The 57,441-nt window shown below is 39.0% G+C and overlaps 7 protein-coding genes across 10 annotated transcripts; 4 read left to right on the forward strand and 3 right to left on the reverse strand.

Annotated features, from left to right (window-relative positions):
* Window positions 1-601: 601 nt before the first annotated feature.
* On the reverse strand, window positions 602-2,944 carry LOC122664648 (RNA-binding protein 24-like). Of its 4 annotated transcripts, none has more exons than XM_043860566.1 (6): window positions 2,570-2,944; window positions 2,320-2,452; window positions 1,664-1,739; window positions 1,436-1,472; window positions 1,031-1,291; window positions 602-859 (listed from the first exon to the last, which is right to left on the reverse strand). In XM_043860566.1, exons 1-6 carry the CDS (start codon window positions 2,774-2,776, stop codon window positions 773-775), a joined length of 801 nt encoding a protein of 266 aa, XP_043716501.1. In that variant the 5' UTR covers window positions 2,777-2,944; the 3' UTR covers window positions 602-772. The 4 variants fall into 4 exon arrangements, with proteins under 4 accessions (XP_043716501.1, XP_043716499.1, XP_043716500.1 ...); XM_043860564.1 differs by having other exon boundaries at window positions 1,610-1,739; XM_043860565.1 differs by having other exon boundaries at window positions 1,664-1,742.
* An 8,920-nt stretch (window positions 2,945-11,864) lies between these two features.
* LOC122663639 (alcohol dehydrogenase-like 4) lies at window positions 11,865-16,796 on the reverse strand. Its single transcript, XM_043859241.1, has 10 exons — window positions 16,697-16,796; window positions 16,397-16,533; window positions 16,195-16,244; window positions 15,721-16,052; window positions 15,335-15,417; window positions 15,105-15,180; window positions 14,908-14,984; window positions 13,244-13,339; window positions 12,136-12,297; window positions 11,865-12,009 (listed from the first exon to the last, which is right to left on the reverse strand). The coding sequence occupies exons 1-10, from the start codon at window positions 16,740-16,742 to the stop codon at window positions 11,899-11,901; spliced, it is 1,170 nt and encodes a 389-aa protein (XP_043715176.1). The 5' UTR covers window positions 16,743-16,796; the 3' UTR covers window positions 11,865-11,898.
* A 2,194-nt stretch (window positions 16,797-18,990) lies between these two features.
* On the reverse strand, window positions 18,991-22,770 carry LOC122663638 (alcohol dehydrogenase-like 4). Its single transcript, XM_043859239.1, has 10 exons — window positions 22,673-22,770; window positions 22,338-22,474; window positions 22,158-22,207; window positions 21,680-22,008; window positions 20,729-20,811; window positions 20,564-20,639; window positions 20,345-20,406; window positions 19,758-19,853; window positions 19,299-19,460; window positions 18,991-19,115 (listed from the first exon to the last, which is right to left on the reverse strand). Exons 1-10 carry the CDS (start codon window positions 22,746-22,748, stop codon window positions 19,005-19,007), a joined length of 1,182 nt encoding a protein of 393 aa, XP_043715174.1. The 5' UTR covers window positions 22,749-22,770; the 3' UTR covers window positions 18,991-19,004.
* Window positions 22,771-30,480: 7,710 nt separating this feature from the next.
* On the forward strand, window positions 30,481-32,441 carry LOC122663888. The gene is made up of 2 exons (XM_043859554.1): window positions 30,481-30,492; window positions 31,761-32,441. Exon 2 carries the CDS (start codon window positions 31,771-31,773, stop codon window positions 32,416-32,418), a length of 648 nt encoding a protein of 215 aa, XP_043715489.1. The 5' UTR covers window positions 30,481-30,492; window positions 31,761-31,770; the 3' UTR covers window positions 32,419-32,441.
* A 3,928-nt stretch (window positions 32,442-36,369) lies between these two features.
* Window positions 36,370-37,342, forward strand: LOC122666096 (L10-interacting MYB domain-containing protein-like). The gene is made up of 2 exons (XM_043862206.1): window positions 36,370-36,696; window positions 36,785-37,342. The coding sequence occupies exons 1-2, from the start codon at window positions 36,370-36,372 to the stop codon at window positions 37,340-37,342; spliced, it is 885 nt and encodes a 294-aa protein (XP_043718141.1).
* A 222-nt stretch (window positions 37,343-37,564) lies between these two features.
* On the forward strand, window positions 37,565-38,601 carry LOC122666097. Its single transcript, XM_043862207.1, has 3 exons — window positions 37,565-38,062; window positions 38,161-38,392; window positions 38,519-38,601. Exons 1-3 carry the CDS (start codon window positions 37,565-37,567, stop codon window positions 38,599-38,601), a joined length of 813 nt encoding a protein of 270 aa, XP_043718142.1.
* A 14,268-nt stretch (window positions 38,602-52,869) lies between these two features.
* On the forward strand, window positions 52,870-54,721 carry LOC122663887 (NAC domain-containing protein 43-like). The gene is made up of 3 exons (XM_043859553.1): window positions 52,870-53,073; window positions 53,364-53,650; window positions 53,792-54,721. Exons 1-3 carry the CDS (start codon window positions 52,890-52,892, stop codon window positions 54,704-54,706), a joined length of 1,386 nt encoding a protein of 461 aa, XP_043715488.1. The 5' UTR covers window positions 52,870-52,889; the 3' UTR covers window positions 54,707-54,721.
* The last annotated feature ends 2,720 nt before the right edge of the window (window positions 54,722-57,441 follow it).

The following is a 57,441-nucleotide window of genomic DNA, read 5'->3' on the forward strand; positions in this document are numbered from 1 at the left end:
ATGATGAAGACGAAGATGATCAACAAAACAAAAGGTCAAAAACAGCCAAAAAAAGAAAAAAAGAAAAAAAGAAAAAAAAAAGAAAAACGAATTACAAATTTAGTGGATAAGCTAGCCAAGCTCACCTTCTTCTTGACTAACAAATGCTGGTAATGTAGTCCGGAGATATAAAACCAAACCTCCAAGACCAGTTAGTGATCCTAACGTAATCTAGTGTTTGCCAACGGAAGCTCCTCTGCATTCCGCAGACATACCGATCCAAGAATCAGTATCAGAGGTCGAATTCGAACGCCCAATATTTCGTCTCGACCTTGTGTTAATACAGAAACAAAATATATGAATTTCTTGCTAACAACTAAAGGACGTACTCGATCCTCCCCTAATTCTCCTAAACCCAAAACAAGTATAATGTTTATGATGATGATGATGCCAGTAAAGTAATGAACCATGCATGCCATTGAGCTTGAAACGAACAGAAACGGATGCTTGAATCGTTAGCAGAGCGAGCTTAGTTGTGTGTGTATCTGATCAGTTGGCCCGTTCCAAAGAATTTAACAATCTGATGGTGCTGTCTTCGATTCATCAATGTCCGGAATTAGCACCCAATTGGGTGTCATCATCTACTGAAGAATTCTTTTCTTAATAATTCTTTCCATTTCCTGTCCTCGCTATTGTACCCTTTCCCTGTCTATCAAGTATGAACGGCGTTAGTGATGAAACTGAATGAAATGACATTTCTCCCTCTTAGAAATTAAGCTGCTGATGAGTTCTACTATTCGATACTGGTCCCTGCAGCTCGTGCTTGCGATGTAGTACTGGTCTCCGTTCCTGTCACACCCATTGTGGCAGTCGCCGTCACCGTCGCTGTTACGGTCACTCCTGTTGGAATTCCATCACATTGTTCCACCCTGAGTTAGTAGTGTTTGTTTGCTCAATGGGAATTACTGGAATTGATTCCATCAAACAATAAAAAGTATTTTCTACCAAAGAAAGAATTTTTTACAGGGTTTATAGGTAAATGAGATGTCAGACCGGTGGTAGTGGTTGCAGAGGGAAGTGAAGTCGAAGGGAGGGATAGGCTCCCAGGCGAAGCACCCAAGTGGTGAGGGACATAAGGGTACTGTAGCATCTGGGGATGATTATACTGATGAGCCCCAAAACCCTGCGCTTGGTTGCTCTGTACGTATTGGGCGTAGAACGGATAGAAATTATGGATAATCCCAGGAGCTCCGGACGCCGTAGTGCTGTAGTAAGGAGAAAATTGTTGGCCTCCATATACACTGTAATAGTTCTGCACATATATCCATACACCAATTTCTATGATTAACAGCATTGCAGTTGCAGTGAAATCACTAATCACTGGTTCTCTAGATTTATTTATGAAATTAGCTTAGCTTCGTGGGTTTTCATGCAAGGGGAGAGGAAGATTACTAACCATGGGATACATGGTGTCCTGTGAATATCCAGAATACCTGAACGATGAAAAAGGAAAGGAAAGGATGATGAAACCCAGAAATAAAATCCCCTGAAATGTTGAAAAAAAGAAAGACAGAGAGAGATTGGAGATACATCCATCATAGTCCACCTGTGTGGTCGAAGCTTTACCTACCCATAAGCAGAATAAGGAAGTGCGTATTGAGCGGTGGGTTGATGATGGATATACGTGGAAGAGGAGCCGCCATGATAAGCGGGTGGAGCGGCCGATCCGGTTGTTGCTGCTGGTCTGAACCTCGCATTACCTGCTACATTTTCGAAGTAAAATATTTCAAAAAATGATAAATTAAAAAACAGTAACTTCCCTACCATTAAATATCCTTGACAGCTTTATTGCGATTGATTAGTATCATATGAACATTTAATAGATGAGAAGCTGTTAGCACGTTGAGGTTGACGCGTAGACGACGGAGACGGGAGGTGGGTCTACCATATTTCACAGACAGTTTTGGATGTGCAGACAAGAAAGAAAGAGAAATTAAGACACGAATGCTTCATTATTCAAACATTTTGGAAGATCTCAATGACAAAATTCCCAAAACCCCTTCCTACTCCCCCGGGCCCCCACTCCCCCACCGAAAGACCCAATCAGCAAAACAAGTGAAACAACAAATATGAAAAAAACAAACAGCTTGAATGATGCCCATTGTTCCGAATCAGTAATGCTGTTTTGTATATGGTTTATTAAGGATTATTTTGTGCGATTTAGAAAAACTTCTGATCCAGAGATGAAATGAAGATTAAGGACATGGGTATCAAAAGCAAAAGTTGGTTTTGAAAAGAGAGAAAAGCATTGAAGAAACCTGAGAAGGAATCGAAACAAACCATATTGAGGAGTAGGTGGTCGATTGCGATGAGCACCAAGTAAGGCGAGGTTGCAGTTAGCCCTCCTTCCGTCGATGATAGGCGATGGATCCTGACAAGCTCGCATTGCGGCATCTGGATCCTTAAACGTGACCTGAGAGAAATAAAGAAAACTTTAACCCTCTCCAAAACAGAAAGGCAAAATCCATAAGCTAATAAAGAAACCATGCTTGGAGAAACAGGAAGGAAATATGAATGAGAGTAAACTTACGAAGCCGTATCCCTTTGATCTTCCGGTGTTCTTATCTGTGATCACCACTGCTTCTTGGATCTCCCCAAACTGCTCAAAGTAACGCTTCATTGTTTCTCTCTGAGTCTCCCATGCCAACCCTCCCACAAAGATCTTGGTATACGTTGTATCGCCAAACTGCCCAGCATTGTTTCCGCCCACCATATGGAATTGTCTTTGATGAGACATAAAGAGGGTAGAAACCAAATTACGAGCAAATTAGTCAATAGAGAACAAAACCAAACAACAGACCACAGACACCACCACCACCACCTTCAAAACCAAGAACCCAAATGGAGAGAGAATGAAAGGTCAGAAAGAGCCGTCTTGATCACAAATGGAATCAATTAAATCAAGAGGATCAACTCTTGCTATTGTGGTTGTGGTTGTTGTTGTTGTTGTTGTTCTTCTTCTTCTTCTTCTTCTTCTTTTACTACTGGTACTGCTATTGCCAACACCATACCTTTTCACTGCCACACCTCCTCAGATTCCTCAACAAGGATACCCGTAACGAGAAAATCATTACTAGTGAGGGTGGAAAGGAAGAACTCAAGAATAAAAAGGTAGAGGAAAGAAAGGAGTTTAGCTACAGAGAAGCCAGAAATTTATAAACAAGGGGAGGGAAGGATAGAAAGGAAAGGGGGGAAAAAGGCAGTCAGTGGGCACCCACAACAAAAGTACCAACACTCCAATGGGAAATTAATACTTATTTTATATATAATAATAATATATATATTTTCTACCCTTCCCTTTCTCTTTGATCAATACTTTCTACACTTATGTTGGGTCTGCTTCTTCTTATATCTGCTTCGCTGTATTCAACCTTTTCTCTTTCTCTTTCTCTTTCTCTTTCTCTTTCGCTGTGTCTTGTAATAATATATGTTGTCGTAATGTATCATTCATTATTATAGTTGTAGTTGAAAGTATATGTTGTTTTTAAAGGCATGTTATGACATTTGTGAGGTCTAAGAAGATACCTTGACCCACCAGAGCGAGCGACCTCTCTCTGTCTCAGAGAACCTGCAGCTGCAGCTATCCTTGTAACCGAAAAAGTGCAGGCGAGAGGGTAGAGGGTGGTGCGTGGAGGAGCAAACAAAAGCAAATGCCAAGGGGGTCTTTCCTGTACTTGGCTCGGCCTCCAAAACTATCCTTCTCTTTCTAGGTGACATCTGAGGAAAGATTAAAAGAGAGTTTTTTTATTTTATTTTTACGAAATAAGAAAGAAAAAAAGAGTTAAAATGTATGAACTATGAAGATATAATAAGCATAAATTTCAGTAAATTAATTGATTTATAAGTAAGGAGAGAGAAGGAAAAGGATGATAGAGAAAGAGGGGAAGAGATCGAGGATAAAATTTGAAAGAACAATTTCATTAAAAAAATAATAATAAAAAATTGAAAGAACAAAGAGCGTATTAACCGGCGCCTCCAGTGCTCAATTAGGGAATGGAAAGAGTTAGAGGTTGGCCAATCAACTCCATCCGATAATTAAAACCCCGAAACTGAATCATTACTGTCGCTACCACACAACGGGCCTTGGACTATCAAGAGGGAGAGAGAGCGAGAGAGAGAGAGATCGGTCAAACTCAAACCTGACTTTTCTCTGTTTCTCTCTCTCTCTCTCCCCCCATCTTCCACTCTTCACCCTCCACCCTCCACCCTCCACCCTCGGCTTGTTCGTTTCCTCACCTCCCTTTGTCGGCTCTTGTGGTGGCTACTTCGCCGCGCTGTCTGCTCTTCTCTTATGATCTTCTTAATTGCCTCTTAAATTGTATTTTTCTTTAAGGATGGTGGTGTGGTGGACTCATGGTTGGGAGACTTTTCAAAGTCGTACCCTTGGTTCGTTCGTCCTTCCCTTGGGCCAAATCTTGAACCACACAATAGTTCATCTGCTTTCCCCCCGTGGATTTAGTTCTTCCTCACCGCAGGTGAAGGCATTCTCATTCATGGTGAATAGTGAATATCATCATTAACTTCTCTTCTTTGTTGTTGAAGATCCAAAATATCATCTTTCTTTACCATGGGTTAAGAGAAATTGAGTTCTTTGCATTTTTTATTTATCATGTACACATGCTTTGGCTCAATATTGTGGTTTTTTTGAATATGGAAAAAAGAATGCTAACTATTAACTGGTTGCATGATTCCTGTGCCCAAATATACGATCTCAACCTTAGGTGAAATAAAATATTCTATTCAAGCAAATCCCCATGCATGTGTTCTCATTGGCTCCCTTACTGGTGCAAACGCTACATGATCAAACATCTATATCTTGCCATTTGAATATATATACTAGGCATTCATTGTGTCTATCTCTCTCTTTCCCAATTTGAAATGACCTCTTTGGCCCTCTTGTATGATGCCCTGTCCTATGCTCCCATTGGTGCTGCCCAGGTAGTGTGCATGTCTTTCTCCCATATAGATTATACGTTATCGTAAAAAAGGATATATAAAGATGGATCGAGTTTCCCTCCACCCATGGTGAATGGGATCTCATTCACCGTGGGGCAGGAGAGGGCAAGAAAGGGTGTTGGGAGGGTATTTTGGAACATACTAAAATCCTAGGAGAGATTTGTGAACCATAAGATGGTGAAGGAACCGTCCTCTATGGGTGGAGGGAAACTTAGATTGATGTCATGTCACATGGCACCTGTGCCAGCATGAGTGCCAATAAGAGCACACACAAAGGTATGATAAGATATTTTATTTCATGGAGGGGGCGGTTGAGGTGATAATTTAATGTGTTCCTGTGTTTGGGCACAGGGGCCACACTACCAGACAATGTTCTTTTTCTTTGATAAAAGTTTATGTCCAACTCTCCCCACTAGGCCCAATAACCATTTCTAAATCCTTCTCAACAAATCTACCCAAGCAAAGGTCCTAGTCAAATTCAGCAGTACTCTCTATATATAGATAAAACAGTTCTGGTTTTTGATAGAAATTAGAGAAAAATTTCTTTGAGTACAGGGCAACTACATTAGCATCTTTGTGTTTATCTCTCTCATTCTCACATGAAAAAAAATAATCTTGCTGCTCTGTCATTTAAGATGTTGTTTCTCTATACCACTTGCTCAAAGAACCTTCTCCCTAGACAAATAACTTTAGGTGGAGCGTTCTCTGTGGGGGGGAGTGCAGGGCCGCATGTGCACGACAGCTAATGAGAGCGTGTATACTAGCATCTCGGGGGTGGGATTTTTGCCTTTCATGGGTGTGAGTTGATCACTTCACCCTCCATTGTTACTGGGTGTGGCCCATGTGTCCCCCATAGAGAACTTTTTTCCATAACTTTAATATTGTTTCAAGCATCTTACCCATTTGATAATGATATTTTTTAATCGTAGCCAATAAAGTAAGGAGTAAAAGTGTAAAAGCAGGGTTTTAGGTATTGGTCTCAAATTGGACTGAAATTGAATTGGTGAAAGATAAAAATACGATACAGATGCAGGGTATAGTTGTCAAAATATGATATGATAATAGGATGTAAATGGATATCCGAAAATCCAAGTCTGATCTGCATCCGTATTTGTTTAAGGACAATCGTATTCATTTAGAGATATCCGAAAAAAATTTGAATACTCCGATAAAAATCCATCAAAAAAAAAAAAAAAAATCTAAATACTTAATGATAAAAAAAATAAGTAAATAATAATCTTGAGGGTTTTTGAAGGTTCTAGAATATGAGGAAAAAAGAATCATGATCTAAGAGATATGGATTGAGAGTCAATTGTATCCACTAAGGGGAGGAATGTCCGGGTTACACAAGGTAGAGATATAAACAAATGGTTGAAAATCCGAATTCGATTCATATTCAAATTCATCCGAATTCTTTTAGAGATATCCGTATTCAGCCAGAAAATATCTAGATCCAATCACATTCGAACAGTATCTAAGCAGAATCCAATCCATTTACATCCTTATATGATATGATATGCTATGAATATCAGAAAGAAAAACCATCTAATAGAATGGATGTGGACCGATAAAGATACCAATACAATGCTGATACTGACACGATATGTATTGTTACAAAACCAATACCTCACAACCATGGTTAAAACAATTCCTAAATCCTAATCAAAGTACCTGGCATTGGCTGGGTAAAAGATGAAAGAGTAAAGGTAAGTGACTAAGAGGTCTATGCCGTTTTAGAAAGGTACGGCCGGGACTACGGGTAAGGGTCCCCATGGCCACTCTCCACTCCCCACCACCCACCCATATGAATCCCTCATCCCTTAAGTCAAAAGAAGGAAGAATGTGGCTTGGAATTAGAAGGCTAAAAAAGAAAGCCGAGCGAGCCGTAGCGAGAAAACGAACATTGAAAAATGTGGATTCCGTCGTACTATCCACATGAAGGCTGCAAACCACGCAGGCAGAGTCAGATCCTTCACATGCCAATGTTATACCTTCCCACCCTCACTATTTCCCCTCCTCGTCTAATCTTTTTCATTTCCTCTCCTCCCTCGTAGGGTATCAACTATCAACTATCAACTATCACCTATCAATCGATTGGTTAAACTTTTAACGTCAATCAAAAAGTACTCTGAAGGCACCGTGGTTTCTCACAAAACAAAGGTAGAATAACCCTACTGTTTTCTCATGAATATAAAAATGAAAATTAGTTCTGTCTGGGAGTGTAGCCTAAGCCGGCACACCCATATGTTTATCTCTTTTTATCAAAATAAGGGGTTAAAGAAGTCTTTTCATATGAGAAGGAGAGAGATAGACTCATGAGAATGCTGCCATAAATCACACTCTTAGATAGAAAACTTTTTCCCTATAAAAATACCCTTTTTGATGTTCATCTGTATGCCCCTCGTGCTAGCGTAGGGCCACATTGCTAGTTGGAGAGCTTGTTCCAACAAAAGAAATTTTTTTTGATTATATATTCAATTCTATTTTGATTTGATATCATCGATTTCAGTGTAAAACTAAGAGAATCCGAAACCAAGCGAAAAAAAGAGAGATTCGTTTTTGGTTCAATTTGGTTTCGGATTTTTTTTTAATAAATTTATTTCTCTTTTGTTCAATTCCTTTTCGATTTATTTTCGGTTTGATATCAAATTTGGTTTACCATGTAAATATTATATGAGAAGTTTTCTGTGTGGGATTGTGGTCTATGCTAGCATTCCCATGTGTCCATCTCTTTTCTCCTCAAATCAAGGGGGTAAGTATGTCTTTTTAAATGAGAAGGAGAGAGATAAATTCATGGGAGTGTTGATATAGGCCACAGTTTCGGACTTTCTCTCATATTATATATATACACCAAAGTGCATTAACGAAGCTCGCTTCATTCATCTTAATGTAAGATTTTGGGTTAGAATTACCAATATGTTAGATCTTTTTTTTTATTTTTTTGGAGACAGGAGGGGTATCCGACTTTAGGCCGACTAAATCCCCCCTGAGCTCGTACATGACCCCAGCGCCACGCACGAACCGGGAGCTTCTGTGCCCTAGTGAGCCTCAGGAGGATGGCTCCAAGAAATTATGCAGCAGCGAAGGTTTGATCACGAGACCTCGCTTCCTGAGGCGGAGTCTAATGTCCCCTCCAAACCAGCTGCACTAACCCCTTGGGATTCCAATATGTTAGATCTTGAGGAGCTCTCTCCAATCCACCCAATACCTTGAGGTTACGGTTATAACTCCCCCCCTCCCCCACCCAAAAAAACAAAAACATTGGCAAACAACATTCAACAACACAATAATCAATACTCCATCCGGGTTTCTCGCTTTATGTAAATAGACAAATTGGGCTCCTTTGTAGCACAAGAGTGCACTACAGATCTTGTGGTGTGGCATCAGAGCTCGCCATGTGGACGAGCTCTCATTTGAATGATACAGATTGAGTTGAAATCCAAATTTTTAGCTTGATCTGCGTAATCCAAATGGGACCTTGCCCACGTGGCAAGTTTTGGTACCGCACCACAGGACCTGTAGTGCATGCTATAGAAGAGCCATATCCCTCAATACACTACCCATAAAGCTGAAAAGTGGGCCAATGGTTACACTAGCTAAATAACAATTATCCTTAAAATCCTCCAATTCTCTAAAAGTGCATTGCGATGCAGTCCGGGGTTGAGAGTTCGACATGTGAAAGATGCTAAATCCAATGTTGTTGAGCTTGATTGACCTATTTTTTTTCCTTCTCTAGCTCGGTACCATTGGATTTAATATGTTCCACATGTTGAGCTCTCAACCCTAAACTGCACTGCACTACGCTTTTAGGGATTGGAGAGCGTTTTTTCCCCTCCCCTCCGCCTATGGAGGTGTGGCTTTCAATAGCCAGCACAATGATGTGGAAGACCAAAGACATGAATGCCTACTCTCACCTCATTTGCCTTCGTTGTTATTGTTGTTGTTCGTCTATTCAATATTTATTTGTTGAAACTAGGGCAAGGGTTCATAGAGCCACCCGTCGAATACCCCCATAGTAATTTTTATAGGAAGAAGGTTTTCTGAACTAATAGTGGAGGGTACACTATTACTCAAGGGTGTCAAAAGTATATCAAATTGAGTAATTTATAGTTTATACTAGAATCACTTTTAATAAATGATTCAGTTTTGATATAAAAAACGAGACCTTTTAATAAACGGTTATGTTTTGGTTTTAACCATTTAAACATTTTAAATTTGATAAATTTTGATTCATATATTAAGTAAGGGAAGTAGTTTTCTGTCCGAGAGTATGGCCTACGCCAGCACTCCCATGTGTCTATCTCTCTCTTCCTCAAAACAAGGGGGCAAATGTGTCTTTTCAAATAGGGAGGAGAGAGACAGACTCATGGGAGTGCTGGCATAGGCCACACTCCCAGAAAGAGACCTTTCTCCCTATTAAATAACACCCCCTCTCTCTTTATATATATCTCTTTCGTCTTCATATGAAGTTACATCTTTGCCCCTATTGAAACCGTTTTCGATCTTCTTCTTTATTGGTGCCCTCCCTATTTCACTTGCATGATCAGAAAACTTTCTCAATTTAAATATGGGGTGCTGTTCTCTATGCTGCAGTACAGGCTACGCCCAGGCACATGGGGGTGGGTGCAATGACCACCCTACCCCTTAAGTGGCAGGCTCATGTGCAAAGTATGCGTTGCAGCATAGAGAACATTCTCCCAAAGATAACTTTTTGAAAAAGACATAAATATTAAAAAAATCTCTGTGAGAAAAGCATAGGCTACCACAGCAGTTGAGAGATACTTTTCCATTTAAAACTCTCCCAGGCCCAGTACCACGTTACTCCACCAATAAAAAAAATCTCTCACTCTCTCTCATTCATAAATCACTTGTGTGGATTGCATGTGATGATCAGTAGTCATAAGGGGTGCAAACATTGCCAGCTCTGTCTGAAGTCTGAACAGACTTACTTCATCATTTCTTGTCCCGAATAACATTGTCAACTGTGCTGCCATCTTTCCATATAATTTGTGACTCACTGGAAGCAAGCTACGAACTGGGATGTTTCCCTCCTCCATCTCTCCAAATTTCCCGGGCTTTTCCGTATATCTTAGTATGGTCAAATGGAATCTTGAAGTCTAAATTTCTATTTTTGTTTTTATTTTTTATTTTTTTATCTCATCCTGTCCACAACTCCACACTCTCACTCTCATGAAAGCCAGGGACGGGAGCGATAGGTTGACCACCAACGAGGCTTTGACCCTCCCCTGACTTTATTCGGGTCGGAGTACAGTACTAAGAATTGAAATCGGATCGGGGCTAGCTGATCGATAATGGATTTTTAGGGTTCAAGCTAATTTTGGATGATTCGATATGATTCCCGACTGATTTAGCTAATTCTGGTTGAATCAAAAGACAGGCCAATCCCATTGCCCATTCAGCATGTTTGAACTTTAGCTCTAGAGTTTGAAAAAGTTGATCAGATCCGTCGATTCATATCGGACTGATCATATACAAAAACTAGGGTTTTGGTTTTTTTCAGCTGATTTCATCGATTCTTACCGATCCAGATTGAAATCGGCTGGGCCGATCTGGATCCCAATACTGGGTTTTTAAACCCTGTTTGGTTCTGAGAGAGATGTGGTTAATTGGATGGATCATGTCATTGTTCCGATGCCAGATTAAGAATGCTTGCCAACCTGGTTTATTGACAAAAAGGTCAAGTAAGTAACCTTCAGTTCAATTTGATAATGTTCTTTCATAATCCTTTCTCCTCTTCTTGGGCCTTTTAGCAGTTAAACATAGTTAGGACTGGACGACTGGTAAAGTCCAAGCAATGTTCTTCAGATTGAGTACTCGAGTTTCCCTTCCCTTCACCCATGGTGAAGAAAGAGGAACCATTTCATCATGGTCATCAGCACCGTCAGATTAGAGCATAATAGGTGGCGTGGGGGGACCCTGGGGTTTTTTTTTTTTCTCCCTAGGATTGAAGGAAAACTTAGTCCTTGTTCTCTTAATCATTTGGATTGGTAATTTTTGAATAGACCGTGGGTTATGGGGTTTTGGTCTACGAATATTAGAGGCCGACTCAGGTTCATGTACGAAACATTCTTGTACTCCTGCAAGCCATCCACATGGAATCTTTGGCTTGCAGGCCTACAAGTATGTTCTTGTACATGAACCTGAGCCAAGTTCAACCAATAACTTTGATAGAACTAAAATTTTATGTGAACAAGGACATCCTTGGGGTCTATTTGTCTACAAAATCTGGATCTCATCCCATGTGCCATTTGAGGGAGTGGGGGATACTTATTACCCGCAGCCACAGAGAGAGAGAGAGAGAGAGAGAGAGAGTGTATATGGTCATGCACCCTAGGTCCAGTCCAACTGTACCATCTGGCTTTTTCAAAGCCTGGGCTGGGGTTAATTTCTAACACATAGAGTGGGCTTTGGGAAGACGGGCCCAGATGGAGCTAAGCTAAAGCCTCTGGGTACATCACAGCCCATAATGAGCCCAATCTTCATATGTTGTTGGGTCATTGCGGATTATTTTCGTAGTTGGGCTGGCTCCATATCTTAATGGGCTACTATCTCACAGAATATGTGAGGCAGGTTAGTTTAAAACCCAATAGGAACAATTCAGAAGGGATCCTTTGCCATCAAGAACTCATAAAATTAATTGTTTGGGGGAATGGTGATTGACTGGTAACGCTAATGAAGATAAAATAACTAACAATGTTGGCATTTTCGATATTGTAATACATGAAACTAATCACAGAAACTGTTAGAAGCATAAAACTCTATAAGAAAAAAAAAAAAAAAAAAAAAAAAAAACACAACTGTGACTGTGAGATGGATACGTAGATGTCCATCTTCCATTATTAAAAAAAGCTTAGCTAGAAACCATGTATATAAAAATAACTTTCAGAGATGGAGAAGGCATCTCAATGCTTTCCCGTCCGCAAGCAATTGGAATGCTTCATTGATCTCAGCAAAAGGAAGCTCGTGACTGATAAACCCATCCAAATTCACAACCTGAATTGAAGAGAAGAAGGTGATTACATGAGCTGTGAGATCGAAACAATAACATATATATATATAAAACAAGGGGGAAAAAACGATCGAGGCACAGAAAGGGTTAATGATGATGAGGTTGCTGACCCCATGCATGCATTCCAAGGCGAAATGAGGTAATTGAGTCTTTCCTTTGAAGTCTCCAAAGACGGATCCCACGATTCTCCTACCATCGAAGAGTTCCATGGGATGAAGAGGGAGCATTCTTGGCGTCGGATGGATACCCAATACTACTGTCAATCCCCATCCCTGCACCCAAAAATATTGAAACTCATCATAATAGTTGCTTACCAGTGATGCTGTCTAAGTTCTAAATTATTAAGGGTGTAACGGTCTGATTGATCAAATTTTGTGAACAAATACACCTCAAAGGTCTTTGGCCCATGTATCGATTTACAACCTTAAATAGGATAATTAGTCAAATGACAAAAAATATTAAATTATGACAAAACCAAGACACTACAAGAAGTATTAAAATCCTTTGCTGCCCCACCGGTATTGCAAAGGATCCTGGTCCCTACAAGAACGTGCATATGACCATACATTTGGCTGGTTGAAAAACATATAAGGATACATGTTAATAAACTCCCCTTCTCCTTTATGTAATTAAAAAAACTATCCATAATTTATAAATAAAAAAAATAAATAAAGGTAACGACAATGAGGCTACATTGATCACCAGCTATGTGGACTATTATCAGGACACATCATCATATATATGGAAACTCTGTCTTTTCTGGATAATTTGTGTGCAAAATTGAAAATAAATATTATTTTACTGGACATAGGACTGGGTTGTGACATCACCAGAAAGTAACCTAGCAAATATGGTTTTAGTCACCAGATTATAGAGAAAATAATTTCTAGTGACAAAAACTCTAATGAAAAGGCATTAAGGAACTTTCAATCTCTTCATTGACCAAGTTGATGGATGTGATAATCTTTTTTAGCCTTTTTAAACTATGGAAGGTTCATAACCCCTTTTATTCTTCTCTTTCCTTTGTGAAATAAGCGGAATAAAAGAGCACACCAATGAGGTGCGTGTGATAAAAAATATCACCACATAAGAGGACAACAAGATCATTTCTAGCATATCCTATCCGTTAGACTCAGAATATTTTTTTATTCTACAAACCACAGAATTAATAAACTAGAGAAAAACAGAAAAAACAAACAAATAAACATACGAACGCACATCATGGGTGGACAAGAAGGCCTCCCGAAGAACTTCCAAGTTTCCTGAGCACTCGAAGCTGTAATCAACACCTCCTTTAGTCATTTCTTGAATAATCTGCACCACCAGGGGTACAGGGTGGTAATAGTTTATTAGTAAAACCTTATATTTACAAGATATGTTCATTTGGTTTAGTCAAAAGAAGAAACAGAAAAGACGTCGCATGCCACCATAATGGATGACAATGTGGCGGGTTGAAATGGGTACCCAGAACCCACCTCGCCCCACCCATGATATATGAGATATGATTTGACTATTTTTAAGTCAGTTGTATGGATATTATGGATAGGAAGGTGACTATACAAGGATATCTTATGCAACTCTCACAAAGAATAATTCCATTAATTTTTTTTAAAGAAAAAATAGAAAAAAAATTACGTGTGAGAGAGTGTAAGAAATCCCCGGCGGCTCTGAAGATAAGTCTCCCTAGATCTAAATTATATCATCCAAGTTTTCCTTTTAAAAAAACAACAGGAAACAAAATTTTTTAAAGACCGCTGACTGGTAGATCCCCACTGTAATGAATACAAAATGCAATTAAGGTTTACTTTTTTGGGTAAACAATTAAGGTTAAGATAGAAACAGACATGTAATGTGTTTTTAAACTTTCTTTTTTTTTTTTTTTTTTCTGGAGATCGTTTCGTCCACTGTCCAAGACATGATGGCCTCGGGCCTTGGAGGTAACGACTTAACGTCCCCCACCCCCAACACTCCAAATGTAATTAATTAAATAGGATAATAACAGCTCGTAGACACAATTAATCAAGCTTGCGTAAATCAATGCGTGTGTTGGACAATTTGTTATTAAACTAATACTAATCTCACTCTGACTTTCTAAGGTCTTCGGTATCCAAAAAAAAAAAAAAATTAAAAAGATAGGAGGAATTAATTATTAGAAACAAAATCTTAATATTTCCCAATGGATATGACTCTCAATCAAATCTAATATTTTTCAATCCTTTGTACACAACACAACAAAGAAACCTTTAATGGGTAATTTCAAACAATTATTATGTCTGTAGAATCGTTTTACCAAAAAAAAAAAAAAAAAAAAAAGGAAGACTGTAGAATCAATTTATATAGGTTACACTTATTCGACTAGGTTTAAAACAAAAAATTAAAGCAAAAAAACAAAACCAAATCAAATCGAATGAAATTTCATATTTTAAAACTAAAAATGGATTTTTTCCATTTGTTCCGACCTTGATGTCAGGAAGCAGTGTCGGCAGGTTTCCAATGTCATCATGACAGTCCTGGTTGGGTCCTGAGTCTCCTGACCACTAACTTGTCTTTGGTGGGTAGCTGGGGCCTACTTGGGCTCTCACGGTAAGTATGCAAGGAAGACTAAGGAGGAGGGAGAGTGCAAGTTAGGGTAAAGTAAGGCAAAAAAAGGATAGGTTCAATGTCTGATGTGATATTTAATAAAATGGAAGCAGAGCAGAGCTGGACGACCCATGAGACCATCCATGCATGACCCCCATCCACCCTCCCTCCTACTAATCCATACGCTTTCTCTAGTTTTTAATTTCCTGTCTCTACCCAAGCGCTAATAACTTAAGAGTTTGTTTCTCTCCCAAACAAATCCAGCCTGGAATCCCCAAAACTGTAAACAATTGAGTACTTACCTCATGTACAGCTTTTTGACCTTTCTCATTCGGGAGATCATTTGGGTTAATGAAATGGTTAATTCCTACTGTTTTGCCTGCATACAATTGGATTAGAGACACCAATAATAGTTTAGTACATAAAATCCACAATTAATGAGTAAATAGTGAGTCAATTTAGCAATTAAAACTGAATCAAAGTTTAGTGAAAACGTCACCTTTGATAAATTTTTCTGAATTGATGTCGATGCCTATGATTTGAGAAGCTCCTCTTAACCGTGCTCCTTCCGCTACCTGAGCCCATGGATCACTTGATTAATCAACTCTCCTCATAGTCTCCAACACAGAGACAGACACAAACAAACACAGAGACACAGGGAAACAGAGAGAGACAGAGAGAGAGAGAGAGAGAGAGAGAGAGGGAGAAGGTCAAGACTTTTCCACTTACAGCGAGCCCCACAGCACCCAAACCAAAGATGGCAACGCTTGATCCTTCTTGCACGTTTGCCGTGTTCCAAGCAGCTCCAATTCCTTGAACCCAACACAATTTTATATTCTTTATAGAAAAAAAAAAAAAAAAAAAAAAAAAAAATCTCAGATCCATGACCATATGGTCATTTATCGTATCACTCCTATCCTTGATCATGTGGAGATTGGAATGTCAATTCCACACCAGAAAAAAAAAAAAAAAACTTTACTTATAAAATTCATGGGAGGGTATTTGATTGAAATCCAATATATTGACTGTCCTGAACACATGAATGATTATGAGAGAGAGTGAGATTTCTGGAGTTGAGGAATTAATAGTAGCTAGCTAGGTAGGTACATGCATACCTGTAGAAACGCCACAGCTGAGCAAGCTCATCTTCCTTAGAGGAGCATTGGCATCTATCTTAACGACACAGGCGGAGTCGAGCACGGTGTACTCCACAAAGGTGGAGGTGTTAAGGAAATGGTAAATGGGCTTCTGACCGTCACGCGTCCAGAACCTTGTTTTCCAGTCGTTAACCATGACGGCTTTCATCGGATTCACCCGGAACCTCTTGCAGAGGTTAGTTTTGTCGGACTTACAATAGGAACAATCACCGCATTCTCCATTGAAAATTGGAACCACGTTGTCACCTTCTCTCATGTCCAACACTCCTTCTCCCACGCTCTCAACGATCCTGCCCATTTATATATATATATATATATCCGGCCAATTTCAATTTCAATTTCAATTTCATTCATTCAGAAATATTTGATGATGATAAACATAACAAGAGAATTGAATTGAATTGAAGGCTTAATTAATTAATTAATGGTTACCCTGCAGCTTCATGGCCTAGTATTCGAGGATACATTTGTTGGGCCTCGTTCTTCAAGTTGAAATTTTGAACACGAAACAAAGAATTTCTTTCATCAGAAGAGTGAGTATTAATTCTCATTATTAATTAAGAAATTGAATACAAAAGTACTATATTGGGCTTTTTTATTTCTTCTCCTTAATTCGCATATATCCTCGCCTTACCTCTCCTTTCCAAGCACTGAGATCTGTGTGGCAAATCGAGGTGTAAAGGACCTTCATTCGGACCTCCATTTTCTGGGGAGGATGGACTTGCACTTCTTCTATGGAAATCGGTTGTCCTGGACCCCAGACAACAGCAGCTTCAAGGTGCAATAAATAAACAAGAAGTTTTTTTAGTCTCTTAGAAGAATTAAAGAAGAAGATTGTAAGAGAAAGAGATAGTCACAAACACAGAGGCACAGAGACACAAAGAAACAAAGAAAGAAAGAAAGAAAGAGAGAGCGAGAGAGAGATGATACATACCTTTGCAAGTGATGACCTTCCCTTTCGTCTCATCGGAGTTGCCCATCTCTCCCTTTCTCTTAATTTACTCCTCACTTTTGAGAGAGCTTGTTTTGGATATTCGATCAGGTTGTAGCTTAGTACTATATATTTAGGGTAAAATACACTTGAGGTGCCCAATCTTTAATAAAAAAACTTTTGAGCTATCCTTTTTTTCAAAAGGGACGTTTGGGGTGCTTGTTGGACTAGTTCTATTCCAAACTTAGAATTAATGTTTGTTAATCGAAGTCATTCATAGCTAAAACTAACACCACAGTGAAGCCGCCGTTGTTCGGCGCAGGAAACAGTTTTGTGTTTCTCTCCAATCTCCATACAAAACAGAACTCTACTAAGTCAATCATCGATGCTTACCAAGTCTTTTGGGAAAGGGGGAGGGGAGGAGTAACAGGAGGTCGGTAAGTGGGGTGCGGGTAAAAATAATATGTCACTGTCGTTTAACACTGTAAACGACGTGGCTCGTTACTTGCGCGGGATCTTAATTCCTGAACATGATTCTCTTTGATTCCTTCTTTCCTGACTCTGGTGGTTAAATGTCATTGTTGTAGATGATCTCGTATGTAGAGTATGGGTAATAAATGTCTGAGCCGTAACCAGCAACCCACTCTCACATCCCTCCATTTCTTGGAAAGTATTCAATTGGAACATGAAAACATGATTGAAATGGTTATAGTTATTCTTCTAAACAGACCGAGTGGAAGAAGGGAGGAGATTTTCGTACAAGGAAAAGCTCCCATTACTATACCCACCCGTGCATCTTTCCTGAAGCTCTCGTTCCATACGATAGCTCTTTCTTTCAGACAAAATTTTGTTGCTACACTAGTGGCAAGAATGTTCCTGCTACAAAGTTGGCAGTCAAGGAAATGAGATTTTAAAGGGTATTTTCCCTTTTTTTGTTTTTTTTTGCTAAAGAACAACAAAGTATATATTAAGAAAATAAATGAAAAACATAGTACATCCGGCGACTATCCCTACTTATTCAGTAGAGGGATAATCACAACACATCCAGGTTAAAACCTGTAATATGGGCGGCCGAGTGCCTCCCATCCAATGGAGTGAGTTATACAATTAGGTGTTGTGACCCATGTCTGTGATTCTTTACTCCTTGCTGCCTTTTTTGCTAGCACATCAGCTATGTTGTTAACTTCTGTGTCATTTTCCACTGTATGGAGTCTAGGTATCCTGCTACTATCCTCCAAAGTTGTAGAAAGTTCCATGGTAGATTTGTTGATAATATACAAGATACCACCGCTGTAGAGTCGCACTCTATAAAGGGTATTTTCCCTCTCTTCCTGCTCCATCATTCCTTAGAATGATGGTTAGCTTTGTAGCATCAATCATTCTTCCACATAGCTCTAGCAAAATAAATGGTAATTATGAGTGTAATTCATTTTTTTACACATTACCATTCCACATTACCATTCCAACCGTGCCAAGGATCAAACTCTATCACATCATTATGCCACATGACAAAATCACATGGTCTTAAAAAAAAAAAAAATTTTTTTGGTAGAAGATTAAGTGAAAATTTCTCTAAAAACTAATGGGTTTTTTTTTTGGTAGGGTACAATATTATACTTGTTTTGATCTGCTCCGAGAGGCAAAATTTCATTTGAAAAGTCTCAATAGGATTAACATTTTTAAATACTTTTTAAAATATCATAGGGAAGCAGTTTTGTGTACGGGAGTGTGGCCTACGCCAGCACTCCCATGTGTCTATCTTTCTCCTCCTTAAAACAAGGGGGCAGAAGTATCTTTTCACATGGGGAGAAAAGAGATAAACTCATGGGAGTGCTGGCATAGGCCACACTCTGGGATAGTAAACTTTTTCCCAATATCATATTAACACATGTTTCGATCAGATAGTTAAAAACAATGACTTCGGTAGATTGGAGGTCTACTGAATTAAGAGCATTTAATTTGGGCATCCAAAAAATGAGCTAGGATAGTAACAATGACAGTAGATTGGTGTTTCCAATGCCAAAAAAAGCTTATGTGATATGTTTGTATTAGAAGTGGATGTGGTTGGAATTATTACCTCACAGCTTTTGCAAGGTTACCAAAATTAATGAAACAAATTAATACTTGGGTAGAACAAGAGTCACGTGCATGCATTTGTTGTTCGAGTTATCCATAACAAAAATATAAAACTTATATACATCATACGTACAGTAATAATAATACAAGAAGAACATGGAAATTAATAGTTGTACATTTACATACATTAAACGGGCTTCACACCACCACCATATATGCCAAGTAAGAGTAAAGCTTAATGCAGCAGGAGGCACCTCAAAGATTTGCCATCGATCAGCAATTGGAATGCTTCGTTTATTTTGGTGAAGGGAAGCTCATGAGTTATGAAACCATCTAAGTTCACTACCTGATCGATCGGGAAGGAAACCCACCAGCAGCAGCACCAATCCCCGACTTAGTAAGTAATTGACAAAATAATAAGTAAAATTTTTATTTTTTATTTGCTAAGAACTGAAAAAACTCAAAAGAAAGAGCTACTACATCCATTACTGCTTGGAAAGTATATTAGATGATGAAAGTACTGACGTACCCCACGCATGCATTGATCAACAAAATCAGGGAATTGTGTCTTTCCTTTGAAGTCTCCAAAGACTGATCCGATCAGTTTCCTACCTTCAAACAACTCCATTGGATGGAAGGGGAGCATCTTTGGTAAAAGATGAATTCCTAAAATTACTGTCAACCCCCAACCCTGTTAAGAGTTCCATTCAAAGTAACGTCCAATGAATAACTTTCATAATATTCATGGAAAGGTATTTGATTGAATTTGAATCTAAAATTTGACACATGATTAAACCACAAGAAGAACAACTAGTATATTAATAATCATTTGACACAACCAAAACCAACCAACTGCGTGCACATGACTCAATACGGTAGATATATTGTTTTAATAAGCTTATCAGACGGGGGAATGTGATAGATAGATCGATAGATAGATGATTAGAAGTTTCCATGTAACAAGCAAATAAATAAATAAATTACATACATCATGTGTAGATAAGAAGGCCTCACGCAAAACCCCTAGGTTCCCTACACACTCAAAGCTGTAGTCTACTCCTCCTCCTGTCATTTCCACTATTTTCTGCACCAATAACAACCACAATAACATGACACATAAATATACACATAAATTATGGGACCAAGTGATCAATTCATTTTGTGTAAATTAAATTTAATATTTGATGCGTAGATCATAAGTTTATATAATACTAAATTATATTTTAAAAAGCAAAATTAAGGTTCTATTTAATGTCTTTTTTTTTTGCATTAAAAAAAAATGGCAAATGCATTTTAAACTTTTATTGTGTTTTTGGTTTTTTTTTTCTTTCTGTAGCATTGAAGTCAATTCCAAATACGACAAAAAACGACAAAGAAACAAAAAAAAATTACAAAACCATTAGTCAAAGATCAGTTTAGCAAGCAAACTGACAATTTGATAATGGGTCATGTGGTGGCAGCCAAATCCTACCATTAATTAAATCTAATCCAAAATCTTGATGGGGCCGGTGAAGCTTGCAAGCAAATTTATTTAAAGCTAATAATAATAAACAGATCCACAGTGTATCTCTCTACCTCATGCAAGGGTTCCTGGAGATCGTTAGGATTGATGAAATCCGTGACTCCCATCGATTGTCCTGGAGAAGATATAAATACCATACAGGAGACGTATCAAGGTTAAAAGTAAAACAGAGATTAACAGTTAAAATAAATTCATCATCTCTTTTATTTTATTAGTTTTTTATTTTTTTCTGTTAATTAAATGAAAAGCATGGATTAGGTTAGGTTAGTTACCCGTGATGAATTTTTGTGGATTGATGTCGATGCCGATTATCTTAGAAGCTCCTCTTGCTCTTGCTCCTTGTGCAACCTGTATTAATTATAAATTAAACATAATTAAAGATTTAATAAGGTGGAAATTGAAGCGTAAAAAACAGTTGGAAAGAGTTTGGAGATTACAGCTAGTCCCACACTGCCCAACCCAAAGATGGCTATTGTGGAACCTGCTTGCACCTTCGCTGTGTTCCATGCTGCTCCCAACCCTAGGAATCAACAACCCAAAACAAAGGATCACTCACCATAAATAGCCACTCTAATTATTTGACATAATATATGTATATAATTATGTAATTAGGAAGATAAGCCAGACCAGGAACTCTCTTATCCGACAATAATATTAATATTGATGGGGACTATTTTGGATATGAATCTGATGGATCCATCGCCTCCCAGGCCCAAGTCCAGGCCCGGTTACTTATCCGTACTTTATGCTAGGGAAAGAATAGTCAGCTATATGACCAATTTTCACTTTTGCTTCCCCTAAATTTTCTTTACATGAGTATGACACGAACCTCACCTAATTAACTAACGATAATTCGCCCATAAAATCTGACTTTTAAGGTGAGAGAAGAACCCTAAGACTTCAGAAACCGACTTATAAATTGAGACAACCCAAGACAATATCGATCCACACCAAATCCCTTAGATGTGCGATCAACCCTCCTCTGGATGAGATATGGGATCGTAATACACCCTCACGTACATTTTCAAAAACAATGTTTATGGCACAGCCCATTTGGATTAGGTAGCTCTTCCTAAAGGGCTCCTGTCTGCTCCAAATCTTAATCTAAGCCTGTAGCTTCCCAAGGACTTCACACATGCGATCACAAACACAGGGTGGGTTGGGGTTAGCCCAAAGCTTCAACTCTAATCCAGTCCGACCCTAATGTCGGGCTTGAAAATTTCAAACCTAACTGGTTCTCAAGGTTTAAAAATCCAGCCCAGACCCTTTTCAGGCTCAGGGTGGGTTTAGACTGACAGAGCCAAACTTACACGTACACCCCTACTCCCCGAAGCCTTAATTTTATGAATCTTATTGTTTTTCAAACCCGACTTTAGTGTAGATCAAACCTGTAGAAACGCAACAGGCAAGCAAGGTCATTTTCTTTAGAGGAGCCTCCGGATGGATCTTAACAACGCAGGCGGAGTCGAGGACGGTGTACTCGCTGAAAGTGGAGGTGTTAAGGAAGTGGTAGATGGGTTGGCCATGTCTGCTCGTGAACCTCGACTTGCCGTCGTTGTGCATCACCTTCTTGAGCGGATTGACTCGGAACGTCTCGCACAGGTTAGTCTTCTCTGATTTGCAGTAGACGCAGTGTCCACACTCTCCATTGAAGATGGGAATCACGTGATCACCTTCTCTCATGTCCAACACCCCTTCTCCCACGCTCTCCACGACTCTGTTAGTATCATCAACTCCATCATCATTCACAACATTTTGAAATGAATGAATATATTGCATCATAACACATTCTCGATGAAAGTCTTCTTTCTTGAGTAAGAGATTACAGTGAATTGCAGCAGGTAGTGAGTGACTCAAAAATCTTACCCGGCAGCTTCGTGGCCAAGGATTCGAGGATAGGCTCGATGCGCCACGTTCTTTTGTTGTTGTTGTTGTTGTTGTTAAACAATGAAGAAGAATTGAGGGGTTAGTACGTGATTAATTTTGTTAACTTTAGTAAAATTCAAAATTCTATTTAACACTAAAATGATTCAATCAATTAATTACCTCGCCTTTCCAAGCACTGAGATCGGTATGACAGACTGAAGTGTAGAGGATCTTAATCCGAACCTCCATCCTTTGAGGAGGATCGACTTTCACTTCTTCTATTACAAATGGCTGTCCCGGTCCCCAAACAATTGCAGCTTCATCACACAAGTTTTAAATATAAGAAGTCAAGAATGGGTGCAACTAAGTTACAATGGAGATTATCATATGATCATGGAACAAAAACAAACAAAAAAAAAAAAAAAAACAAAAAAAACAGAAAAACAATACAATTAGACAAGCAATCAAGGGAGAGGAGAAAAAATCATTAGTGGAAAGAACTGCTGTGTTCTTACCCTTACTCGTAATGACCTTTCCAGCTGTCTGAAATGAAGTGAAGCCATTAGAAGTTTCATCGAACAAGCTTCCCATATCTGTGTCTCTCTCTCTCTCTCTCTCTCTCTCACAATGGTGCTCTATGTTTTGCGAAGCTTTAATTGTTGTTGTATTTATAACGACGGGAGTTTAGAAAAGTAAGCAAATAGGGTGATTGGGCTTTTCAATACAATACAGCTGAGGTGATTGGAAAAAGTCGAGGTATGATCCTGTGACGAAATGTCGACAAAGTAAAAAATGGGTATGAAAAGGGTTGATGGTTCCACAAATTGCATCACTATTGACGTCCCAATTAGGAAAGTTATCACCATTGCCGTCCCAAATAGGTAATCAAAGTTTGGCCCTTTTTTTCTTTCACCATTGGCAGTTTCGCTTTGAGTAATTGAGGAAGGTTGAAGGTTGAAGTTTGAGTGAGGCCTTGCCATTCCAAGTTAGGCAATTAATGCTTGGCCCTTTTTTTCACCATTGGCAGTTTGGGTTCGAGTAATTGAGGCAAAGTTGAGGCCTTGCCGTTCCAAGTTAGGCAATCAATGCTTGGTGCATGGGCCTTTCACCTTTGGCAGTTTGGCTTTGAGTAATTGAGTTTGAGGCATCCAAAGTTGAGGCCTTGCTGCTGACTCTTGCCGCCAAGGGGGGATGTTCATTTGTCCCCACTCCCTCCCAAGAAGTGGATGTCCACCCACCAGCCCAGCCCAGCCCAGCCCGTCTCTGCAATAACTGCTGCTGTTCCCTAGTCTCTACCGGTCAACTTGCCAGTCACTTTGGAGTTATTGCAGACCGGCCAAATCGATGCCCAGTAGGTAGACTCATGTATGAATTTTTCTCCTCTCAGGTTCCCCCTATCAGGTTCGTAGGTTCTTCTCATAGGAAGGGTGAAAATGGCAGCCTCATCCCATCTGGACAGTATGTTTGGGCACGGGGTGAGGTCGTTATTTCCAACCCCCTATGAGAGGAACCTACGAACCTGACCGGATAGGGAACATGAGAGGAGTTAAATTCCATATTTTAGGCCCCTTATTTTTTTTATTATTTATTTTTATAGATAACATATTTAGGCCTCCCTGTTCCAGATTTCAATTTCAATCCACCATTGTCACAGACTTAGATAACGATGACTAATCACTGTCCAGATCACGGTGTCTTTCTCGACAAGGACCATGAATTTACCTGAATCAATTGGACCGTTAGCCCAGTCAATGGTTTGACCCAGCAAAGTTGTCGTGAACTCATCCCACAGGGCGGTCGGAGTAGGATTAGGACTCCCGAGGATTGATAATAACAGGTTGGGTCTGTTCGAACTCGCAACTATGGATGAAACATTTTGACGTACCGCAAGATATTAAGCATTCCAAAGACTTTTTATCCCAATTTTTATTTATAATAATCTAACAATGATATTATGATAAGTTAATTACTACTTAAGCTGCTAAAGCTAATTTTTCGAAATAAGTAAAACTCATTTAAGCAGTTGATCGGGGTTATAATCCATAGAACAAAAGAGATTGATTATACCAACTCTTCTGCCTTTTCTGTATAAAGAAACGAATACTCAATGCATTACATATTTACATCAAAGATGAGTAAGAAGATGCTAAGCCTTGTTTTCTTTAGCAGGTTTTATGAACAATCTACCTATTTGTATCATATGGCAGGTTTAATGGGGGTTGAAATTTTGTAGAGAAAATAAAGGGCATATCCAATGTACAAGGTTCCCGCGTTTAGCAAAGGCTGGGAAGGGTCAAATGTACGTAGTCTCACCCTTGTTTCCAGAGAGACTGTTTCGAGAACTTGAACCCGTGACCAAGTGTTCTATTCAGTAAGTGAGCACTTAACCAACGCGCCAAGTGATAAAATAAAGTTCATAAAAATTTCAGAAATACCAAAAGAGTGCATAACAATGCTATGACTATCAAGAAAATGCATGACTACAAACAAATGTTGGTACATTATTATATTTAGGGGGAAAATTTCCTTCATCGTCCGGTAATCAATGTTTGATAGTCTTACCCCTTGTAGGACGAAGTCGATAATGCCCCTACCCCTACACCCGTTGGACAAGGGATTCGAGGGTGTGGAAACTCAGTCCTTAAATTTAAATTGACAAGTAGTAAGTTAGAACAATTCTCTAGAAATCCTCTGAATGACAACCTCGCCCCCTGTCCGAACACGCTGCCCGGGTGGGGTGAGGTCATCATTTCTGCCCCCCTATGAGAAGGACCTGCGAACCTGACTGGTCAGGGAACCTAAGAGGAGAAAAACCGCTCACAACATCTACCACCTGATTACAAGCTGAAGATTAGGATTTGGGGGTGTGTATTATCTGCTTCCTTCTGCTGTTTCCCTTCCACCCGTCTTATCGATTTTGGCCGACTGCCCAACATATCAATATGGAGAGCATTTTTTTCTGCAGATCAAAGTGATTATAACAAAGCAGCAGCTGCACGAGTTGTTTTGGAGACAAGGACGATGGAGGAGCTACTCTCAGTATCTGCAGGATTTGATCAGAAATGGGCATGGGAAGGTGTTGATTCTGGATTAAAATCCTATCCAATTCCTTGATCGCGGAGTGCGGTGCAGTTTGGGGTTGTGTTTCCTCCAAATTTCTTAGGTCTGGAGACCGTTATTGGATGTGGAAACTATTCCATAATGTGAATTGAATTAAAGAGTGGGTTCTACCAGTGTCTTGGTGATCCAATGACTTTTCAAAAAGAAATGCAAAGATTGCAATGCCAAGAACAAGAAAAAGAAGTAATCAAATTAATTTTCTCTCCAAATACATCTTTGGTAAAATGAAGGACTGCAGAGATCTTCAATTTGACTTGGAAGGATGCATCACTGAATGTAATAGTACTATTAGAGAGTAACTCCAACAACTTCTTTTAAGGAAAAGAACAGAAACCATTTACAATTACACTACTCCTAGAAAGGAAAATGACAGATAACTCAGGAAGCGAGGTCTCGTGATCAAACCTTCGCCGCTGCATAATTTCTTGGGGCCACCCGCCCGAGGCTCACTAAGGCCCAGAAGCTCCCGGTTCGTGCGTGACGGGGGGGTCATGTACGAGCCCAGGGGGGATTTGGTCGGCCTAAAGTCGGATACCCCTCTTGTCTCAAAAAAAAAAAAAAAAATGACAGATAAAAGTAAAGACTTGTTGTGTTGATTTCATAACTACCCAATTCTTTGAGAGGTAGTTTCACAACTACCCACTTCTTTGAGAGCTTGTTGCACCTTGCTAACCGTTCGCCGGTCACTGACCGTTTATCGGTCATTGATCGTTTTCGATTACTGACCGTTTTCGGTCACTGACCATTTTCTAACTGTTTTTCGGTCACTAATTAACATGTTAATCTTGACTGAAATAGATTTCGGTCTATTTCTCTATTGATCGAAATAGACCGAAAATAGGGTGTAAAGAGGTTGAGAGGTCAACACGTGGTAGCAGCGACATCCAACAATTGGAGATCAATTGAGTCTGTTTATATATATTTTTTCTTTCTTCTCGAGCTCGACACCGTTGGATGTCACACTTGCCAGGTGTCGAGCTCTCCGCCTCGAACTACACTGCAATTTAGGTTTCGTTTGTTTAGAGGAGATTTGGGTGGGGTGGGAGAATTGGGATAGGAAAATGCTGACGTGACACTTCAAAATCCCACCCCAACCTTGTTTGGTTGTCCTAGGGTGGTGAACATACAAAAAAGTTCAGAAAACATTATTAAAAAAATGCTTTGTGTGATGATGTGGCATTTCAAAACCCCACCCCCATCCTATCGTATTTGAAGTCCCACTAAATTGGTGGTAGGACTGTGGTTACTGTTCATGGGAAAAGTAATTTTTCCTCAATATTTCGATCCCAACAAACACCAACAACATGTGGGTCCCATCTTCTCAACAATCCCACCCCACCTTCTCCTCAAACAAAAGGGGCATTTTAGGGAATTGAAGAGGATTTTTTTTTTCACGTTGATTCTCAGAAGGCCCAAGCTGGAAACCAACCTCGAGAGTTGCTTGTGAAATTGGCTTTGTCGTATTTGGTTTTGTATTATCCCTTCTCTCTCTTGGATCCGGCTCCTCTCTAGGGAGCTCAACGCCCAGGGGGATCCAAGGGTTGTGTTGTATCACACACATCTCGATGCATGCCTAGAGATGTGTGCGGCACAACCCAATGGTTGGATATACCCTGGGCATGCTGGACTCCCTGGAGACTCACTCTCTCTCTCTCTCTCTCTCTCTCTCTCTCTCTCTCTCTCTCTCTCTCTCTCTCTCTCTCTCTCTCTGTGTGTGTGTGTGTGTGTGTGTGTGTATGGGACTATGTGATTTCGTTTGTTTGTGTGCGTCAACATGGATGTAAATTAATCGAACCCAATTTTAGGCCCATTTAGAAAATAAGATTCACGCAAAAAAGCGAACTTAGGTGTACCATGTCGAACTGATAAGACATGGGCTTGCTCAACTTTGACCATGATCAAGCGACTTAATGCATCCCCTTGGATAAGGGTGTCAATGAGTAACCAATAACCAAGTATCGAATCCGGATCTGGACCGAATATCCATTTTCGATCTGGATTGAATTTAATACGGTTAAGTCCTAGATCTGAAAATATCTTTATAATTTGGTTCGGATTTGATTTGGATCTATCCACCTATCTGGCAGGTCTATCTGGATCCAGACTGAATACCCGTCTTAAAAATTAACATAAAACTTTAATATTTTATTAGGTTTAAAAAACTCTAATTGCCGGTTACATGGTTAACTTAACCTTTCAATTCTCACTTCTTTCTCTTTAGTCTTTACTACTTCATCTTTCCTGGGGTAAGCAAAATGCAAACGAAGGATCTGTCGCAAACTAAGGATGTCAATTACTATTGATTTGTCTTATGGAGAAATAAACATTGATTTGTCTAGTGAATATTATAACCGAACGAGAACCGAATGGCATAACCGAATTTAAATTGAATATAGTAACCGGAGGTAACAACCAAATAAGAACAGAATACAAGAACCGAATTTTAACCAGATCCAAACTAGAACCGTCTAGAAACGGATAGAATATTCAATTCTAGAACCATTCCGGGACTTGGTCTAGAACTGGATCCCACTGCCATTGCTTGGAACCGAACCGGATCCAAACCGAATGGCTGATTCTATACTCAATTGACGCCCTTACCCTTGGAGTAGGGTTAGACTAAAGGTAAATGACCATAGTTCTAAGTGTCGATATCGTATCTCTATAGCAGCTGATACATATTGGTATTATTGGAGCTCGACATCAATGCGGTTTGGTTATGTCGGCCAAATCAATTTAGAAATTATGTCCAATACCAGCCTGATCCCAACCTCTATATAACGATATCATATCAATATTAACCGAGACCAATATAGAAACTAATACATATACTTATAATTTTGGGTAAAACCCAAGAACTCACATGTATTAAGGGAGTCCAACAAATATGAAAATCATGGAATCTCGTGCAAATGACCCATAATCTAAGGGTAGAGAATAGTCGAACGCCCTTGCTATTTTAGCACCATCTTGGGGTTGGAATGAGTGGGTCTAGAACTCGAAATCAAGGTTTGAAAAATCGAATTGCATTGATTGACTTAGATTATTCTAGATTGAAAAGTAGAATTTGGGTGTTTAGGGTTTTTTCTTCTTAAAAAAGAAATATGGATTTTATCTGAGAATGTAACTCATGTGTGACTATGTCTACACATTGAGACATAAATCCCATCTCTATTGATACTTTCAGACACTCATGTTGATCCGATATTAACATTGGACCATACCCCATGATAAGAAAACTCTTCTTTCTTTTTTTTTCCCCTATTTCAATCGATTCTGACTCATTTCGATCGGGATTCAAATTACTTGTTTTTAAAACTTGCTCGAGCCTCAAGGCCCTCAAGGCATTCAATTATTTAAAAAAAAAATTTGAATTATTATGATCGTTAATATGATCATGATTAGTGTTGCATGTGCTGTGGCAATTCTTAAAGCGTGGCCGTTGACTGCTGTGTTAGACATCATGAGAAGAGAAATGAAGTATGTTTTTACCGAAGCATACATCAACCATCATTACTCATTTACTCGCTACTAATTAGTAATTACCCCACCAACAAGATAATGATGAAATGTCACGACCTAAGAGTGCCGCCGAAAGTTTTAGTATTAGAATGCCCACATAATTTTCTGCAACTTTTCCGGGTTGGCGGGATATTGGTAGACGGGTCATGGACCCTGGACCAGTTCTAAACCGAATCAATTTATACAGGCAACAGGTACACTGACACGTGTTGATTTGGGAGTTTCTTCCTTCTTGCTTCCCGACCTCTGTCTTTAAGACCTTTGCCTTCCTTTTGTAATTTTTTTTTAAGTAATCTTCCTTTAATATTTGAATATTTCTGAGCATGGCTTTATGTGTTTATAGTTTTATAAATTACAATTAAAGATTTTGTTTACCAAAAGAAATTTTTTTTTTTTTTTGATGAAAGAGTTACCCAAGAACAAAAGGAAAAAAAGAAAAGCACCGCAGCACTCATGAGTTGGAGGTGGGCCGGGTCATCCCAGCCTTCGTTGCGGCCCAGAAATCCCCAAAAAGATGAAAGCCTACCAGTCCTCCATCCTAAACTTCTTTTCAGGCGAGTATAAAGGGTTGCGAAACGCACCGATACCAAAGAACAAAAGATAAAAAAGGTGAATACAATGAGTAATGGTCCCCCCACAAGCCACAAATGATGCCAAATGTGATCAAAACTCCCCCGATCGACACAATCTCTCCCCCTTTCCTCCCCAATATATATATATTTTTAGGGGGGGAGGGTGGTAAGGAGGATTGAGCAGTTGAGAGCCTGGTTTTAGTGCACCGTATCGAAACGGGTATTAGCAACTCGCAAAATCGATACGACATTGATATGGTATCGATTAAGAATTGATATCGGTCTTCATCGAAATTGATATGAATCGATTCCACTAATACCGATACTGATATGAATCTGTCAATCCAATACGGATTTCTCAAACCATGCTTCCATGTGGCAAATCGGGTTATACCACTGTTTCAAAAATCGAAATCAGATTGGTCGAACTCTCTAATTCAGATCGGAATAAACTGTGACCAATTTGATTCTGAATGTTTCGGAGCAGCCGATTTTATGTTTTTTGGCACCAGATGACTTGGTTGTTTTTTATTTGTTTATTTGCAGGTCCGATTCTAAGATTTTTGTGATAGATTCGAAGCCATATCTAATCCGGAGAAACCGACTCGGCTCAGTTTCCGAGTTTAAAGTACCAGGGCTGTACCCATCCACCAATTTTGGGATTCAGATCCTCTACTTCCAACTTCTTGGCAGCCATCGCGCTGCCACGCTCCCATGGTGTTCCACGTGTATATATAAGCACATCTAACGGTTCTTTTTTTGAAAATTTCAAAACTTAAAATCTTTACATGGTTATCTCCACACCCAACCCCAACCGGTCCGGTTGATCAAATCAAACCAAGTCAAATGGGTCACAAAAAACAGTGAAGAGAGAAACCGTTTTCAAACCCTCGTCTTCTTCCTCCCTCACCGTGCGCGATTGCCGCCACTCATCTGCCTCTGCGGTTCCTCTCCTGCTTTTGATTTCTAATTTCTGTTTGAATCCCTACGTTTTCAAGCAAGTTTCTCTTCTTTATCTGTTCCTTCCCCGAGTCTTTCCAATTCTGAAAACACAGTCTCACAATCACTGATCACCGTCTCACCTATTTATCCCCTCCAACTTGCACACACAGAGATTCGAAGTAGCAGCTATAAGGAGAATAGTCCCAGGTGAGCAACTTGGATTATCTCAATGACTTCAACCCTTGCCAAAATCTTGAAATTCTCATCAAACAGTCTCCTTTGCCCACTCTCATCACTGTGCAACTAATGTATTGAATGGTTCTCCTATTAGTTCTCTGTCTCTGCAAGTTTCCAATTTCGTCTGTTTTTTTTTTTTTTTTTTTTTTTTTTTTTTTTGAGTTATACACTATTTCTTGAATCATGAAACATTGGAAGTATTTTGGAATGGACAAGTTAGAATGTCTTTTGCCATGACAAAGTTTTAGGTTGCATTTAAGTAGTGTGGTCCTTTATATTCACTAGAGAGTGTTTCAGTGCGCGGAAACCAAAATTTGGATTCAAAAACTATTTTCCTAAAGAATTACAAGGCAAGCGACCTGCTGACATGTTGATAACTAATCAGTTGGGCCACACTCAGTTGCTTCAATGAGTTGATGAATTAACACGCCGTATTGAATTTTATTTTCGTGGTTTGAACACCCTTGCTTCTTTACTTGCATTTGGTTTTTGAGGTCCCAGTCTGAATTTGAAAACTATGTGAATTCCTTAATCAGTTTTGCGAGGCAATATGGCAAAACGTATTGGATCAGTGGCTTTATTTTAAACCTCAAAGTGAAGGGTTTTAATTGCTGATAAATGAGCCCCACAGAGAGAGGTCAGTGGCGGCGGTCGCGCACGATGAGGAGAGGAAGAAGACGAGGGTTTGAAAACAGTTTTTCTCTTCACGGTTCCTCTCGATTTTTTGGAACCCATTTGATTTGGTTTGGTTTGATCAATGAACCGATTGAAATTGTTTGTGGAGATAACCAAGTAAAGATTTTAAAATTTAAAATTTTCTAAAAAATAACCGTTAGATGTGGATATATACACGTGGCACACCATGGGAGCATGGCAGCTCGATGGCTGCCAAGAATTTGGAAGTAGAGGATCTGAATCCCCAATTTTGTGCATTTGACTGCCGACCGAAAAACTCTCAGCTAAAAGAAAAGGCAAGTTACTATGATTGAGATTTCTTTGTCTATTGATTCTCTTCCTTTTGGTTTTCGTGGGTGAACGACAAACTTGGGTCGGTTTGGAAGCTTAAAAGAAGCATCGCGGCCGACGCCAACGAATATCACTGCTCTCTTCCCCGGCCAATATTTCTCCAGCTCTGCACCAGAAGAAGAAAATTAAAGAAAGAAGGTTGGAGAAAGTAGAGGAGGAGGTGAATGATAAGAAATTAAGAGAGGGATAGATAGATGGGGAACTGTGTGTTTCAAGGGGTAGGGGAAGTAGAAGTAGAAGAGGTAATAAAAGTGGTGACATCAAACGGTGGGATCATGGAGCTCTACGCACCTTTAACTGCCGAGTTCATCACCAGTGAATTCCCAGGCCACGGCATATTCCGAAGCCAATATCTCTTCTCGGAGCAGCCACTCCTCCACAACGAGGAGCTTCTAGTTGGAGAACTGTATTACCTTCTTCCCCTCAACACTAGCATCCATAGGAGAGCAATATTCACTGCTGGTATCAGATCCACCTGCGTCTCCTCCTCCTCCTCCTCCTCCTCGTCCCTCGTTACACCCTATCGGATGTCATTCGACAGCCAAGGAATCCTAAAGAGGTCCGAGAGCGAGGTTCTGTCGAGACAACAATACAACAACAACAACAACAACAACAACAACTACAACACAGGAGTGTGGAAGGTGAAGCTGGTGATAAGCCCAGAACAGCTGGCGGAGATATTGTCCCAAGAGACACGCACGGAGGCGTTGATTGAGAGTGTCAGGACGGTGGCCAAGTGCGGGAATGGAGCAATCGCATCTGCAGCTAATTCTGATCAGTGGAGCATCTCCAGCAGTTGGAAGGCTTCCTCCTCCGACAGGCATGGCCTCTTTGATTTCTAGCTAGCTACCTACCTACCTACCTAAATTAATCTCTTCGATCAATCCCCAAATCTAACAAAACTCTCCCTCCCAAGTCCCAACCTCCAACCCCCAACCCCCTACCCCAGGTCTAGCTCTCTCTTGGTCATGAGTATTTCAATTCCTTTCTCTTTCAGTCTTGCGTACGTTCTCTCCCCTGCTATCTTCTTCTCTTCTACCTCATCTCTTCCTCTTTATTCTTTTCCCCAACTTGTAAGTATATAAGTATTTTCAAGGCTGATTTTCCGAGTAATTTTTTACGGCAGTGGTAATAGCGCGCAGTGTGGTATGGTATGTATTAATGTAGAGTAGTGTACAATGGAGGGAGGGTATCCGATCGATTGTACGTAGAAAGGAACCATTAATTACTTAGGCAATCTTAATTAATTTGTTAATGAGTAGGTGGAGATGCAATGGAGGTAGGTAGAACGAACATACTTCGTGATAATCTTGTCACATAGAAGCACATCATCCACGCGTGATGCAAACTCCTGCTGACTGCTGAGACCAAAGATACCTTAATTTGTTGGGCTAAATCTGAGTTTCAAGGAAAAAGTGAGATTGGGCACTACAATACTACACCTTATTGAGCAGTCCAGCATCAACTAAATTAAGAGACATTTGGCCCATCCCAACCAGCATTTCTGGTGGGCTTGGTGGACAAATAACGGCAAAGTCTAGTTGTACGTAGTATTTGAAGCTGGAAGGAAGGTACATGCTTTGCTGAGAATACATTCACAAGCACGCACATATATAAGAACGTACATCTGCATCCCGATCAACACAAAATTAAGAAAAAAACAAATAAAAAGACTAGAGCCGCAACCCAACAAACAAATAAAAGAAAAAAATAATCCAAGCTAGTGGGAACAAAATAGAGGGAGAGGGGAGACTATGAGATGGGGCAAAACTGCATTTGAGATATCCTAACCTGAAATGATAAGCCGGTTCCTTGGGGTATCTCAATAAAAAAAGAGGAGAGAAACGATCTTGTATCAAACAACATCAAAGGAGATGGAAGTCCGAATTTGATGAAGCATGCATGCGAGAGGAAGTAGACCAATGTCTTTTGTTTTGTTTTGTTCCCAACAAATATTATAGAACCCACGTCCGCTCTCTATCAAATGACCTAATTAATGTGCCTAGGGGGGGGGGGGAGGGGGGGGGGACGGCCAATTGGCAAGGACAGATTCCCAAATCTCCTTTGAGAATTGGAAAGAAAAGAAAAGAAAAGAAAAGAAACTTGGGTATAGAGAGTGGGTAATTAATGCTCTCGATCCATGTGATGAAACTGCAGAGAGGAAGATATCCCTTAAATCAAACCACTTTAGCTCAAGGGACCAAAGGCATGTCGAGATCTCATCAGATTTCAAGCTGATCGAGAAGAGAATCTAAATCGAAGGTCAAACATTCCAATGACAAGATCACAAGTGACTCTGGGCCATCTAGGGATACTTTGCTGTTCGATCCACACTTCCATGACGGAAGGGAAGATAGAAGGATATTCGAATCCCATCTGTCATCTCTTAGGATAGAAGAGACATTAGCCATTTGATCTGATCCGGCATCATATCTAATCTGATCTCCATAATGAGTATAGAGAACACTTTGGGATACCAAGAGTCTAATCAACGAAGGATGTCTTCCCGGTCATCGATACGATACTGAGTCATGATAGAATCCAAAACAAAGAATCTAATATGAAGAATTTTCCTGCTTCCATAGCACGATCATGCATGGATGTGGCTTACACGCGGACAAGAAAATCCTAATTGCCGAAGAGCACACGTCTCACTTGTTGCTCCCTTAACTGGTTTAACCATCTCTAGGGAGCACCAATTTTGAGAGGAGGGAGGTGCTACAGCGGGGCCCAATTGAAAGAGTCAACCCACATATTCAAAAGGAGATGACTCAAACCACAGTGGACTTATTGCATGACCAAGAGGAGTGACGAGAGCGCGTAATTAAGGGTATGTATGGTAACCTTCTAAAAAATGGATTCTGGTGTTTTTCCTGATTCTGAGGGCAGAATTGAAACAGTTTATGTATGGGTTGTCCGGTTCATTTTTGTGATTTTTTGAAACGAACCGGGTGATAAAATGGATTCTGGCAAGGTTTTGAGAAACACCAAAATGGTGTTTCTCATATTGGAGAATCGATTCTACGAATTTTCGGTGAAACGCGTTCTGCTTAAGTTACGAGGGGCATTCGATGGTATTTACCATCTCTTCGTTGACAGACAAGAGCGGCCTCCTTCTTGCGACCTCCACATCTTGCGACCTCCATTGACGACGGTTCTCGGCTCTCTTTCACTCTCAATCGGTGAAGGTAATCTCTCTCTCTCTCTCTCTCTCTCTCTCTCTCTCTCTCTCTCTCTCTCGCTCGTCATTCTGCAACTTGTTAAAAGATTTTTCCTTGGGTAGTTGACCTTGCTTTGTGATTTGTACCATGCTTGTTTTCCAAGTAAGTGTGACTGAGTATGTGTGTATGTGTATGTGTATTTTTAAGCAATGACCTCAAATATCCTACTTTATGGTATTGTTTTGCGCTTTCTGCGTCTTCATACTTTATGTTTGCTTCTCTTTTTTTGTTCTGTTATCTCGTTCATTCTTTTTACCTAAAAAAATGAAATAATCTCGTTCATCCTCATTAGTTGGCCCTATTGCTAGAATGGCCTGTATAATCTAAAACTCAAAAACACCGATGCTTGGAACTAAAATAGATATAGATTTTAGGTTCTTCTAACATCAATCTCGATCTGGTCAAGAGCTAAAACTACAGAACGTAGTGTATGCATTAGTGAGTACATCTATAATTTTTATGGAATTAAATAATAATGGTCCAAATCTGCATTTGCTTAATTGGAATTAAATAATAATGGCCCAAATATATTTGATGATTCTCGTGATCTAATCTTTTCGTTTTAAATTACTTGATTTCATTCAACTCATTTTTGCCAATTTGATTCATAATCTCTCCGAAAATCCCAGTTCCTCCCATGAATGAACAGATTCTGTTTGCCCGTCTCGATCAATGAACGATGGTAATGCCATGGTTGTCCACCTAATCTTTGGAGTGTTATCATGCACTAGAAATTTGCTTCATTTATATATTTCCAAATATATATATAGGTTATTGGTGGACTTTTATTAATGTTGAAGGAAATGGAAGTGGCAGGCCTTCCTCATTAAGAATTGAAGATTAGAAGTATCATCTTAGTTTTAAGTGAAAAACTATAAACGGAGGGAAAAGAGGTAATATAATCTAATTTTTATATATTTTCATATTCCCTCAAATTGGTGGGAGTTATTGCTATTGACATTGTGTTGATTTTTCTGCCTCTGTTCACGATCGAGAGGTTGAAGATAACCTCCTCTCATTGTTTAACTAAAATCCCCATTAATCCAACTTCCCATATTTACCTGATTCTACTTCATTCCATTCCTTCTCCATCTTTTATTACTCTCTAGAAATAACTTCCCTTAATACATTCCTTCCAAACCATAAACCTTATTCTTCTTTGTTTGTTGGTCTTGGAATTTAGAGTATTTACAGGATTGCTATTACATCTTTGAATTGAGGTATTTACTATTTCCATCTGGGGTATTTTTGCTACTAATGTGAGAACAATGAGAAATAAAATAAACCTCACTCTGAGATTCTCAGTTAGCTATAAACATGTAACAAACAAATTCCCACAAATGTCTATGGTTTTTTGTCAAGTCACATGCTTATGAGTTGCACACCATGAACTTTAGGCATGGAAAAGGGGGTTATCTATCATTCATGCCATGTTATTCTAGAGTTCTATAATCACTCAATCCCCACAAGCATTTAGAGCTCTTCTTACATGTTGATTGTTGAATGCACATTTCTTTTGAAAATATGCTGATTTTTTTCTTCTTATTTGTTTAGATTTGAAAGCAATAAAAAATGTCCAATTCACAAGGTGTCACTGAGAATGCTAGGTGGACCCAAGAAAATGTCAACCTTTTTGTTGAGTTAATGGTAGGAGAGGTTAGGAAGGGGAATAGGACTACTCAAACCTTTAACAAAGCAGGTTGGAGAAACATTTCGAATGAATACAAAGCAAAAACTGGTATATCTTATACTATGCTCCAGTTGAGGAATAAAATGGCAAAACTGAGGCAGGAATATAGCAGTTTCAAAAAGTTGATGGATACAACTGGATTTGGGTGGAATAGCTTGACACGAACTTGCACAGTCGATGATGAATCTATATGGGAAACACACATACAGGTTAGCTTATAATTTTTTAGAAAATTTTGTTAAAGGGGAAAGAAGAGTACTATGAGAATTACTGATTGTTGGTGTTTTTGTATGTCAGGCAAATCCTAAATGGGCAAAGTTCAAGAAGGATGGTCTTCCACAATGGCCTGAACTGTGCATTATATTTGGAGACACTTATGCAAGTGGTGATGGGAATGTAGGTAGTCGTAATGCTGTGTCATCAAATGTTGACTCAAGGAGCATGGAGAATATGGATGAGGAGATTGGGGAATCTAGTGATGCTGAGGAAGTCGATCCATTTGTAGACTCTGAACCTGAAGCTACCCCCATACATACACCAACCCATTATCATAATAGGACTCCAAATACAAAGAGAAAAAGAAGGGGAAACTCTGATTTATCAATGGCTTCCAAGGCCATTCAAGTGATGGTCAAATCAAGGTTGGAGAGAGATGCTAGTTTGTCTACCACATCCAGGAATACTGAAATGCAATTTAGCATTGCTAGGGCCTTAGAGGTACTAGAGACAGTCAACAATGTAGATGAAGAATTATATGAGAAGGCAGCTGTCAAGATAATGGCAGACCCGCAATGGAGAGAGGCTTTCATTTCATGCCCTGCACACCACAAGATCATATTTCTTAGACTTCTTTAATCATTGATATCATGTTCCTTTTTTAATGGTGGATGACTGTAATGGTACAATTTAATTCTGTTGGATGTTTTTAATGGTGGATGATTGTAATCATATATGTTGGATGTTTGCTATAATTTCTATATGCTTGATGATTTTCTTATTTGAGAATGTATGCCTATTTTTTCCTTCATTAGATTCTAATATTTTATTAATTGATCATATTTTACATGACACTCTAGGATGTCTGGTTCAAACTTGGAAGAACTAGATAGGGAAGAAACTGAAGAAGATTTGGTTATGTGTATGACTCTACTTATGTATGCACAAGAGAGTTCACTACACACTAGAGAGCCCATTCGTGATAGTGCACTAACAGGCCCAGAACGTGTACGTGAGGTCTTGGAAGGTCATGTAGATAGGTGTTATGAACAATACAAAATGGAACGACATGTCTTCTTCAACCTCTGTACGCTAATGCGGGAGCAAGGATGGTTGGAAGATAGTCGATATGTTAGAGTTGACGAGCAGCTAGCAATGTTCATAACTATGGTTGGTCGAAACCAGCGGGTAAGAGATATAGCTGAACATTTTCAGCATTCACCAGAGACCATTGGTAGGCATTTTAATACAGTACTGGAGGCTTTCCTCAAGTTAGGGGAAGTTAACATAAGACCACCACCATTTGATAAGATTGCCCCAGAAATTAAGAATGATCCCAAAAAGTATCTTTTTTTCAAGGTAAAAACAATTTGAATGAAAATTTTTACATACATATTACCATTATTTATTTTACTATGATACGTTTTTAATTCAGTGCATATGATGGATTGTATTAGGATTGTATTGGTGCTATCGATGGAACTCATATAGATGCACGTGTTCCTCTATACAAACAAATACCTTATAGAGGGAGAAAGGGACAAACAACACAGAACGTCATGTGTGCGTGTTCACATGACATGAAATTCACTTTTGTGAATAGTGGCTGGGAGGGATCCGCAAATGATTGTCGAGTATTTGCAACGGCACTCGTAGATCCAACCTTACACTTTCCTCATCCTCCTCCAGGTAAATACAAAGCCGTTATCATTTAGTAATATTCAGTTGATAGCATTATCACAATATATATTTTTTTTTATAAAAAACATTATCAAAATATTATATTGATATAATCTTTCACCAATTATATTGTAGGCAAATATTACGTAGTAGATTCTGGATATCCATCTACTACAGGGTTTTTAACACCATTCAAGGGACAACGGTATCATCTCTGAGATTTCGAGTCAAGAAGAGCGCAGAATGCTAAAGAACTTTTCAACCAAAGGCATTCGAGTGTTAGGAATGTTATCGAGCGCAGTTTTGCTTCATTGAAACAACGGTTTCCTATACTAAGCAAAATGTCATGTTTTCCTCTTTCGACCCAAAGTCGTATCGTCATTGCATGTTGTGCCCTACACAACTTCATTCGGGATGAACAAAAAGCTGACACAAATTTTCCGTGGTTTGGAGATGATAACAATTTAGAGAGACCCCCTGATGATGATTTCATCCCACCTGAGTATGGTAATTCTAGCCAACGAAATAGGGCAAGAGAGATGGATGAATTTCGGAAGTACATTGCAAACGAGTTGGCTTTATCAAGAAACATGGCTCCAATTGAATGAAAATTAATCAATACTTTTTTTGATGTGTAAGAACATTATGTTTAGTATTGGAATTATTTTGGACATGTTGAAATTAGTGATATTTTCTCATTCATTTGTACTATGAAAATTGGGCTTAGGGATGAGATTTTATGTAATTTGATAGAATTAGAAAAGAAAACTGTTTCCATTAAAATGGCAATTCATACATGTTTCTGTTTCTCTGAATAGCAGAATCAATTTTTTACCATACAACATTTGTTGGTACAGAATTACTCCAAAAATTTAGAAACAAAAAAAATTGATTCTGGGTCAGAATCAATTTTTTGAATCAGAATGCTTACCATACATACCCTAATAGTCCACATCGTGTCTTTATTGAGAGGGCGAGAATAAAGCCAATCTACCAAGATAGAGTTTACCCTTGGAGCAATTTTTGAAACAAGTTTCTTGGGAGAGGCTAATTTTACCTCCTTCGTTCTTCTCAGACTGAGGCCAATCTCTTTCGAAAGGCAAATGGATTTCCAACTACAAGGATGTAAGAACTTATTGCCTTTCCAAAGGAAGGACATACATGAAGTTAAGGATTCAATCTTTCTAATGGTGCTGCCGGGAACCCCGAAAGCAGACAAAGGTGAGCAAAAAGCTTTGAAGAGATTTGGGGTAGCCTCAAATAGGTGATAGGTCGGGAGTCTCTCAAAAGAAAGGCCCAAGATATCTCTAAGCTTGTCCTTATCATCATTAGTGACTCTAGTGATGAAGATCAAAGATTTCTAGACATCCCCGGGAAAAAGCTTTTAAATCCTCTATAGACAAGACCCTTAGTATGCATAAATAACATGCCAATGTAAAAGTTCTCATTATTGTGAGAGAAAGATTGGCCGGGATAAATAGGTAATTAGAATTAAAATTTACATAATTGTGAGAGAAAGATTGGCTGAGAGAAATATGTAAATAGAATTAAAAGGAGAGAGAGAGAGAGAGAGAGTAGTCAAACCTGGTAAACATAGTTTTTCGACTCAACTTGTTCTTGTCAAAGCCTGGTGACTAGAGCGAGTCAAACCTGGTTAGGAGGAGTCATGTTTTTTTTTTTTTTTCTTTTTTTAATTATCTTATTTCTTCTCCAACTCCAAATGAAGGAGTGAGACTGTAGTTGCTTCGCATGTGAGAAGAAAAAAAGGGTTAATATTGAAGAAGTCGAATTTTTTTTAAGGATTTGTTTAGTTTGTAGACCAAGCTTATGGTCTATGAATAGTATTTGGCATAATAAAAAAAAATCAGATATGGTAAATTTCACATGACTTGAGTAAAAACACCGAGCCAATGAAAACTTGGACTAACTCAGACCTAGTTTGGTTAATTTCTTAAACCTGGTTGAATTTTCATGACTCATGATTAAATTTTATGTTTTTTTTTTACTTGACTCGGATGAGATATATAGCTTGATTGACTGATCCGGGGATGGATGGACTACGTTACCAGGCCGAAATCAATAAAGGTGCGAAAGCCGCCTCTCTCCTATGTTCAAATCAAGAGAATGAAATGAAACAATCCTTCGGAAGAAAGCTCAGGGCCCGATCAAGCTGGTGGGTGTTGAGGCTACCTCAAAATATCACCCTGCACGTGGTATGATCTAGCGTCTCTACCTCGTGATATGTCCTTATCGCCCAGGATAAGCAGGAGTACCTGGCATATGCAACAACTGGTCTACCATGGCGGATTGGTGAACTCAAAACCTAATTTTCCAACTATGTGAAACATGAGATTATTTGATTTGATTTTCCTTTTTCATATGATAAATTTGCATCCTTTAGATCTTTCAAAATCAAGTTGTAGACTTGTAGTAAATCAATGTGTCATTTGTGGTAAGAAGAAATAATAATAAGGTTGCCAATAAAGTTTTATCTTTTGTCACATCTAAAGAAGGATGTATATGTATTTGTGACAGATTTCTTATGTGGTTGGTAACCATTTAAAAGTGCAATACCGATCACACCTACAATAAGAAAATAAAGGAAAATTTTCAAACTAAATATTAACCTACCACATTGAAGTACCTGGTTGGGTTAATGTGATAGAGGATTAGGTAACTTGGTAAGTGACATGGTTCTGTACTTCTGTGGTTCTCTTTTACAAATGGGAATGCATAAGAAGCGTTGCCGAGTACCGTTATATAATAATGAGCGACACTAGGGCTCCAACAGGGTCGGGTTGGACCAAGTCTTTTAAAATTCTAGTTCAACCCCGGAGTCCCCATAGGTAGGCCCAAATCCAACCCGGCCTTGATTCAGGGTCAGAAAAATCCAACCTTGACCCGTCCTTAGGATTGGGCCGAGCTGACCCTGATTGGACCTTACCATGGGTGGAGGGGGGGGGGGGGGAAGGGAGATGCATGGACTGGCTAGGCTGGGAAGAAAGAAAAAAAGAAGAAATTTCTGATCTAGTTGGCGTTCTAAAATCCCGAATTGAGGTGGTTCTAGAGGAAGAAGAAGAAAGAAAGAAAGAAGAAAGAGAGGAACAGCAAGAAGAAGGGGACACCAAGGGTGTTGCTCAGTTGGCAAGGACCAACACCTCACAAACATGAGGTCATGAGTTCAACTCTCCTGGGGCCTAACTATAAAAAAAAAAGAGTTTTCTTTGGGGCCCAACTACAAAAAAAACAAAAAAAAGAAAGAAAGAAAGAATAGGACCCTAACTTTGGGCAAAAAATTCCTAATCCTGACCCACCCTCAGGGCTAGAGTATTTCTACCCAAACCCTGTTCGGGTTCAAACCCCTAAAGAAGATTGCCTTCCACCCCATTCATCCCTCACTTGACCTTTACATGTGGATGGACTTATGTACTGTTATGTATTAATTTTTTTTTTATAAGAACTGTTATGTATCAACTAGTAACGTATTAAAAAGGAAAAAAAAATATAATGTAGTGTGAGATAGTCTTAAATGTCACCAAACATAGAGACATTTAGCATCTCCCTTTTTTTCTGAGGGGGATGGAGGTGACAATATATTAAAAGTCACTTTATTTCAAAGTTGAAATATTTTCCTTGACTAAATTAACATTTATCTACTCCATGATAATGCTAAACAATTTGTTAAGCATCATCATCATTTTCTTCTTTTCTTCATAGGCATACAACCTCTTGCATTATTCAATCAATAGAAAAACCATTTACGCCATTATTTCAACGTGGGGTATATTTGAGAAGGGAAGGGAAGGGAAGGGAAGGGGGGGGGGGGGGAGGAGTCGGAGAATTACGTTGTCTCAACATCATAAATGATTTTTAAAATATGAACAAATAAATAAAAGATAGATGTCTAAATGAATGGAACTAGCTAGAATTGGAGATTATGCAAGATCTTAAAATCCTTAAAATCTAATCCACCGTGTAAAGGGATTTTCTTTTGTACAATGGTAGTGCTCATATTATTTTGCATGTTTATTCTTGTTCTTTTTATTATTATTATTAGACCTACAATTAGATCGGTGGTTTTTCGTTAAAGGTCAACAATGTATATATATTAGAAATGGAAAAATATGTTCAAGGAATGACTCATGATTTCCAAAAAGACTATCTTGAGTTCTAACATGAAACCTTCGGCATAGCCCTTAGTTTACCGTTAGCCCAAGATGCAATCTAAGTAAATCTATAGAAAGGCCGTTCTAGCGCTTCCCAATAGACAGTCTGCATAATAAAATGGGGTGGGCTAGTCTAACAAGTGGTGCATTTCCTTTTCGCTGCATGGGTTGCAAGCGCATCCGCTGCGGAATTTGCTTCTCTGTAGCAATGAGTGATACGCCACTTGATAGTGTCCAGAAAAGATGAGGCTTTCCACCACTTATTCATTAGATCGGCGGTTAGCATCATTAAAGAAAATTCTTACTGACGTTTAGAAGGTTGTTAGTTCATCAACATATTTTGTTGTTGTCATTTGCATATGAAGACATTTACAAATAGATTATCTGATTGTAAAATTATATATTTACAATCTTAATTAGCAATCTCAACAATCAAAATATAAATATTTGGGGAAAAACTGGAATTTAATATGCATTAGGCCCCTCAAAATTAGTAATCTTAGTAAAATAAATAATATTTTTTAAGACAATATAATCAAAAGAACTACTATCAATATCACTTCATTTTTTTGGAAGAAAAAAACAATGTATTTGGTAACCATTCTTTTTCTTGTTCTAGTTAGAAGAGAGTAAAATTATCCAAGACGGCCTGGATGGTTCAAATATTTATCATGTAATATATCAGATGGGCCCCAATTTTGTAGCTTAAAACAGAGTATACAACATGACAAAACTGGAGATTTGAAGAAATTTATAGGAGGGTGCATGGACATACATGGATGATTGAAAAATATGAGAATCCGTGAATATGAATAAGAGGTCATTTGATGGAATTTGATTAAAACTTGATATGTGACTACGATTGTCCAAAACCAGTTATCTAAATTAAAATTAGTGGACTATCTTGATAATTTTACCCCAAAAAAAAAAGGACTTGCATTGAAAAAGAACTTTTTTCATTATTTATTTTGTCTACTATAATTTATAATTACCTTTTACTTAAATATGGTTCTACCTCTGAAACACATGTCTTATTAAAGAAGGACGTGCTTGCTAATACGATCCTTTTGATGTTTGTTGAGGTTTAAGTCCACACTTGTAATGTCAAACGAGGAGCTTTTAGAGAGAAAGAACGGAAGAGAAAAGGGAAAAAAAAAAACATGTACGCCTTCTCCTTTAGCAATTAAAATATGGAAAAAAATTCTCTATCTGGGAGTGTGGATTACGTCAGCACTCCCATGAGTCTATCTGTCTTCTACCCATATGAAAAGACACCTCTACCCCCTTATTTTAAGGAGGAAAGAGATAGACAGAAAACTGCTTCCCTTAAAATATATAAGGGTTTTGAATCTTCCCTTTACGTGTACGTATCAATTTGTTTGAGAAGAAAAATCTTTGAGTGTCGTGATCGAATTGAAATGACTTTTAGACAATTCTCCGCCCTGGTTATCACTTTATCAATCAAAAAACAGAAAAAAAAGGAGGAAGAAAAATAAACTCTCTCAAAACTTCATCAATAAACAGCTAAAGAATCTTGACAACCCCTTCCCGGCCCACCCTGCCTGCACCCACTGCTTTTCTAGAAAATGAGAAGAGCATAGGAATTAATTGTGAGACACAAAATCCTTCCAAGAATGAAAAGCTTAGATTTAGCTTTTAAAGAAATCAATTTAAAAGAAATTTATATATGGTCTAATCTAATATTTGAGATATAGATATATGAAGCTATCTATCTATATATATAGCTATAATATTATTAATAGACCATGTGAGATTCTCTCTAAAACAAGCCTACAACCAACTTGATGTGTGGCCAGCCGTGACCGCGTGCCGCCCAGCCCTCCTGAGCAGATCAGAAGCGACACTACTCGTACATCCACTAGCTTCCAGCTAACCAAATTTTTTCTCATATAATTGCTCAATGATGTTTTAACTTTGCAATAAAGCAGCTTTTTTGTTAGTATTAGTATTATTATTCTTGATGAACCTATCTATGATTATTATGGCTGGTTCCAATGGGACTAACTTTTCAACCAAGTGTTACTACTCTTCCTGTTGTTTTCCTTATTAACACTATTTTCTCTTAATTTTACTAATCAATGGGACAAACTATTGGAATTTGAATATGCAACAACTAAAAGCCTAAAAGCTTAGGTCCAATTTGAATCTGCTTGGATTTTTGAAGTATAATCTTCATATGGTCTGATAATTGAATAGCTTTTCTTTTGTATTTGTACTTGTGAGATTTTTTTTTTTGTTTTTTTTTTGTCTACTACTTTTTATTATAGCCTTGTGATCGAGGGCTTTGGGTAGAGAGAATGGATCATCTCCACGTACCACAGGTGAACGTATATGTGAGAGCCAATCATTTCTCTTAATTTTGTCATTTACAAGGGGAGGAGAGGTTTTTATAGAAACAAAATTAAAATATGATTGACTCTCACATGTACGTTCACCTGTTGGTACGTGCAAATTAAGAAACCAAACTCGTTGATAGTTTCCTGCCCTCTTCTCTAAAAATTGATTCTTTCCCTCATCAAAATTAAACTTGATATGAATAGAGAAGCTTAATTACATGATTAACATATTGTTTAACACCTCCCTCCCCTGGCCCACTACCTTCCCCCCCCCCCCCCCCAAAAAAAAAGGTTTAATTACCCTTTTCGAGTTGCATTAATACACACAAAAGTGATGAGATTCCCTCATGATTCACAGAATTTTCTTTATGGTTGGGTTATTCATAAGATGTAGGAATTGAATGTGATGTGTAGCATGCCGTGGGGTCCCTCTTGATTAGTTGGAATGCAATTCATCAATTAATTTGACCTAAATTTCTCGCATCATTGATGATTCTTTGTACTGTTTCATCGGTTGTACATTTATATTCCTTGTTCCTTATTCCCTTTAAATTATTTTAAAATATGGTTCTAATATTGATGAGATAGAAATAGATAGATAGATATGTGGAAAATGGACTGCATGCCCGTATTTGTCATTTCATTCAAACCCCACGTTTTAAAGTGTCGGCTGGTGATTTTGTTGTTTTCACAATTATTTCTTCATATATACATTTCTCCAAATTCTTCAAGGATCTCGAGAAGGCACGGAGACTAATGGTAAAAATAATCATGCACGGGAATCTCCTCTCGTTTTCAAGTTGCCAAATGACACCATGGGGTAGGCCGGAGGCATATATATATATAGAGGGAGAATGTTTTTTGTGCCGCAGTGCAGGCTGCGTTTAGGCATATGGACCTGACACTCAGGAGGGCAGGGTGGTCATTGCACCCACCCCCATGTGCTTGGGCGCAGCCTCGTTTGTTAACAATTAGGTAAGATGTCAGTGACAATTTTTGGTAAGCTACCTCCAAAAAATCCACAAACAGAGCTTTAAGTGTGTGCTGCACCAAAGCCGTAAGTGTGTTATGTTTGACAGTGTCGAATAAGACATGAACGATCAATGAATACATGCCAGTCTCACTTCACTGGGTGGGACGTGGGAGAATATATTTCAGGGAAAAAACTAAAAAATTTCCAACACGATTTCACTCGGCCAGAAGTATATCTGCATGCATGCCCTGTGTTCCTTGTCATGTGCACGGCTGATATTGAAATTTGGACCATTAAATTTTTAGGAAATGAAGTGGTTGCTTCATTGTAACTTGGTGGTCCTAGGTTTGAATCCAATTTGAGGTGGTAAAGCTGTGTACGTTATGACTTTCCCCAACCGGTGGCCGGGGTACTTGGCATGCTCAAATTGAAGAAAGCTTGATAGGTGCGTAGGACCTTGGGGTCCATATACACAGAAAATTTTGGTCCCATCTCAATTGTTACAGGGTAGATATCGGAGGGTCTTCCAGGTTACCTCGTGAATCATGAGTTGGAAGCCACCAAATAAAAAACAAAAACAAAAACAAAAACAAAATGGGCCTATCAGTTTTTGAGCCCATTAATTTGGGCTTCTAATTACATTTGGGAGCTCGTGAGTTGCAATTTTGACTGAGCCAATTTTTTTATGTATAGGGAGCCAAGGTACAATTAAAGTGTTCCAATAGAAGTAATTTTTGGCTACACTGCAATTTTTGATGGGGCGCAAATTTTGGGAGGTGTTATCCACATCATCTTATATCCAAGGACCTAATTTCTCCAATGGTCCGCTATTGGATTGGGTGTTTTCCTGTCCTTCAAAGCTATATTCAAATTGCTTTTCTGATTATATCATGTGATCTAATGCTTCTCTTTGAAACTTTCAGGAGTCAAGTAAGTTATTCACTCCACACTCCATCCCCCAACCACAAAATGGGCCTATTATTATTATTATTATTATTTTTTTTTTTTTTTGGGGGGGGGGGGGAAGCGAAGATAAAGTTGAGGGAGAGAACATCTCGCCAAACCCTTGAATAAAAAAAAAGGTGTACCCAGTGCACGAGACTCCCGCCACTATGCAGGGTCTGGGGAGGGTCATAATGTACGCAACCTTATCAAATATTAATAATAATAATAAAACTGTTGCCCCTTCCCCCCCCCCCCCCCCTCTAAAGCATATTTTGTGGTGTATTAGGCAATTTTATTTTTTTTTTTGTCTAGGGAGGTGGGGACCTGGCTCTCCTCCAGCTGTGACGGGAGCTGGATGATTCAGCTTAGTAGGAGGGCCCACCTGTAAAATGATCCAAACACCCCTATTTTTGCTGGGTTGGATCTTCCAGCTCCCACCACAGTTGGAAGAGAGCCGAATAAAGGGAGGGGGGGGGGGGGGTGGAGGGGTATAATCCTAATAGGCAAGATTACATGTTTTATTGCTTTTTGGTGAAAAAGAAAGATTGCATGTTGATCTATCACAAAAAAGGATAGTGATAAAATAAAACTAATATTAGGGTTTCTTCATTTGACGACTAAGTGGATGTATGTCATGTATGGCATGTAGGCTCTGGTCAATTTCGTAACCGAGTCGTCTTAAGATTACAAAAACGTGGAAATGGACGTGAAATTAATGATTTGAATTTATAGTTTCAAAGATTCAAACTAGTGGTTAGGAAGGGCCTATATATAACCTCAGCTTGCAGTACGTGGACCCTGGGCCTGTTCTATCAGATCCAATGAGTTCTAATTATATCTCTATTATATGTACTTGCCTCAATCATATCTAAATTGCATTCTCCAATTTGTATCTTCATGTATCCATTCCCTTGTATTTACTCGTTCACAAGGGGCTTCATTACTTCCATTTTCTCGTTTCTTTGTTTTCTATTTGAATATATTTTTTTTCCCCTTCCCATGAAATGAATGAAATACTTGGTTTTGTCAAAAAAAGAAAGTGTGGAATAAGTCAATATTCCCTCCAAAACACATTGTCGTCCGTCTTCTAACCCAACCTCTACATATCGGATATGATGCTTTCCAAGTGGCCACACCATGGTCATATATTTTTTTTTCTAAAGATCAGCAATGTGTTTGTATTAATGATTCATCTCAACTAAATAGGTTTAGAGAGAGGATTCTTTGAGCAAATGGTAATGGAGAGTGCACCAATGAATTGTGGTAAGGATCGTTCTCCTCTCAGGTTCCCAGTCCGGTTAGGTTCATAGGTTCCTCTAATAGGGGGCGAAAATGACGACCTCATCCCCTGCCTGAACACACTGCCCAAGTGGGGTGAGATCGTCATTTTCGCCCCCTATGAGAAGAACCTGCGAACCTGACCGATCAGGGAACCTGAGAGGAGAAAAATTCTTATGGTAAAATAAAATTGTACATCAAAAGATATTGATGTACGATTAAGTAATAAGGTGGACATGTTCATTACCAAAAAAACAAGAAAAAAAAAATGGAGTCTAGGCTACGTACAAGAAGAAGTCTTTTATTACGATAAAATAGCCTAACTTACTTTGTGTCGTCATATACAGTAAGTATGTCTGGATTTTCAAAACACATTTATATGGCGGATGATGGTGATAGTCAGTGCGGCAACCATATATATAGAACATGCTTAATTTTAATTTTTTTTCAAAAACGGAAAAGAGAAAGGTAATATATTATATTTTTTGAAGGAGAGTTTTGCAGATTCCCATGCAAACTTCATAAATGAATGTCCACTTTGCCGATCCATCAAAACGTATAATGCGATTGTTATCGTCAGTATGTGACTTTGGTAGATTTAAGTACTGTAACCATTTCACTCCTAAAGAAAAAGAAAAAGAAAGAAGATAAAAAAAAAAAAAGGGGTATCTTTCTATTCGATGGAGTTAACGGAATGACTCTCTTTCTCAACAACAGCAACAACTACAACCACAACTAAAAGTGATGTTTGGAGAAGCACATCAGTTATGCAGGTCAGTATAAAAAGTGGTTGCTCCGTCAATTGTTGGCCAAACTCATTATTAACCCAAGAATTTTTCCAAGGTGCGTGCGTGCAACGATCATGATTAGAGACGAGACGGTGAAGCCCCCCATAACTAAATGTTATGCACACCACATCTACTACCGCTGTCGATTGCTAATCTTTTTCTTCTTTTTTTTTTTTTCTTCCTACTTTCTTAAGAAAAATTAAGACATAAAACCTTGGTCGGTTTTAATAATCGGTATCGGTCTCTGTTAATACTAATCTGGTTCAGTCCATATCATTTTGGAATCGATTTGATTTACTTCTGTTTTTTTTTTTTTTTTTTTTTTTAAATTTTATTTTACATTGTTTGTACTGATCCACCGATACAGAATCGTTCAAAAATTAATATCAATCTTCACCAATATCGATACAAATCGATCGATCCAATAGATCCAGTACCGATTCCTCAAACCATGGTCGCATCACCTTTTCTAAAGAAGAAGTCATAAGCAAAATTTGTTGCACAAAAGTGTTGAATTTTCATACTGCTCCTCTTAATCATCCTCTCGTATCGTTTTTTAAGCTTCCGTCATCAAGCCTCAGACCTTCCATCGGGATTTCAGGTTATATGCCTCTCCTGCATGCCGACAACTCAAGCACCCACCCAACCTCCCACCCTATGCTGCCTAGCTAGCCTACCTCGTCACATAAGCTAACACTGTGAAGTGATAAAATGGTGGTATTATTAAACTTCCATAATTACATCAAATACGGGCATATTTATACGATGGAATGCTACATAAATCACTTCACAGTGTTAGCTTAAGTGACGTTGAGACATCTTAACTTCATACCATCCATCTCCTGGAAGACCATATTATCCTATTCTCTAGGGACTCTCCCACTTTTTAATAATCTAGACTTAGGGCTCATCCCCAAGGTTGGACAAGTTAGTTAGGGAACATGGGCGTTACCCTAAACCTATCTAAACAAAAGCAAACCTTCTCTTATTTTGTCCAATTTTTTTTAAGGTATAAATGACCATTCAATCTGGTGTGATATTGAATCATTTCCAAATGTTTGACAATGTTTATTTATTTATTTTATTTTTTTAATTCCTGACCTTTCATCCCCCCCCACCCCCCTAGTTTTCATATGATGACCTATAAGAACTAGTTTATGAAAAGTAGCCAAGCATTCTTCTTTCAACAAGGAAGATGGTATCAAAGATCCTATTATCTTAGAGTGAAAATGAAATAAAAACACACACACATAAAAAAAATAAATAAATAAATAAATAGAACTGCTCAATGGTTAAAATGATGGAGCAATATTGAGGTCATTTTATGGCTTCAAGAAATTGATGCATCTCCAATTTTTATGGGTATCAATATTATAGAAGTCCGTTAAGAAATGAAGGTTTTCTGTTCTTATCATACATATTCACCTCATTAAGGCATTTTCATTTCAACATTCACTGTCACACCCTATTATTCATTATCAGAAATGCACTTCTTGTTGTGCAATAAATAAATAGAAATGCAATAGTATATTGGGAAGGGGAGAGGTGTATATCCCTCTTACCTCATAACCCAAATCACTACAAGAAAAGCGGGCAAAACCTGCGCTTCTACGATACTTTAACAAGTAAAAACTGTGGGTAAAGTTCTATTTTCTTGTAGTTAATACCAACAGGAAAAATCTTGTTGTAACAAAAGTTAGTTACAACACGATTGTAATTTTAATTTTTTGCCCTCTTAGTTTAACATATATATATATATATATATATATATATATATATATTTTTTCTTTCAGTGAGGGTAAATCCCATTATTTCACATAAAAATTGTATTAAATGATTTTCAACCTTTGTTTTATAAAGATTTTCAATTTTTGAAAATCCTTTTTTACCCCTATGTTAAATAGGACTGCATTAAATAACTTTAGGAAATAAAATAAAGGGCAATTAAAAGAAGCTTACAACTTGTTAGTTCACCACTTTAGTCACAACAAGTTGTTCCTATACATAAAACATACAAAACTAAAACCAACTTATTATAGTTTACCAAAAAAATTATAATAAAAAAGAAAAAAACGAAAGAAAAACATAGCTAACCACACAACCCAGGTCTAATCACTTAAACTAAATAATCTCCCTAACATTCAGCCAGCAAGACCAAGGAGTCTTGCCTTTCCCATGAAGCAATAAATAAACAAAACCCTTCGAATCAGTTGCAACAATAATTCCTGAATTTTTCTCCTCTCAGGTTCCTACTCGGTCAGGTTCGTACGTTCCTCTCATAAGGAGGGTGGAAATGACGACCTCACCCCACCCGAGCAGGGAGTGAGATCATCATTTCCGACCCCCTATGAGAGGAACCTACAAATGTTCATACCTTAACTATTGAATTAGAGGAGATTCATATTACCCGGCAACCTCCCAAAATTCCTGAATTTCCCTCCGCATCACCTACTTTCACAAACCTTAGAGAAGTCTTTGGTGATCTTGTAATTAATAGCTGTTGTAGTGCTATCTCCAGTAGAACGAGCACCTAGCTAGGTTTGGACCATGGGGAAGGGGGTAAGGTGTGGTGTCCAATCTCACTTGTTGGATGAAAGCAGGAAAAAATAATATTTTCACCCCTGGTAATGAGAGAAGCGTTTTATCCAAATCGATTTAATTGAACATCAATTCTCTCCCCTTATGTACAAAGGTTCAAAATATATTCTTTCTCAGTATAATACTGTAATGGGAGGGTAATTAGATGTTGTGGATTAGGGTTCCTTTCCATTGTGGAAGGGAGCAACTACGAAATCTCCCAGTGTTAGATTTTTATGTTTATTTTTTTTTAATTTCCTATTTATGTAAGTGCTTACTGTCTCTTTTATTTTTTTGGCATAGTACTTTTTTATTTATAGACTTTTCAACCATTTCTTAAAGTTTTTCTTCTATGTTTGTTTAATAAATTTTTTTTCTTTTTTTGATAATAAAAAAAAAATCAAATAGAATGCAAGGATACGTAGCATGAAATAGTTATAATTAAGCAAGTCTCATTGAATATGCTAAGCCCATCATCATAAATGGCTAGATTGGTCACCACCTTTGCTATTATTATTATTGTTTAATTTATGAGTAAAAGGCAAAAAATGGTTTAAAAATAATTCTGTGTACGTACGTAAGTAAATCCAAATGTAGTTCGTAATTGCCATGAAAAGAAATGCGACAAAAAAAGTGGGACCTTTTAAAGTCTTCCGTATCTCTCCTTCCATTATGTGTTTCTTGTCCGATGGGGCCATGAAAGCGCAACGCCTCCAGACCCCATCATCTCTTTCTCTCTCTCTCTCTCTCTCGGTCTAATGTCGTTGCGTTGCGGTGGTTGCACAAGCAAAACGAGTGATTGAATGCTTTATTTCTCTGTATGCATGTGTGTATTTGAGTGAACGTACGACTCTTTGAGAGAGAGAGAGAGAGAGATTCTTTAGGGAGAGCGGTGGTTTCGCTGGTGCTTTTCGCTAAGATTTTAAGGTCGAGGGTCGTAGTTAAGATGGGGGCTTGTCTCCTCACTCACTGGTGGCCCTAACGTCCTATCGGGGCCCATTGTTGCTACCCTTTTGTAGACTCTCTCTCTCTCTCTCTTTTATTTCATTCATATTCATATGGAGGAGAGGAGAAGGAGAGCAGGAGAGGTGGGTGGGTTTTCTCTTCTGGAAGCCCTAGCTAGCAAACTAACCCCACTGAAAAGTACACCCAATGACAGTAATCAAACCTTTTTCATGTATCTCCGGCCCTTTGGAGCTTAATTATGCATGCCCTACCAATCTTCCACACATATAAATGATTCCCTTCTCCATTTGGGGCACACATACCCAACACTTTCGATTATCATCTTCTCTTCCATTCTCTCTCTAACAACTCAATTGATGAGTGAGTTGGATCAGTGAGTAGGAATCGAATCCTCTGTTTTGGGTTGTCAGTTTTTTTTTTTTTGTTTTTTTGGTTTTATCTATCAAGGTTGAATATATGCCGGAGGAAATGAGCCTTTCAGTGAATGGTCAGTCTCGGGTGCCTCCGGGCTTCCGGTTTCACCCAACAGAAGAAGAGCTCCTTCATTACTACCTGAGAAAGAAGGTCGCTTATGAGAAGATCGACTTGGACGTCATTCGGGACGTCGACCTTAACAAGCTCGAGCCCTGGGATATTCAAGGTATAACTCCATTAATAATGTCTCCTTTTAATTGTCCTCCTCCAAAACCCAAATCCATTCTTTTTAAGTTTTTATTTTTTTTTATTTTTTTTGGTTTCTGGCTTCTACTAGATCCTTATTTATTTATTCATTCTTCATTACTCGATCTTTCTTTAATTTTTTTAATTGCTGTTTTGTTATTTAAAGTTTAAACAAGCATTCCTAATAACTCAGTGTTGTAACTTGTAATTGCCTTCCTCACCAGTGCTTTTTTTTTTTTTTTTTTTTGTGGACTATTTTGGTTTTGACAGAAAAGTGCAAAATAGGATCCACTCCACAGAATGATTGGTACTTCTTCAGCCACAAAGACAAGAAGTACCCCACCGGAACCAGAACTAATAGAGCAACGGCAGCCGGGTTCTGGAAAGCTACAGGACGTGATAAGGTCATTTACAGTAACTCTAAGCGTATTGGAATGCGGAAGACCCTCGTCTTCTATAAAGGTCGAGCCCCACACGGCCAGAAATCCGATTGGATCATGCATGAGTACAGGCTTGATGATAACCTAACAACCTCCTCCTCCTCGTCTGATCCTAACGTACGGTACCTTAAGATCCCATCCCATCCCATCCCATCCGCGCCTCTCTCTTATTTTGGCTAAATTAAGTTAGAATTGTTTCAATTCATTCTCTACCCGTCATATATTTGTCTGTAACAGTTGTGTATGTGTAAAATCCAGGCATCAAATTCGATGGGGGGAGAAGCGGCACAGGAAGAGGGGTGGGTGGTTTGCCGTGTGTTCAAGAAGAAGAACCATCATAAGGCTATAGACAGCCCCAAAAGCTCTGCCATCACCATTGAAGCAAAGGCGGCCCACATGTTAAACCCAAGCAATGATGGCGCCTTGGACCAGATTCTTCAGTACATGGGAAGGAGTTGTAAGCAGGAGAATGATTTCACAAGCCCCCTGAATATTAATAATAATGGTCTCAACAACATCCACACCATCACAGGCACCACCAACACCACCACCAACAACAACCACAGCAACAACCACCACAGCAACTTGAGGTTTCTCAGACCGATCGAGATAGCCATCAACAATGGACTCCACGAGAGATTCATGCAACTTCCAGCACTGGAGAGTCCAACGCTTACTTCACTACCAAACGATCGGAGTCAGGACTGTGGAGGCCAAGCTTGTTATCCACCGCTCGATGAAGGACAGGTGTTGTCCGATGCCGACCTTGGAGGAGGCACGGGGCATCTCAACCCGGTCTACCACTCGGAACCAGGACTGAGTGACTGGGCAGCCCTGGATCGGCTGGTTGCCTCCCACCTGAATGGCCAAGCAGAGACTTGCAACCACCTGGCCTGCTTTAACGAACCCACCATGGCCTTCTCTTCACCCGCAGGTCCACTTCCTCATGCTGAAGATGATGATGATGATGATGATGATGATCAAGATGATCATCACCTACCATTGCCATTGCCATTGCCACTGCCACAGCTTCGCTCCTCCACTTCCAACTTCATCAACAGATCATATCATAACACCCACGACTACAATAGCGAAATCGATCTATGGAACTTCACCAGATCATCGTCATCCTCATCCGACCCACTGTGCCACGTGTCCAATGCTTCTTTATAGCCAAATATCCCTCCCCCTAAAGTGGTATCATAGTATTAGTATACATCCCATCACTAGCCAGTTTCCCAAAGTCGTGACTATGTATATACCATATGTATATATATATATATATATATATAGAGAGAGAGCGAGAGAGAGAGAGAGAGAGATCAGAAAGAGACTGTATGAGAGTGAAGAGAAGTGTGTGAGAGTGAGAGAGTTATAGCCTCTAAGGTCGTATTTTGTATTAGTACTTTCCAATTAAATAATAATAATAATAATAATATAAGAATTCTAAGTTGGTGTGGCATTGTCAAGTGTCAACCATTTTATCTTTAATTAATCACTAATCACTATGTCTTAGCTTTTCACCATTCTTGTCGAAGACTTATCACAAGTTGTTCTTTTTGGGTGGTGTGAATGTGTGATATGCTCTTCCCAACTCTAATCAATGTTTACTTTTCAAGGCTTTACCACTAATATATATCTTTATTTAATCGTTAAACCTCGTTTAGTTTGAAAGCTTGATGATGAGTTAGCCAAAGCTGCTTTCTTCCGAGCTTTGGCTACAATAATTCCCAAGACCCGCCTTCTCCATCCACTTGACCCAGGAAGCGATAAAGGGTTGAGTCCATGGCTCCAGATTGTGTATTTGCTTTATCGGCAGGCTCTGATCAGCAAGCAGCCAGGGTCACTGCTCCTGTGCATGCTGCATGTGTTCTCGGGTACGTGGACCTTAATTGGTTTGTCAACCCAGCGGCCGTGACCCGACTCTGGTGCACTGCGAAGCAAGATAAGAGAAAACGCTAAGAAACAGGAAAAAAAGTTAAGCTCTTTCAAGCTTCAAGCCAAGAGAACGACTCCTCTCTGTTCTAAAACTCAATAATCCATCATCGCCCATAACGTTTTAAAGCTATAAACCCTTAAGATGTGAAGTCACTACCCATAAATATCCTATGGCTGGGTTACATTTATAAATAAATAAGTATTCAGTTCAATTCCAGATTTCGCGATTCCGCAAAGAAACATCTTCTTTTTTAGAAAGTGAGAATCAAATACAAAAAAACAAAAAACGAATCAGTTGTTGAATGTATTGTCACGTTCTGAGTTAGACTACACTGCATGGTTCTGAAAATGACCAACTTGGCCCGGTATTCTTCGATGCTCTTTCTTTCGTAAACAAGAAAGGAAAAGAAAGAACAATAATCACAGTTTTTTTGTCTGTGTTGCGTCAAGAACTGGTGGGTGGAGCGTGCCGTTCTTGCAAAGAAGCAAACAGCAACAGAGGATCGGGCGAGCCGGCTTAGTCACTCCGATGCCCAAGTCAGAACTCCTTAAGAACAGATAACAGTAATAGAATTCAGATGATCATAGAGGGGGGGTTACCCCCAGTTTTTTATAGGTGGTTAGGAGAGTCCTACAGGTAATGGCGTGATTCATTGGGCAAGGAGGTTCTATCGGCGTGAGGGATAAGTTCCCCAACCCATTATGCCTTGTCAGTCTGGATTGGCGCATTATTTTAGGGCCATTTTGCCTCATTTTCGGGAGATGACTTCGCTACATTATCCGGATTAGTCAATGTGGCCGCGTCGAGCCACTACTAAGATCGGGTCGCTACTTAGGCTAGGTCGATCGAGGACCGACCTTGTCCTTCAGAGGGGGCGGCCTAGTTGGCCGTTCGTTCCTTGTTCTCGTCGTCCCCACCCCTGAAGAGATACACTCGTCATCTTTCTATTGGGGCCGGTTTTATGGTGTATCAGTCTGGAAAATCCATACTGAAGTTTCCCTAGGAGATCTGGACTCTGAAGCCACTTCTATTGTTGACTCTCCAAAATAATCTATACACTCCTCGATACGCTTTCTCATGTTATCCTCCATGCCAGAGTTGAAACCAGGTTTTTTGAATCAACTCGTCACTCTAAAAATCTAGTGATTGGGGCAAGTCAAACCTTGTTAGAACAAGTCATGTTATTTTCTTTTTTCCTAATTTTTCTATAGGAAAAAGAATTCTGTCTGGGAGTGTGGGCCCATGTACTCCCAAGAGTCTATCTCTTTCCTTCCCATATGAAAAGACACATATGCTCCCTTGTTTTGAGGAGAGAGATAAACACATGGGAGTGCCGGCGTAGCCACACTCCCAGAGAGAAAACTGCTTCTCTTTTTCTATTATCATCCTCCTTCTACTTCTCAGACGGAGGAGGAACTGAGGCTATTGTTGCATCACATGAGGGAACAAAAAAAGGGAATAATGTTGACAAAGAATAAAAATTCTAAGGTTTTGTTTAGTTGTTGATCAAAGTTATGGTCTATGAATAGTATATGACCCAACAAAAAAAAAAAAGACTTCTGATTTTAATATGACTCAAAAAAAAAAATATATATTGAGTCAATAAAAACTCAGAGTGACTCAGACCTAGGTTGGTCATTTCTTAAACCTAGGCGATTCTTCATGACTCTTAACTGGATTTAATGTTTACTCAACTCCAGGTGGACTCGTTGGAGTCAAAACTTGATTTTCCAATTGATATGTCAAGAAACATCAACCAATAAGAGATTGACACGTGTGCTGCGGATGAGCCGAGGTCGAGCAGGGCAAGGGTGAACCGACCTTATCTATAAGACCTCAAAGAACACGCGCGCAGCCCCAGACCACGCCATGATAGCGAGGGGTCGCCAGATGGACCCTCCTATGAGGACGACCTGACCGAGAGCCTAGACCACCCAGCAGCAGGAAGGGGTAACCTCATCAGGACGAC

This window comes from Telopea speciosissima, chromosome 6 (assembly GCF_018873765.1).
Source record: "Telopea speciosissima isolate NSW1024214 ecotype Mountain lineage chromosome 6, Tspe_v1, whole genome shotgun sequence".
NCBI lineage: Eukaryota > Viridiplantae > Streptophyta > Magnoliopsida > Proteales > Proteaceae > Telopea > Telopea speciosissima.

Coding starts and splice junctions, on each gene's coding strand:
- LOC122666096 (XM_043862206.1), top strand. CDS start 36,370: ATGTCCAATTCACAAGGTGTCACTGAGAATGCTAGGTGGACCCAAGAA. Junction 36,697..36,784: donor TATGGGAAACACACATACAG/GTTAGCTTATAA, acceptor TTTGTATGTCAG/GCAAATCCTAAATGGGCAAA.
- LOC122663887 (XM_043859553.1), top strand. CDS start 52,890: ATGCCGGAGGAAATGAGCCTTTCAGTGAATGGTCAGTCTCGGGTGCCT. Junction 53,074..53,363: donor CGAGCCCTGGGATATTCAAG/GTATAACTCCAT, acceptor TGGTTTTGACAG/AAAAGTGCAAAATAGGATCC. Junction 53,651..53,791: donor CCTCCTCGTCTGATCCTAAC/GTACGGTACCTT, acceptor TGTAAAATCCAG/GCATCAAATTCGATGGGGGG.
- LOC122663888 (XM_043859554.1), top strand. CDS start 31,771: ATGGGGAACTGTGTGTTTCAAGGGGTAGGGGAAGTAGAAGTAGAAGAG.
- LOC122663638 (XM_043859239.1), bottom strand. CDS start 22,748: ATGGGAAGCTTGTTCGATGAAACTTCTAATGGCTTCACTTCATTTCAG. Junction 19,854..20,344: donor TCCAGGAACCCTTGCATGAG/GTAGAGAGATAC, acceptor TTATTGGTGCAG/AAAATAGTGGAAATGACAGG. Junction 19,461..19,757: donor CCTTCTTATCTACACATGAT/GTATGTAATTTA, acceptor AACTCTTAACAG/GGTTGGGGGTTGACAGTAAT.
- LOC122663639 (XM_043859241.1), bottom strand. CDS start 16,742: ATGGGCAACTCCGATGAGACGAAAGGGAAGGTCATCACTTGCAAAG. Junction 16,534..16,696: donor GAAGGTCATCACTTGCAAAG/GTATGTATCATC, acceptor TGCACCTTGAAG/CTGCTGTTGTCTGGGGTCCA. Junction 14,985..15,104: donor TTCAGAAAAATTTATCAAAG/GTGACGTTTTCA, acceptor AATTGTATGCAG/GCAAAACAGTAGGAATTAAC.
- LOC122666097 (XM_043862207.1), top strand. CDS start 37,565: ATGTCTGGTTCAAACTTGGAAGAACTAGATAGGGAAGAAACTGAAGAA. Junction 38,063..38,160: donor AAAAGTATCTTTTTTTCAAG/GTAAAAACAATT, acceptor GGATTGTATTAG/GATTGTATTGGTGCTATCGA. Junction 38,393..38,518: donor CTTTCCTCATCCTCCTCCAG/GTAAATACAAAG, acceptor ATTATATTGTAG/GCAAATATTACGTAGTAGAT.
- LOC122664648 (XM_043860563.1), bottom strand. CDS start 2,776: ATGTCTCATCAAAGACAATTCCATATGGTGGGCGGAAACAATGCTGGG. Junction 1,473..1,609: donor CTTCCTTATTCTGCTTATGG/GTAGGTAAAGCT, acceptor TTCATCGTTCAG/GTATTCTGGATATTCACAGG. Junction 1,292..1,435: donor AGGACACCATGTATCCCATG/GTTAGTAATCTT, acceptor ATATATGTGCAG/AACTATTACAGTGTATATGG.